The 72,089-nt window shown below is 39.8% G+C and overlaps 1 protein-coding gene across 1 annotated transcript; it reads left to right on the top strand.

Moving 5' to 3' along the window:
- Positions 1-11,893: 11,893 nt before the first annotated feature.
- Positions 11,894-69,699, top strand: cdh10a (cadherin 10, type 2a (T2-cadherin)). The gene is made up of 12 exons (XM_047349080.1): positions 11,894-12,130; positions 23,238-23,580; positions 45,021-45,315; positions 50,285-50,404; positions 51,320-51,487; positions 51,581-51,762; positions 53,184-53,437; positions 57,839-57,975; positions 58,060-58,181; positions 59,768-59,876; positions 61,535-61,786; positions 68,681-69,699. Exons 2-12 carry the CDS (start codon positions 23,371-23,373, stop codon positions 69,169-69,171), a joined length of 2,340 nt encoding a protein of 779 aa, XP_047205036.1. The 5' UTR covers positions 11,894-12,130; positions 23,238-23,370; the 3' UTR covers positions 69,172-69,699.
- The last annotated feature ends 2,390 nt before the right edge of the window (positions 69,700-72,089 follow it).

Genomic DNA, 72,089 nt, shown 5'->3' with positions numbered 1-72,089 from the left:
ACTTAAAGAGAGTCGCCTCTTGTAGCCATTGACCAGTGTCTGACATCAGTCTGGGGAACGTTTGCCCCACTCCTCACTTTGAAGTTTCTTGTATGTACAGATGGATCAAGTCACCTCATATCTCAATGCGATCAAAGTCCTTATTCCCTAATTTTACAACATGCACTTGGTATATGAGTTAGGTTAATTTTAATGACTCGACACGAGCCACAAGGAAGTTGTTTTAACAAGTTTGGCTTGAGGCAACCTATAAAAACCTCTTTTTACCACCAACGAAAACCAAAAATAATGTGACTCAAATAATTGACTGTCCACAATTTATCTAGAATTTCATATGCTTTCTTCAATTAGTAGCGCTTTTGCAGGGGTCAGTAACAGCATGAAATAAATCAACACATAATGATTGAATAATAGAAATGAATCAATCAACTTAACCTATCATTCCTTAATGCTGAAACTGGTGAGCTTGAAGAGGAGGCTTTGACGACGGAGGCTCATCCATGCACCCGATGGAGATTAATTCTTCGGGAAGCAATGAGTGGATTTCTTGGGCGGTATGCAACTTAAATCTTCAGTTTTTTTCCTCTAAGCAGACAGGCACTGATGCTCCAGGTTTTGATGGTCTGTCACTGAAGTCTTAGGTCAAGTATAGTCAGAAACACTGATGTTATACGTCTCTTTATTCATGGACTTCCAGAGGCTGAAGAGTTGAAGAGCATGGGTGTTGAGGACAGCACAGGGGATTGTGGGATGTCATCTACCGAATCTGGACTCGATTTTTGCACGAGTCCAGAAAAGGGCCGGACACATTGCTACAGACCACACCCACCCGGTGAAATGCACTGTTTGTCCCACTTCCGTCAGGGAAACAATTTAGTAACATCACATCAAAAACAAATAGACTCAGAAACAGTTTATTTCCCAAAGCAGTGAAGGTAATTGTCCCCCTGCAGGAGGACACTAAACATCCCTGCTGACAATCAAACAAACCACCAGCCCATCTCAGACTGTTTCAGCACAAGCTGCACTTTATGTAAATACTAAATACTATATGCCACATTACATGCACATATGTTCTCTTTTTCTTGAAGTATTTTTAAATTGTGTACATGTTTATAACCTACATGTGTATCTTTTGAGCCGGGTCTCAGCTAAATTTTATTATGGTGACATAATGACAATAAAGAATCTTGAATCCTGAATTGGTTCAGGACTTCCGGAAGCCTGAAACTCGGAGCAGTCAGTTGTTCACCGACCACGTACTCAGTTAGTTCCAGCATTTCCTCCACTTACAATTTAAAACCATTACCTCAACTTCATCCTGTTTTGTTCACATATCACAAGTGATTATCAGTACTTTTCTCACACATATAGTTGATTAACAAAATCTAGTAGCACTTATCATTACAAGAAAAACAAACCTTATTGCATTTCTATTCATCAATCATAAATGTAAAAATCACAATTCCATCTACAATCACTGATATATGGTTAACATGATTTTCAAAGAAATCATCCTTCATTCTCTTTTTTATGACATCTTATTCATGTAGTATGATCACTATTCATTTGATAATTTAAAAATTAATTTAACATTTCTTCATATGTAATTTTTAAGTCTCAATCATAGTGATACACTTCTGCAAAAGAAAAGAGAATAGATAGCATGACTCTGAATGGGCCTCCCAGACTTTACAGCTTCAGCTTCAGAATGGGAACATTTAGTGATTTATATTTCATTGATTTAATTGTGAGGGTTTAATTAATTTCTGCATGGATACATGGAAGCATCTCACTTCATTTTGACAAGATGTTGCAGATCAAGATCTGCTTCAGCTTAAATGTTTTTACAGCTGGTTTCACATTTCCCCAGGAACCCTCTGAAACACAGTAGAATTCATGGGGGCTTCTATGATTGGGCCCTGGCCAGGTCCTGCTACAGCAAATCGTCCCTAGACCATGACACTTCCCCCTCCTTGCTTCACAGTTTGTATGAGGTTCATTAAGCCAAATGTCATCTGCTCTGATGTCCAAATAATTTGGTTGTAGACTAATCTGTCCAAAGACCACTATTCCAGAGATCTTGGTCTTTGTCAGCATTGCCTCTGGTTGTATTCAGTTTGGCTTTCATGTTTTTCTTAGAGTAAAAATGATCTCCTTGCTTACTTCACTTCACATGAAGGTTAAACTTTAATCTCTTTCTTATTGTACACACATGCATTTTCACAAACAGCCTGCTGTAGGTCCTTTGATGACATTTTAAGATTTTTGGGTACCTCTTTTAAGGTCTTTCAGTCTGCTTTCAGGGTAAACTTGCTTGGACAACCAGATACAGGCATTTTGGCTGTTTTAAATGTCCTCTACTTATAGATATTTTTTTGTGCAGTGAATTGCTGAATATTCTGAGACCTCTTTGAATCCCTTACAAGATCCATGAGCTGCTACAACCTTCTTTCTGGGGGCCTCAGATAGCTCTTTGGATCTCACCAGGGTTTCACTCTCCATTTAACAGTCAAGGGTACCAAACTTAATATCTAGGGTTTAAACAGGGCACACCTCCTTCAAAATATTGACAAGTGATGTTCTAGTCATGTACATGTCATGAGAAGAAATGTGGGGACGCCCTGATTTATTCCTTACCAGAAACAGTTATTTTTTTTCAGTTCAGTTTATTTCAATTCAGTTTATTTATATAGCACCAATTCACAACACATGTCGTCTCAAGGCACTTCACAAAAATCAGGTACACAGATTGTCTTTTCACAGATAATTGAACATGTCTTATCTTCAGTTTTCATTCTTTATTGTATCACCTAAATTTCTAAGTATTTTTAATATTGGTAATAAATATCCACATGTTCAAAATACAAAAATGAGGCAGTCTTTTGAACAGCTCTTGAGCAGTAAACCCCATATCAAATCAGGACCAGATCAAGGAAGCTCAGGTCCACTGATCGCTAATAATAGCCACTCAAACAGTGGAAGTGTCGTTAAAGTAGGAAATCAAGAGCTATTGTAGACTGTCACCCTGTGTTAGTTGGTCTCAGTATGGCTTTTAGCTGCAGACAGACTGTGGAATGAATGTAAATGAAAGCAGATCAGATTCTATCCTCTAGTTCGGCCAGTGTACTTCATATAATCAAGGAAGAACTTGCACCATTTGCTTGATCTCTTGTATCTTTCTGCAAACAATTCCTTATAAACCCGGTTTACAATTCCATATTCAATTATACCACTATGAACTGGTCAACTATCATGAATTTCAAGCCTTTTCTGTAAAATTCTCCTTAGAGTTTTCTATAGAGCACTTACACTAAAATCTATTTATTTGCAATTAAAAGCAATAGTTATGACATTTATGGTAAACCAAACACCACAAAATTCACCTGTAAGTATTATTGTTAATTTGCTACCTATCTCAGTATAAAATAATTTTGTGTCAATACGAGACCCCTGCAGTATTTAAACCAGAGAGAACAGCTGAGAATTTGCAAATTTCGCATGAGGTCAACTGAGTTAAGTGCCTCGTTCTCAGCAATAAAACATATTTTCTGTTGTAATTTTAATTCAAGAAAATAAGGATTTCTATGGACTCAGTAATATCATATAACACAATAGAATTTAGATTGGCTTATCAGTATTAATACATGGATACCGTCCAACTTGTACTTTTCTTACTTATCATTACTTTGTATGAAAAAACCCTTATTTTCATAAATTTGAGGGACAATTAAGACCATCAAGAATGGATACCCATTTGGAGCCTAATCCTGCTCCAAATATCCATTTATATTTAATGTTTATTTTGGTGGTGTCATCTAGACATTCAAATTTAAGAGACATAATAAGACAACATCACAAGCACAAGTCTTTCCCGGTAGACTGTAGGACCGTAAACGAAGGTAGAGTTTGAGACAGGCTTTGGACTATCAAACTATAGATACTATCCAACCTTACCCCCAAATATTCAAAGGAATATTTTTAATTTCATGAAATTTTTTGGTGATCTTTCATTTAGCTATGAAGATATATTGTAAATAAGAAATAACAATAATATTTTTGCCCTAAATTCCATTTCATCATAAGACATTTTCAGGCACTTGGTAATTACGTAAATCACAGTATCTGAGGAAGGCTTAATAGTTAACAAAAAACAGATATCATACAATCTTACTCCAGGTGTCCACATTTGAGCAAGAAAATACATTAGAAGCCTCTAAAATCTTCCAAATTGCATCAAGCCATGTTTCTACACTGGTGTATAGTATTGTAAAATGTAAATAAGGCTCAAAGTATAATAAAAAATGGAAACTGCCTGACCTTACTGTAAAAATCCACAAAATTACTTTTTATTTGATGTTTTTGAATGATGTTATTGTGGGGTGAATTATAGACAGTAATAATACATCTGAAGCTTTATTGAGCAGTCAGTAATACCGTATAGCACAGGCATAACAGTATCAGTAAATGCACACTGCCCGCCTTGCTCCAGATATCCACAGGCCTTTATTGATCCATTTGTTGAAATATTTGTTGGTGTTCCGTCATTTAGGTATGAAAATAAGAATCGTATGTAGGGGTGAGCGCTATGATACTAAAATGCACACAGTAACTGCATTTCATCATTTTTTTCAATTTATTGATACTTCTTGATTCTCTCAGGGAAGAAATAGTGGAGAAAATAGTAAAAGTAACAAAAGTAACATACACAACCTGGAGCTGGAGCGCCAATCCACCCTCAGTCCGAGACTGTGCAATAAGAATGCAGAATAACAATGTGCAATAATCGTAGTCTCTACTTAAACCTTGCTTACACTTTCACTTACTGCATTTGATATGTTATGTGTGATATCATCAGTGATGTGTCAACCTGAGTTGTTGCCATAACTATAGTCACATGCCATCACATTTTCCTTGTAGCAATACACTGTAAAATAAATGTTGTATGTCCTTAATCCTCACAAAACTGTCAGTTTTTGGGGCTTTCAGATACAATTAATTGGAATTTTATAAAGAATTCTTATCACTGTAAGATATTTTTTACGAAAACAATAAACGACACAATAAATTCACATCCTTAATCACATATATGGTAAAATCTTGAGAAGGTTTAACAGTGACAACCCAACATACAGGATTTAGTATTTTATATTTGTTTTTTTCTTGGAAAAGGGGGATTAGAAATGCTTTAAATTCACAAAGTTACATGCAGTAATAAGCAGTGATGGTACACGAAATATGTTTATGTTTTTTCTCACCTATTAAATAAAGTTAACATATTAGCTCAGACATCTTTTTAGCTGATAAACTAATAAAACACGATGTAATGTGAGACATAACAGAATGCCACACTGCAATGTGTTAAAAAGCTACAGATTTATTAAACCTTTTATACACTTGAATCTGTAACAATATCTGGTGGAAAAAATATAACTAATAAACTTTAGTTAAGACCAGTCGTCAGATAAGTTTAGTTATCTTAATATTTTGAGTTTATGTTATAACAACAAGGTTAGGATTATAGATGACCAGGGATTACCGCGAGTTAATATGACTGATCTGTAAAACATCTCACAATTAAGGAACCTACATTGTGACCCTACTATACTTTACTATGTACATAAAAATAATTTTTACTCATTCTAGGAGAGTGAGGTTGATAAAAAAAATCTCCAGAATGCTTTAAGCTTGACCATCCTGAGGGATCTAAGTTCTTCTACAACATTTACAGAGACCCCAGACCTTAATTAGCTTCTTCTGAACAACCCAAGAAGCAAATTAAGTATTCAGACCCTAATTACCTTCTTGAATCCATCGTTTGCTCATTTGTTCAGAACACAAAGCCTGAACTGACTGAAATTGGACATCTGTTAGAGAATTCCTTCTTGTTTCTTTTCATAAGGAATTACTGGGTTGCTAAAATGTCAGATAGGCAAGTACATTATATGTCCTGGACCGATTTAAGGGAAGCACACTTTTATTTAGTTTATCTGTGCAACAAGCATATGTTTACAGTCACCATAGAAGAAAATATATTCCTATCAAAATCTACGATTTAAGGGATTTTATATGTACCTGTGTTTATGAGGTGGACAGTTTTGGACACACTTTCACATAGATTCATCATGAGCAAAATGTATGAGTAATTCTAAACATTTAATTATTAATTTCAAACATTTTTTATCAAAGCTGAAAAAATCAACAGTGGTGATTTTTAAAAACAAAACTGGATGCACGAGTTAGAAAGTGAGCTCATCCATACACTCTTGACTAATAGTTGTGAAATGTCCCTGTAAGAGGTACATCTTGACCACTCACCTTTTGGTTGAATATTTCACCATTCTTCTTGAAATAATTGGTGGTGTTCATTTAAATAGGCTGGTTTACTACCATGGATCTGGCTTTTAAGTACAGTGCACAAATGTTCAGGAGCCAGCCATCCTGCTAAATGTTATCCTGCTGGGATTCTTTGGAATTGTGTCAAGATTCCAACTTTCTAAACCAAACTGTCAACCCCAGATATAGGGAAACTGGTAAGGATGTTAATGAACAAACATAGAACCACCAAGGTACCTGGCATTAAATGGAAACTGCCACCAACAGTCATCCTAGTGTTACATGACCATGGGTTAAGAAAGTGCTAAGCAAAAAAGAAGTCTAATTTTCATAATATAGATGTTCAAACTTGACTGAAATTTGCAGCTTACAAACTGGACAACACAAACGGCTTGAGAAGAAAAGTTTTTTTGAGCATATAAGACGAAGATGAAGCATGGTGGTGGCAACATAATGCTGTGAAGCTGTTCTAATGCCTGTGGAACACTAAGGTGTCATAATTAAAAAGGAGGACCTCCTTCAACTTCACCTTCAATCAACACCTAGAATCGTGAACTCAATGGTTGTTCCAATCAGACCATCAACCCAGTCAAAAAGAGATGGGGATGCTGCTAGACATTTACAGTGCTAATACATAAAAATATTTCAGACATATTCAAACCAACCTAGCCCTATTTAAAAAATATAATAGACCCCACGTTTAAATCATAAAGAAGGTCTGAATGACCACAGTTTTTAGCTTAATTTTAGGCTTTGGGACTGCAGTGGATAAGAGTAAGAATTATTATCTGCAAATAGAGAAATCGTGGAACGTGGTGAACCTTCCCAGTATTGGTCCACCTGCCAAATGACCCCAAGAGTGCAATGAAGACTCATTCAGGAGGTCAAAAAACACACCAAAAACAACATCTAAAACACTACTCAGTTGTCTCAGTTATGGTCAGAGTTCATGATTCAAAAATAAGTAAAGCGGCAGGGTAAAACTGGCCTCCTTGGAAGAGTTTCAAGGCCAAAACATTCTGTTGACTGACGAGAATAATGCACGTTTTTAAAAGCTGTGCAGCTTTGTTGCATATGACATTAAACCAACAGCATGTTGGGTGCTTGCCGCTGGCCGGGGATCTCTTGCTGGGTGAGTTTGTTCCATCTTGGTGTGGGGTCGGGGCTTCTGTTGTGGGCGCGGTGCTTCGTGGTGTCTGCCCTGTTGCACCTGTGGGTGGGGGCTGGGGTAGCGTGGCGAGCGGCCCTTGCCTTGTCGTTGCGGCGCGCTGTGTGGTGGTGGGCGGGATGCGGCAAGGGAGCTTGGAGCAGGGCTGTGTGTGGAGCTTGCACTGTGTGGGTGTGGCTCCGTCGGCTTTTCGGGGATGGAGCTCACCTGTGGGGGTGTGCCCCTGCGGGGGGGATTCATGGTATTTGGGTTCGGGAGCACATGTTCAAAATCTATGTCCTGGTTGGTGATGGCCCTGTGGGGAAAGCAGAGATGGTTTTCCTGGGGTTGCTGTGCTCTGGGGGGCCTTTGGATGTCTGTGGCTCGGATCTCCTCCGTATCTGTCCCAGGTCCAGGGGGGCAGGTCTGTGGCTCCTCACACTCACACTCGCTATTGCATATTTTTATGGCGAAACCTTGTATACACAAGCGTGCTCACATTCAGACCCACAGGTGTTTAGATTCAGGTGTTAACAGATACGCAAATGTTCTATATTGAGCCGCATTTACCACTAAATACATCTTGCATCCATAAGTACCTTGCATTTCTAGTAAAGAAGCTGTTAATATGAATGTTTCTGTAGAAGCAATCAATGTGTTATCTTGTATTCTCTTCATCCTTCTTTCTCTCCTCCATTCTTTTCTCCTTCTCTCCTTTTTTCCTTTTTGCCCCACCTCTCTTTTTCGTGCTTCTTATTTTTTTCCTTTTCGTTTCTGTCTCCGTGTCCGTAACACTTGAAATAATCCCAAAGCAATTTCTAATAAAGTTTCTTTTAGAAATATCAACCAGAGCTTTAAAGCGTTAGCTGTATTGCTCCACTTGTGAAAGTAAATCTGTTGGGCTTTTTCATTAATTCTGAGCAATACTCTGCCGGACAGGGCAGAGGTAAAAAAAAAAAAAAAAAAAAAACTAACAGCATTTTAGAAAAACAACACCGGATCTACAGCCAAACATGGTGGTGGTAGTTTGATGGTCTGGGGCTGCTTTGCATCTTTAGAACTTGAATGACCTGCTGTAATTCACAAGTGTCAAACTCCAGTCCTGGATGACCGGCATCCTGCAACCTTTAGATGTGTCTCTCTGTCAACATACCAGGAATTAAATAATAAGATCATTATCAGAACTTGAGTGTATGAGGAGGTCCTTTGAATCAGGTGTGTTGTACTTGCAGTTTGACACCCCTGCCATAATTGACGAAACTATGAAATCTGCTCTCTAGCAGAAGATCCTGAAGGAGAATGTCCGACCATCAGTTTGTGACCATTGGTTGCGTTTTGAAGCAAGACAATTATCCAAAATACAGCAGCGAAACAACCTCACAATTCCTAGTGAACAATTCTGCAAAGAGTCGACAGTGATTTTAAAAACCCATTGCCAGTTATCACAAATGCTTGATGGAAGTTGGGTGGCACAACCAATTATTAGATTTAGGTGGCAATGACATTTTTGCACTGGGACAGGTAGCTTTCTTCTCCTAATAGAAATAATTTTAATTTAAAAAATGCATTTTGTATTTCCTTGTTTTTGTGTGATATTAAAATCTGTTTGACAAAGCATAAACAGAACAAACAGAAATGTCTATATACAAACAAACAATATCTATTAGAGAAAAGATATCCTAATCTTTACAAAAAAAAAAGCATGCTGAGCATGTTAAGCTTTACCGTTAGACATAGGAAAACATTTTAAAAGATGAAAGCCAGAAAAGGGAAGTGTACAGAAGCTTGGAGAACCCGCCAAATGTGATCCAACCACTGCAAGACAATGAGCTATATCAACAACCTGCTAGCAGTTGGAGTCCTGATGCTAGTAAAAAGAGCAATGACTAAGCATCCACACTGAACTGCAGCTTTGGGAAGGGCATTGTAGAACTGATCAGGGGCACAGCTCGGACCATAGAGGTGAATGCGAGTGGAATGCTCTTGTGACGCTGATAGAAGCTGACACCCAGAATTAGGAGAGGATCGAGAGACACCTCTTACTTAAGGAAGCTGTTTCTCCAGGCTGGAAAACTTTGATTTAATGTAATGGAGTCCTCATCTAGAGAATAAGAGGAAAAATTGCATTGTGAATTATTGGCTCGGGATGGGGTTGTAAAATTAAGATGAGAAGATATTGCTTGTTTGTGTGTTTTCTAAAGATGTGGAGTCAGAAAATGTTCCTGTATTTCCTCAAGCAACTTGGAACAATGCTCGCTCTTATTCTCTGATGTTTGCAGAGTTGTTTGGACCGCGTAACAACAGCGTAATTAACATCCCAGGGGTGTAAATAGCAACTAAATTATTACTAATTCTATGCAGAGAGGTACGAAATTGCTTCCTTTTTTCAGAGGCTTGTTAGCAAGAAAACTGCACACACAGACTCACACATTCATCCAGTAAACACTGCACAGGGGCAACAAATGCACACACGCACACACCTACTTCTTAATCTCCCAGCACCATGAACCCAAGGAGGGGCTGAGCTATGAAGTGCGAGGAGGACTTGGCTTGGCATCAGAGGAAGGCTACCTCGCCACTCGTTTGGATGTTAATTAGTTTGGCCTGTTTGCATTTTTATTTATCTGGTGCAGTGCGTTAGGGCTGATAATCTATGCACAGTGATATCAGCAGAATAATATCTGAGCTCAGATTGGAGCTGGCCGGTGAAGCTGCTTCTTTTCTTACATTATTCATCAAGCGCAAGTGGCGACTGGTGTTTAAAAGTCACTTCATCTAGGTATTTATCAGGTCCGGTATGTTTTGGGAAATATAGATATGTCTAAAGGTCTCCAGCGCCTTAAAAAGAATACATCCTCCTTGAATTTTTGCATATTTTCTCATGTTTAATCACAAATTTCAATGTTTTTAATTGGATTTTATGTGAGGGACCAACATAACGTTGTGCATAATTGTGAAGTGGAAGAAAATTGGTTTAATTTTTACAAGTAAAAACTGGATAAGTGTGGTGTTGTTTTGTATTCAGCGACCTTTAACTCTGATACACCTACATAAAGCCCACTTGCGTTCAGAAGTAAGTAATCTTGCTCATTCGTCGATCAAAAATATCTTCAGATTAGTTAGAATGGATGGAAGGTGTCTGTCAACAGCAATTTACAAGCCTTTCTAAAGATCCTTTATTAGAATTAGGCCAAAACTTTGACTGGACCATTCTAACACATAAATATACTTTAAGCATCGCAGCTCTGGCTGTATGTTTAGAGTTGTTGCTCTGCTGGAAGTTAAACCTCTGGCCCGGTCTCAAGTCTTTGGTAGCTTCCATGCTGAAGATAAGCATCCCCTTGACATGATTCTGCCACCACCATGCTGTGTACCATAGGTACAGTATGTTCAGGGTGATGTGTTAGTTTTCTGCAAAATGTAGTGTTCAGACTGCTCTGGTCAGGTGAAACAAAAAAATTATTGAAACTACAAAATGGCACAACGTGAAAAAGTAATCTTACAAATAAACCTAACAGTACACTTAATTTATATAGCACTTTTCATAGATAAGAACATCTCAAAGTGCTTTGGAATAACATATAAAGAACATAAAACAGAAGTGTACCTAAAATGACATATAAAGGAGAGGCTTCAACTGCTTTTTAAGACTATCAACCTTGGTCTACTCTTGCTTGCTGAAATGTTTTAATTCTTTTAATAAATGAAGGCACATGAAAACTTACTTTTATTTTTACTAAGGTTATATTTGTAAAGGGGCTAACACTCTTGGATAGCCCTCTACATTTTTAAAGATCCAACTCTCCCAATCTTTATCAAATCCATCACGCATCAGTCCCTCTGTTCCTTTCAGCTGAATTGAAACATTATATCGCTCTCAATAGCCCGTACTGTATGGAGACGGATTGATATGCACCCAGCATGTAATGAGGAGAGATGACAGAGTGCCTGGACTCTGTGTGTGTGCACCTGCCACACGCTGGTGGCCAAGTCCAGGAGACGAAGATGATGAAGATGAAACTGAATGGGTCAAAATGAAGCCCATCTCCCCCTCCTCTGATTTACAAGTTATGGCCTCTTTCTCCTTCATTCCTCCGTCATTGAAGGAAGATTAGACGGAGCCGATTGCTTCAGACATCAAGCAGCCGAGTCCATCGTTGCTTCTCTATTCCATAGTCAACCGATGCTCGCTTGGATCACTCCACCCCCTCTCCCCCATCTTCTTCTTTTCATCCCCCTTTATCTGTAACTTCTGAATGGCAGCCAATCAGGGGGAAGAGTCGCCTCAGCCTCGGTGACATCCACCGGCAGGATTGATGCACTGCTGGAGGAAGAAAGAGAAGAGGAGGGGACTGTGAGACGGGAGGAGTGAGAGGAGATGATAGAAAGAAAAAAAAGTGTGGAAGGAGAGAGGAGGAGGAGTAAGTGAGCGAGGGGTGGGAGCAGAGAAGCGAGCAGGAGATCCTCTCTCTCCTCCACACACAGAGTCCCATACACACTCGCACCAGCTGTGCTGTTGTCAGTCCTGGAATGTAAGCACTGCCGTGAGGAGTCAGATTCTCCAACTGCTAAGCCCCGAGAAGGAGTACAAACATAGCAGTGCTCACTCAGATACACAGATGGATGCTAAGCAGAGCCAAACCAAAGGTAAGGGGTTTATTTTTTTTTTTTCCTTACTGTGATCTATGTTCTATATTTGATCTGCATCTGGACTCTCGGGTGATAATCTGTTCCTTGCACTGTGACACAGCCAGACTAAATGCATCACTGAGCTCTGGAAAGAACTTCAACCCAAAATCACAAGACTAGATTAGAAAATTAGACAGGCAAACTCCTTATAAATCTATCTTTTGACAAATTAAATTGAATTCTCATTAACAAAATTTTTTGAAGCTATTCATTCTGATTAATCTGATTCCCATGACACCTGTCACTCATTCTAAGGTCTTCCAATGTCAACTTCGTTCTTCATTCTTTGCATCCAGCAAACCTCTGCAGGCTGAGTGTCGGTGCACGTACAGCAGGTGTGTGCACCTGTTAGAAGGCAGGCATGTGTGACTTTTTGAGTATGTAGGAACATTTTAAAGAGTCTCCAAGAAGCGATCTGAAGGGAGAGAGTCGCACTTGCGATGTGATTTGATGGAGAGGCGCTGTAGCGTTGATATCTCTAAAAAATAGCTCAAGGTGTTTATCGTGGAGAGGGAAGGGACATGTGCTCCAAAGCACAAACTTAATCCAACCCTGACCGGCTTGATTTTTTTCCACCCTACTCCTCTCATTTCTTACTCTGTAAAGGCACTAAAGTGATATACGGGTGCTCTTTTTTTGCAGACGCACACTAAGGATTGTCCATGTAACGCTATAATAGCTTAGTGCAAATTAGCCACTAATGTGCTCCTTAAATTATTCTCAAACGGAGGGTGACCTTTCAGCATTAAAATTAAAAAGGGTAGAAATCTGCTCTCCAACGCAGGCAGCATCCACGCTGCACCATTTGAAGCATTAGACATGAATACTTGTTCCTTTTTTATAAAATAAAATGTTGAATAAACTCAAATGTTTTACTTCACCTAAAAACATTCAAGAAAATAATGTCTCCTTCTTCTAAATAATACACAGGTCGGATTTCGTGACATAAACTGTCAGCAGACTCTTTTCAAGAACCACCCAGTCCAGTCTCGGCACTCGAGCCACCCCAGCCTCTTTCCAGCGAGGAAGTGTGCACTGTATCACAAAATTGCTTTGAGGATTTCAAAACATGAGTAAAGCTCGCCGAGGTCTGCCAAAGATTGCAGACTGGGCCCGGGCGTTTTGGGAAGGGCTAGGGCTCCACCAAGTGGAGGTTGGGGCATCTGCAGGACCCCCCCACCCCCCATCCCCCCCCCCCCCCCACCCCTGTGTCCGTGCAGGTCTGCCAAACAGCAGCAAGCAATCATAGCAGCCACTAAACCTGCCAGTCTGATTGCAATAGTATGGAGATCAAACCTTGCATAGGTTTCTTTGTTTATGTCATTGCATGAATTATATTACAAATGATGGTCCTGGGCAACCTAACTGTACACCAGCATTATGACCTTGTCATCTTCTCCCGATCTTTTCTTCTGAAGTGAAACCTTCACTGCTGAATGGTTCAATTGCGCCACATAATTCTCCAGCTAAAATAGCCAGCAGTTTCAAATTGTGCGTGGGAGTTTTGGATTGTTGATGCTTAATTATATGGTCTAACCCTTATATAACGCTGCTTCTGCTAATAAATATATCTATATATGTGTGTATTTATATCCCCATTTTGGGCTTAAACTAGGAAATAATACCAGTAGGCATATGAAATTATATGAAATAGCTGTTTTTGTAAAAGGTTTTTTTAGATTAATCCATTTGGGAAATATTCCCTCCATCATTGCCTCAGGTAAAAAAGCTGTAACTTAAAAAAAGGTTAAATAAAAGAACCTCTTAAGATTAAATGCTAAATTAGAACACTTGAGGAAATATATCTAGTGGAGGAAAAAACTTTCTCCTTGAATCATAGAAAGGAGAGGTTTAAAAATAAATGGAGAAAAACAGCAAACTGCAATAAATATAAAGACACCACAATAACATCCAGTATTTTTAATGTTTGAGCTTGGATGTTAATCTGTGACTGTGTATCTTGTTGCCCCATATTTAATGCATGGGTTAGCTTTGATTAATTAATTTAATGTAATTTATGTTCTTTGTGTTGAATTTTTTGCAGAGAATCAAATGATTGTTTTAAAAAACTGAAAGAAAAATAATTTAACTGTTTAATATCTGATAAAAGAAATAACAGAACAGTTTACTGGAAGCTTTGAAAAAACAACAAAAAACTTGAAGCCACCTGCCTTTCTAAAAATACGGTTGCATAATTGATACATTTAGCATTTGCAGTCAAGTCATTATCATAACCCAAAATGTATTTCTGTGCATTTTGCATTTCCAAAATTATAAATAATGTGTAAAATATATTTAGCAACATAATAACTTGATACAGAAGGTTTTTGAGGAAACTACAAACTTTATTTAAGAGTCGAAGTTATCAAAACTGAAACCAATTTTTGTATGGTTAGAACCAAATTATTTGTACCACTGGCAGATTTTTATTGAATCAGTATGTTTGTTTCTACTGGAAATTATAATAATGTTTCGGAGAGGCCCAGCCTGAGTCTTGACTTCAACATGAGGAGGGAAGAGGCCTTCCAACCTCAGAGACCCTCACTGAAGATAAACTATAGGTAAAAACATGCAAAAAGCTGTTCTGCATGCTATTATGCACGTGGTTTGGTTACTTTAAATCCAATAAAGATGTTTCCATTAAAGGTGAGAAATTATTGTTTTTCACCATGTACACTTCATTTATATTGTTTTATTATCTTTTTATCAGAAACCAACGTCTTGTTGGATAAAAATCATTTAAACTCTGAATCTGCCACGGGTATGAATAAATTTGAGCTTAACTGCATATATTTTACGCTTCTAAAACCTCTAATGCAGGCTTACCTCTAGAGCATACTGTAGCTATAATTTTTGTCCTCCTCGAGTTAGAGAATCCACAAAAGTGCTTAGTTGCAGAGCTCAGTTAGGGTTTTTCTCTGGAAGCTTGCATGTTCATTTTTTAGGGTGCCGTGTGCATGAAAATTCATACAGACCAATGTTGCAAAGGCTGCGCTTTTCTTTTTTTCCTCCCCAGGAAGCAGATCCTGATGAACAGCTCGTCTGTATCTGATCAAAGATGTTCTTATTCAGCAAAACAAGAATGTATAATTTGCAGATTAAAGCAACGGAGCACGGTGAAGTTGTGCCAGCCAGCCAGTCGGAATGCGTAGTTGCCAAGATTAAGAGAAAACACTCACAGACAACCACCCATAAAAGCATATTTAACAATTTGGTCCCTCCACATCTGTGTGTGTTGTAGTGCCAAGCCGTATAAGCTCCCTACAAGTTAATCTAGTCATAAACAATTTCTTTTAATGCTCCCCGCTTTTTTAATGGGCTAAGTAAGTCGAGATAATTCAGCTCGAGCCTATAGGATCTGGCATGGATTCAGTGTGCTCATTCACCCTTTAATGGAGTGTTTGGAAGAATTTCGAAAAAGAAACACTGGCCTAATGCGTAATAGGCGCACCACATCAAAGATTAATATCCAGAATGCTATTAAAATCTCAAGGACGGGCTGGAATGATAATTAGAAAATGCAATCACAAGCATCAGATTGGATTAATTGCAAGGCGGGCGCTTCCCTTGATTTCAGCAACGTCCATGTCACACTAATGTCACATTTCTTACCTACAGAGAAATGTAGCTCCAATCAGCATGATCAACTTCAACTCCTGTAAAAGTGAAACACTTTGGACTCCACTGGGTGTATAATGCGTATTCCTGTGCTGTTTGTTTTGTCCTGAAGAGTAAAGCAGCAAATGACTAAGATAAATTAAATTATTCTGGTTTTAATTAGTGGTATGAAAAAGTTTTTGAGTTACATCGCCAAATGAGTGAAAAATGTATACAAAGCCAAATGGTCAGCCTACAAACACTCATCATTGGCATGAATATTATATTTTAAGGCTTTTAAAGTTGCATTTGAATAGCTCTTTTTTCAAGGTAAAATGATTATACAACAAACAACTTTCATGATTTTTCCAAGCTAAAATTGGTCGCAGAGGTTTTTGCATGTTAATTTTTCTGTTATCCATAGAGGGTCAGAAATAAGTCATACGGGCTCCACTACGTATACAGAGACCCACTAAAACTGGGGTAAATGTCCTTCAGCAAGTTGCAAGGAAAGTATGTTTGGAGGAACACATAGGAAAACTGTACTGTCAGGCAATATTGGTGGGAGTATCATAATGAGGGTCTGTTCTTCTGCCAGTGGTACCGGTAAAGTGCACAAGGTGAGATGTTAGTTCCTTCTAAATTAACTAAGGTAAACACATTTAGATTGCACTGAATGCGACACCAAAAATATTAGATTTTCTTTTTTAAACTGGATCGGATAATGATTTACTCTCTTGGCACCATCTCCAGAGAAACCACAGTACTAATTTTAAAACTCCAAAACAAAAACAGAGGAGCTTCCCCTGAGGGACACCATGAATTATTGTTTTTAATCAACACTAAGAATATGGCTTTGTGTTTCCAGTCATTCAGCACCAGGTGCTTGAGTGCCACCTAGTGGTCAGAAAATGTTATGGTGATGTTTAACGTTTTCTTTCTTTTGTGTTTTTATCGAAGTTGTTTATTCCCTATCGCCTTTGAATTTTGCATGATGTTAAGGTCAAACTAGTTAAAACAAATAATACTTGCAATTTTAAGTTTTGTAGTTTTTTTAAATTTATTTATTTATTTTTTTTCCCAAGAAACGTTAGTCCTGGACTTGGGGAGAGGTTTTGTTTTATATGTGTTTTACATATGGCCTAAAAAAGATTAGTTTAAACTGATAAAAACTGTTAAAAATTTTTTATTTAAATTAATAGGGCATACTCGTACTCGTACTCGTACTCGTCGTCTTCCGCTTATCCGGGACCGGGTCGCGGGGGCAGCAGACTCAGCAGAGACGCCCAGACGTCCCTCTCCCCAGACACCTCCTCCAGCTCCTCCAGGGGGAGCCCAAGGCGTTCCCAGGCCAGCCGAGAGACATAGTCCCTCCAGCATGTCCTGGGCCGTCCCCTGGGCCTCCTCCTGGTGGGACGTGCCTGGAACACCTCCCAAGGAAGGCGTCCAGGAGGCATCCGGTATAGATGCCCGAGCCACCTCAACTGGCTCCTCTCGATGTGGAGGACCAGCGGCTCTACTCCGAGTCCCTCCCGGATGGCCGAGCTCCTCACCCTATCTCTAAGGGAGTGCCCGGCCACCCTACAGAGGAAGCTCATTTCAGCCGCTTGTATCCGGGATCTCGTTCTTTCGGTCATGACCCAAAGTTCATGGCCATAGGTGAGGGTAGGAACGTAGACCGACCGGTAAATTGAGAGCTTTGCTTTTTGGCTCAGCTCTCTCTTCACCACAACGGACCGGCACAGCGCCCCCATTACTGTGGCAGCCGCATCGATCCGTCTGTCGATCTCCCGCTCCATTCTTCCCGCACTCATGAACAAGACCCCGAGATACTTCAACTCCTCCACTTGAGGCAGGAACTCCCCTCCAACCTGAAGAGGACAAGCCACCCTTTTACGGTCGAGAACCATGGCCTCGGACTTGGAGGAGCTGATCCTCATCCCAGCCGCTTCACACTCGGCTGCGAACCGCCCCAGTGCATGCTGTAGGTCTTGGCTAGATGGGGCATGCAGGACCACGTCATCTGCAAAAAGAAGAGACGAAATCCACTGGTCCCCAAACCAGACCCCCTCAGGCCCTTGGCTGCGTCTAGAAATCCTGTCCATAAAAGTTATGAACAGGACCGGTGACAAAGGGCAGCCCTGCCGGAGTCCAACATGCACCGGGAACAGGTCCGACTTAGTGCCGGCAATGCGGACCAAACTCCTGCTCCGCTTGTACAGGGACCGGAAGGCCCCTAATAAAGGGCCCCCGATTCCATACTCCTGGAGCACCCCCCACAGGGCGTCATGAGGGACACAGTCAAATGCTTTCTCCAGGTCCACAAAACACATGTGAACCGGTTGGGCAAACTCCCATGAACCCTTGAGCACCATGTAGAGGGTATACTTTCTTTTTAAAATAGGTAAAAAATAAATATAAATATAATATAATATAAAATAAATACATAAAGAAATAGAATTTACCTAGAGTTCACTGAAAACATACTGTGATCATAAGACACATTTTTATTCACTATTACATCTCTATTTCATACCATGTTGACAAATATTTACTATTAAGGTATTTGTTTTAGGTTTTTTTGTTGTACCAAACCTGTACCATGACACTAAATATGAGGTACATATAGTGTAGTAATTAACATTTACCACTACACCCATGGTTCATTGAATAAAAAAAATAATTTTAACTTTAGGTTGAAATATTTGTGAGGTCAAGTGAACATCTGTTGGGTTTTTTGTATTTTTTCCACGAGCACATAGTACATTCCTGAAACTGAGGTAGGCACCATGTACAGTTACACCCAGTCATTTCTAAAGGTGATTATTGGTGGTTATTGAGAGAATAATTTTCTATTCAAAATACTTGAATAAACAAACCAAAACACGTTTAGCACCTGGCAGTTTTTACTTCAAACCCGTACAGTGACCTAGAACTGAATATACATATCCTGCAATAATTTGTATGTATTATTATACAATCGTTCATTCGTTCTTTTGAAATGCTTTTGATTACAGGGTGAGGTTAGTTTATTTTTCACAATTAGTGTAAAGACAAATTTCTTTTGGAAACTATTTTGTGTTCCCTAATGTGGCAAACACCAGGTATCGTACGATAATTTATATGTACTATTAGTTCATAACACATAATTTTTTTTTTTCTTTTTTGTTGTAAGTAAGTAAACATAAACCTACCAGCCAGTAGCACCAAACCCGTATTAAGTTCAAATGCAAATCAAAAAAACTTAATCCCAAAGAGAAACTAAATGTTGTTGTAGCTCATTATGAAGGTTTCTTCAAAGAGCCGTTGTAGATGCTGATGGCTGTGGGCAGGAAGGATCTCCTGTAGCACTCCGTCTTACAGCAGATCTGAAGAAGCCTCTGACTGTAGACACTGTTGTTGTAGGACAGTCTCATGAAGAGGATGCTCAGGGTTCTCCATAATGTTCTTCATTTTATGAAGAATCCGTCTTTCCACAATGATCTGCAGAGGTTCCAGAGGAGTCCCCAGAACAGAGCCAGCCTTCTTTTTCAACTTGTTGAGCTTTTTTAAGTCCCTGGCTCTGATGCTGCTTCCCCAGCAGATGATGGCAGAAGAGATCACACTTTCCACAACAGACTTATAGAAGATATGCAGCATCTTGCTTCAAACACCAAAGGACCTAAGCTTCCTCAAGAAGTACAGACTGCTCTGTCCCTTCTTGTAGATGGCTTCACAGTTGCATCTCCACTCCAGTCTGTTGTCCAGGTGAACACTGAGGTATTTATACTCCACCACCTCCACCTCTTCTCCCATGATGGAAATAGTTTTTGACTTATTCCTGTTTCTCTTAACATCTACAATCATCTCCTTTGTTTTATTCACGTTCAAGATGAGATGATTGTTTCCACACTATGCCACAAAGCGGTCCACCACCTTCCTGTACTCAGCTTCTTGTCCATCTCTGATCCACCCCACGACTGCAGAATCATCCGAGTATTTCTGCAGATGACAGGAGTCTGTCTTGTACTGGAAGTCTGAGGTGTACAGAGTGAAAAGGAATGGTGAGAGTACAGTCCCCTGTGGTGCTCCTGTGCTGCTGACTACCTGGTTAGACTCACAACCCTTCAGTCTCACAAACTGTGGTCTCTTTGTCAGGTAGTCTTTGATCCAGGAGATTATTGAGGCCTCCACCTGAGTCTTCTGCAGTTTCTGACAAAGCTAATCTGGTTGAATTGTGTTAAATGCAATCGAACATGATCCTCACAGTGCTGCTGGCTTTGTCCAGATGACAGAGGGTTTTTTGAAGCAGGTGTATGATGGGATCTTCAACTCCAAATCCACAGCGATAAGCAAACTGAAAGGGCCACCTTGAGCGGCCGAATGTACTTATGCTAGTAGAGTAACTAATGCCCCTTTTCCACTGGCTCGATTTGGCCCAACTCGACTCCACTCTGCTCGCTTTGTGAGTGTTTCCATTACAGTTTTTTCCGTACCGGTACCTACTTTTTTGGTCTCTTCTGCTGAGCAGGTACGATCGGGACTACATGTGACGTGACCAGACTGCTTTTCACTGATTGGCCATGGGAGGAGAATAAATAAGGTTTTCGTTGAGACAGTGCAGGGAAAAGTTAATAAAACTCAAGAGCAACTACAATAATATTAAGGACCACAGTGGCCGGGGCATCAAACATGTAATTTTACCATTTACGGGTCATAAACCAGGCCTAAAGGCTGACAGAAAAGAAAAAGGACAAATCACCTTTCTTAACTACATGCTGGCAGAGCACTGTATGTAATAACGTCCTAAACCAGCTGATCACACATTGAATCAGCAATTCAGAGGCACAAACATTTTCCCCAAAGCACACAAAACAAAACCACCATAAAACAAGGTGTTTGATTTGAAAATGTATTGACGGTCTTTTAGTGAACCAGCGTCTGCAGGAGGAGGGAGCTGGCAGAGAGCAGCTGCCCCGTAATCAGACTGTCTGCCTGATCAAACGGGAGAAAAGCCCCGGTGAATCCCCGGAGCACGAATATCCAGCCTAAAACTAGCTTCAAGCGGTTTTGCTCTTTAAAGTCCTTGTGCTCGTTATTACCATTGCTGAAACAAATACTTCCTCATAAAGCCCAAAATTGTAACTTCTTCAGGCAAACTTTGGAGCTTCACCATCCAGACATCTGCATCTCTCCTCTCTGCTCCTCCTGCTCCTCCTGCCACACCCCCTCACATCAGAACCCCTGAGCCTTATTTTATAAGTTCTGGCTGGGCTATGGTCCAGATAATTATCCAAGTGGATCATTTTATATATAAAAACAGACATTCTTGCATATACAGTACATTAATACAAACGTTATTAGTATTTAGTTTATTTATGTTTTTGTTTTTTATTTGTTTTTCATCATTTCACTCAGATTACTTTAATGTGACAATGTAACACAGTAACGTTAATAGCAGCACAGCGCTCTACATTCATGGCTGGAGGCGGGACTTCAGTTGCCATAGGTTCAGCTGTTGGGGATCAGTGGAAACACAACAGTTACCGTACCGAGTAGAGTGAAACCGAGTGGTGCAGAGCCGCTAAAACGAGCCAGTGGAAAAGGGGCATAATGTCCTCTTTTATACACTTAGCATGTTTGTTCTTTTGAAATGCATAACACAACAGGGTGAGGTTAGTTTTTCTTGTTCACAATTAGTAGGAGGAAAAACCCCCAAAAACCCTTCTGGAATATACCTTGCATTGTTGTTCTATCGGATAGATGCCGTGACTCTAAACGTATGGTACAATTATTTATTTGTAGTTAGTTCATAATAAACAGGATTTAGTTTCAAGATAAAATATTTGTGGACAAATTTCTCTTCACAAAAATTATATAGCATTTGGCATCAGTTTTTTTTTTTGTTTTGTTGTCGTTGTTGCTGTTGTACCAATACCATGACCAAGGTACGCACTGTACGATGATTTATATGTACCATTACGCATTAGTACACAGTTCTTACAAAATCAATCTAAGTTCCTTCATTTATACGAGTAAGCAAACAAACTCAGATAATGAGTTATAAAAGATAGGAGCCAAAGTATTTTTTTATACAGAGAACTCGTAAAATGTGTGTACTATTTGTGTATTTATTGGTTCATTGTTTCAGTCATTCAATTTAAGATTCTAATTTCTTGTTCAGACCGTATAGTCTGTTCTTATTTAAAAGCTCTGAATAAAAGTAGAGGAACTGACTTGTACGTGTCTTTACTTGAACATTTCCAGAGATACACAGTGAACACTATTCAGGATAATTCTCCAACTTCAGCCCTCACAAATGGCTTTAAAGAGAGGAGAAAGATTCATTAGGATTAACTCCCAAAAGATGGTAAATTATGCATGCACACCCAAATTACCTGTCAGGGGCCATTCCTGCTGGGGATACAGCCTTTCAGTGAGCTCTTGGAAGAAGACTGCCAATAACAGAAAACAGCTTATCTTCAGACAAAAGCTTGGCTCCTAATGTAGATAATTTTGGGAGTTTTTGGAAATTCCCTGGATTTTTTTTTTTTTTTTTAGATCACAACATTTTTGATGTGGGAGCAAAAATCAATGACTTTATCCATCAGGGTAGGAAGCGAAAAAAGACTAGAGCTACAAATTGTGAGGAGTTTTGAAAAAGGGGTAAAGATAAAAATAAAAGGCTTCCCGTGAGCAACACAATCCATTTTCACATGTTAGAGAAGCTGCATGCTGAGACTGTGTGTGAAATAGGACATATAAATAAGCCCTGAGTTTGTGTAAGGAATGAAGGGGTTGTGTCTGGGTTTTTCCCCCCTTGTCATACCCACTAGGCTCTCAGAGATGCCTCTCTAAGGCTATTTAAGCATGCTCAGTGCAGATCTGTGGCCTAATGCATCTAATAATTAGTGAAGCACTGCTTGCTCTCATTATTTGCACGTAATAAATGAAAAATATTGGCCTCCAATGTGCCTACTCTATGTGTGGAAAAATTGCTCTAGTTTTTATGTGAGGTTAGCATCAGTAATAAAAATAAAAATGCAACAAACAGAAGCACCTGGAAAGTACTTTACATGTGCTAAATATATTACCACAGACAAAGAGATGACATTTTTATGTCATGAAAAACATACTCTTACCTAGGCTTGTAAACCATGTTTGAATATGTTTTTCTTTTATTTTAGTTTCACTTTGAGTACATTTGAATTTAGATGAGATCCTAGCATCAGATTAGAAACTTTAAGGCTTAAGACCTCATGCATAAATCATGGGAAAGACGTATTTTTCCCTGGTGTTGTCGTATTTTGCCCGGCTTCTGATTTTATAAAGCACAAACTGATGGTGTGATAGAATAAATTTGCCCCTAGCTTCTGGATACAACGGCATTCTTATGTTGTAATCTGGTTTATTTTTTTCCAGCAAGAGTTACGAGAGAAGCATGAAGTGTCAAAATGTCCATGCTAACTGCAGTTTTCTCTCTTCACAGAAACCTAAAGGACACGAGTAAAAGGGAATACAATGCCTGTTCTGACAAGGCTACCTTCCAGTGTTTACCCTCTCAGAAGCTTATTTCCATAATTCACAAGTCATTCTGGACATTTCCCTGCTGATTGGATACCATGATAGGCAATCAGGCCCTGCTCCTGCTGATGCTCTATTTTCTGTGGCCCAGTACCGCCCTGCCTTTCATGCCTGGGAATATTGGGAATCTGTTTGGGATGCCAGAGAGTGACGGGAAGGTTCTACAGCGGTCCAAACGGGGATGGATGTGGAATCAATTCTTTCTACTCGAGGAGTACACGGGAAATGACCATCAATACGTTGGCAAGGTAAAGTGTCCGAGCGCATTGTCTGCAGACTAATTATAGCTGGTTTAGCTTGTTGGGGTAGTGTTTGATGTAATTGGGTGGAGATGGATGGGCTGCCAGAAGTCTGATTGTTACGGGCAAGGCTAACTGGAGCAATCAGATCCACATGAGTGCATACAAATGGTGTCTCTCCTCTGCCTTCTAGTGTACTCCTAATCCACAGATAAAATGTACAGTTATACCTAAAATCAAACTTCCATTGATTGCTCATTGGGCGGCTGCCAACAAAGGTGAACACTGAAGAACATCATCTGGTATCTACTATCCATTTATCTGAGGATATTAAAGTATCAGTTAGACAAACGTGTGTTAAGAACTAGAATATAGAAGTTAAAATGATACAAAAATTATTCATTTATATAGAAATGGCTGCTTGAGAAGAATTACGGTCATAGTAAGTTATACATTCCCTGGCCAATATCTTAATACTGCTTTAACTTCTCATTCATTCATTGCATTTGTATTCATCCCCCTTTACTGAGATACTCCTCAGTAAAATCCAGTGCAACCAATTCCCATGTGTTATGTGTTAAAGCATTGGTGAACAACATCGCGAAGACCAAAGAATGTAGCAGACAAGTCAGGGAGAAAAATGTGAAGAGGTTTAAAGCATGGTTAGGTTAGCGTCCCAAGCTTGAACATCTCACAGAGATCTGTTCTTACCATCATCTAAACATGGAAATAGAAAGACACAACTTACAGTCTAAGCAAAATAATATTATTTAGAGAAGCAGCAAGGAGACCCATTGCAACTCTGGAGGAGATGCAGAGGCCCACAGCTCAACTGGGAATATTTGTCATCATTATGACATTATGACATTATGACATTGTGAAATCCATTAATCTGGTCCTTATGGAAGAAGTCATTTAGGGAAGATACCAAACATATGGAAGAAGGTACTCATCTCAAATGAAACCAAACTAACTTTTTGGCTTACAAAATGCTATAAACTGTGGCCAGGAAAATAACGTTACTTATTACCCTGAACAAACCATCTGCAACCTGGAAGGGACATGAGACTGGGGAGAAGGTTTACCTATTAGCAGAACTATCTGAAACATACAGCTAGAGATACAGTGGAATGGTTTAGATCAAAGCATTTTCCTGTGTTGGAATAGCCCAGTCAAAGTCTCAACCAACTGCATATTCAACTGCAAATCTGTAACAGAGACATTCTCCATTTAATCTGATTGAGCGTCTGTTATTTTGGAAAAAAGAACATGTAAAAGTGCAGGTGCAACTGCAGTACACTTTTCTTAAAAACTACATAACTATACACTGCTTCTAATTGGTCTATCACATAAAAAACCCTTGAAATACAAGGATGTTTGTGGTTGTACTGTGATGTAAATGTGAAAAAATTCCAGCATGTATATTACAATAGTATTGAAAGATGATTCTCTTGACCAGTCTTCAATATGGGATATTCAAGAGCAGTTGTCAGGTCAGGAATTTATTCCACCAAAAAACAAACTTACCAAAATTTCCTCATATTTAGAGTCATAACAATTAATAAAGTAAAATTAAAACCAGGACTGTGACAAACAAGGCTGGAGAAAGTCACATACTTATGTTGCAACCAAGAACAGTAAAGAAAATGATAAAGGTTTGTTGAGAAAATACACTAAAGGGACACATAATCAGTATCTGTTTAAGACATGAATAGGGATTCATTTTTGAGACCAAATTTAAGAACTACAACTCCTCAGAGAGAGTTTTGGGACAACTCTTCTCATCCCTAGTCCCAGAGATCAGAGTGGTTCCTGTCAGCTCACTGCCACACCATAAAGACAGGCAGGATGGTGGAACGCCACCGTTATCAACTCGGAGAGGGAAACGAGGCGACTGTCAACACCCAATTTTCTCAGAAGAAGGCTTGCTTTCATCAGGTACCTCAGTCTCCGGAGAAAACAAGTGTCTCGTGAAAGGGTTGAGTGGCGGTGGGGAAGGGGGGTGGTGCGGTGTGGCGTGACAACTTCCTCTGCAGAAACTATCATCCTGATGTGGGTGAGGAGAAAGGTGCAGCATATAATAAACAAAAAAGAAAGACAAAATGGAAAGGAAGAAAACATATCAATCAAAAATATATATAAATTCACACTCTGATATGTGATGATGCAGCAAAGCAGCTGCTGTGAAGTATAAAAGAAGCCATCCGATGAATTATCAATGACTTTTCCTTTTTCCTGAACTCTTTGATGCCTCTTGGCACCCAACTTTTGTCACTGTCTCCACACTCTCCTTGTGTCTAAAGTCATTAAACTGTCACCAGAATGGTTAAATAATTTACAGGAGGTGGTGAAGGTTCTCTGCTTCTTGTTTTACAGGCAGAGGCGTGGCGATACGCATCAGTAAATCTAACAGTTGCAATCTTCTGGTGGTGACAGAAAAAAAGACAGGACAACATAAAGGATGCACGAATACAAGAAAAAAACATGACAAGTTTGATAATAGCAAATGTGTCGTACTGTGGATTTAATTATTAGTCTATTCAATCTCTTAAAGCACTATGATTCATCCTGAACATGAGAGTATTCTAATTTTGCCTCCATTTTCTGATTCCTCCCAGTGGCTATCACCTTTCAAGGCAGTCAGATTGTGAGATTCTCAAGATCACAATCACAGAGAATGAATTTTACCACTCTCCAAGCTAAATAGTGCATTTATATTCTTGGCTTTGTTACATGTCATTCAGATTTCTGTAATTGTTTGCATGTAGGTGTTGAACAGTCGTCACTAATACACCAGCATTCTGAACAAAACAAAGCAGATATTGTTCTGGTCCACATCAGAATTCACCTTAACCACCTTATCTGCCTCATCTTTACTGGCTTTTACTTAAATGTTCATGTGAAAAATATTAGTACACCCCATTTAATATTTAAGAATTTCCAAACAAAATCCTGTAATGTATTTACAGAAAAATGTTGATATTTAACTTTGTTTTATTAATTGATAAAATGTATCAACAAAATTTGCATTTTGACTGAGAAAAAAGTTAGTACACCCTACCTCCTAATAGCTTAGCCACTTTGGCTGTAATAACCTCAGTGAGTAGTTCCTTGTTGCCATCTACCAGTTTCTGACAATCTGATGAAAGTTTGCCTCACTCTTCACTTTCAGCTGTGAGATGTTTGGGGGGCTTTGGGGGGTTTCTTAGATGTACCTGTTTCAAGTTACCCCACAGCATGGATTTACTATATGTTCTGGGTCATTGTCATATCTCAGCATCCAGTTCTACTTCAGCTTTAAATATTTTACAGATGCTTTCAAATTTCCTTCAAGAAGCCTCTGATAAATGGTAGAATTCATGGTGGATTCTATGATGGTGAGCTGGTCAAGTCCTGCTGCAGCAAAATATCCCCAAACCATGACACCTCTGCCTCCATGCTACACAGTTGGTAGGTTATTTTCATTTAATGCAGTATTTGCTTTCAGCAACAAATGTAACATATTCAAGTGTCCAAATAACTATATTTCTAATCATCTGTCACATTATTCCAGAAGTCCTGGATTTTGCCCATGTTATTTTCTAACAAGCTTTGTCTGACCTTCAAGGTTTTACTGAGAAAGCTTACACAGAGAGCTTTACGTAGGTGTCCTTCTTATCTGCTCCCCATTAAAGTTAAACTTGTGCAGTCTGTCTCTAATTACACATACATGCACTTTCATATAATCACAACTTCATGCTTTTAAATATGCTGACTTTAGCGGCTGTGAGGCAATTTCATTTTTATTCTAAACATTCTAACGAGAGCAAATGTTTTCTCCTATGAAGGTTAAACTTTTGCAGTCTCTCTCTTAATGGAGAGGCATGCACTTTCATATCAACAGCAGCAAGAGCCTCCTGTAGATGTTGTGAACATGCTTGGATGGCCAGATCTGAAAATGTTGGCTGTCGTTCTGAATGTTCTCCATGTGGAGTTTTGCAAACAGTAAAATTACTGATATCAATTTCTTCTAAGGCCTCTTTATATCCCTCACCAGACTCATGAGCTGTTACAGCCTTCTTTCTGAAGGCACCAGACAGCTCTTCGGATTTCACTATGGTGTTCGCTCTCACTTCAACAGTCAGCAGTACCAGACTAAATGTCTAAGGTTTAAACAGGGCAAACCTGCCTCAAAATGCTGAGTAATCCTGTTTCTATCATGAGCACCTAATTTGATATGCTTGTGTGTTATTTTAATCATTTTAAATGAAAAATGTGGGGTTGTCCAAATTTATTCTTCTTCAGAAATTGCATCTTTGTTACGTTTTACGGGAGGTTGTAAATTGTCTTTTGTGCAACCTAGGTTCAAGACGTACTTTGGTCCCAAAAAGGAAGATTCGTGACTTGACTCAGACTCAAGGTTTGGGATGGAAACTTTATCTCAAATAACTGTCTGTGAAAGTAAGCCGGCTAAGGTAGATACATTGAGTAAATGATTGTTGTTTTCCCCTGAGGGACCATAGGATATACAAATGACTGGTTGTCATGGTAACATTACACACTGTATGTATGAGTCACTATCCGGTGTGAATCCTACATTAGAATGTTAATTTCTAGTAGAAACATGACTTATACTTGAGGCAAAAGACTTAAGGCTTGACCTTACCCTCAAAAACGTGAAACTTGAATTGAACTTAACGCAAAAGACTGGAGACTTTAGACTAGACTTGGGGCCAAAGACTTGAGACTTGACCTAAACTAGCCTCACAAAGGCTAAAACTTTAGCCACAGACTTTAGACTTGATGAAGGTCTTCAGACTTGACCTAGACTTGTCCCTCAAAGACCTGAGACTTGGGGTGAAAGACTTGAAACTGAACTTGGGAAGAGAGACTTGAAACTTGATATGGACTTTGGAGGACTTAAGACTCAAGACTTGAACTTGACTTGAAAAATTTGGGAGTTTAATTGAACACTGGGCCAACGACTTGGGTCTTAACTTGGACTAGATACTCAAATACTTGAGACTTGACTTGCAAGACTTGACTTGGGGCTGCAGACTTAAGACTTGGCTTGGACTTGGGGCCAAAAACATATTTGACTTGGAGTTGGGGTGAAATACATGAGAGTTTACTTGAAATTGGGGAGAAAGACTTGAGACCTGACCTGAACAAGCCCTTAGATTCGATGTTGAGCAAAACACGGAAGACTTGTTTTAGACTTGAGGCCCAAATCTTGACTTAGCCCCTCAAAGACTTGAGATTTGACTCTTAATAATTAACCAGTAAACCTCTTTGGTCCTGGGATTGCTTATCTGAATGATTAAATAAAAAATAAGTGCATTTGAAAAAACTAGTAAAGACATTGGCTAGGGGTTTGATTCTTTTCAGTGTTATTTTAAGTCTTTTTCTTTAAGTCTCTCCTTGGCCCATAATTGTCCATGACATAATTGAGGATTCAACCCCGAGTCCCCAGCCTCTGCTTCCACCAGGGAATGCGTGATGGCTGGATTTAGGAGATCCTTGAAATACTCCTTCCACCGCCCAATAATGTCCCCAGTTGAGGTCAGCAGCCTCCCACCCCCACTGTAAACAGTGTTGGCGAAGCACTGCTTCCCCCTCCTGAGGCGGCGGACGGTTTGCCAGAATTGCTTTGAGGCCAACCGTTAGTCCTTCTCCATGGCCTCACCGAACTCCTCCCAGGCCCGAGTTTTTGCCTCTGCCACCACCCGGGCCATGGCATGCTTGGCCTCACGGTACCCATCAGCCGCCTCAGGAGTCCCATAAGCCAACCACAGCCAATAGGACTCCTTCTTCAGCTTGACAGCGTCCCTTACTGCCGGTGTCCACCACTGGGTTTGGGGATTGCCGCGGCGACAGGTACCGTAGACCTTACGGCCGCAGCTACGGGCAGTAGGATCGACAATAGATGCGGAGAACATGGTCCACTTGGACTCTATGTCTCCAACATCCCCAAAGCTCTCCCAGAAGTGGGTGTTGAATGCACCCTTGGCCAAGGGCTCTGCCAGACGTTCCCAGCAGACCGTCATGATGCTAGGATAACAAAGTCGATCATTGACCTCCTGCCTAGGGTGTCCTGGTGCCAAGCGCACTGATGGACACACTTATGTTTGAACATGGTGTTCATTATGGACAATCCGTGACTAGCACAGAAGTCCAGTAACAAAACACCACTCGGATTCAGATTGGGGAGGCCATTCCTCCCGATCACACCTCTCCAGGTGTCACTGTCATTTCCCACATGGGCTTTGAAGTCCCCCAGCAGCATAATGGAGTCCCCGGGAGGGGCACTATCCAGCACCCCTGACAGGGACACCAAGAAGGCCGGGTACTCCATACTACCGCTTGGCCTGTAGGCCGAAACGACCGTCAGAGACCTGTCCCCAACCCGAAGGTGCAGGGATGCGACCCTCTCATCCACCGGGGTAAACCCCAACACGAGATGGCTGAGCTGGGGGGCAACAAGCAAACCCACCCCAGCACGCCGCCTCTCCCCGTGGGCCACTCCAGAGTAGAAGAGAGTCCAGCCCCTCTCGAGGAGATGGGTTCCAGAGCCCACGCTGTGCGTGGAGGCGAGCACGACTATTTCTAGTCGATATCTCTCAACCTCCCGCACAAGCTCAGGCTCCTTCCCCCCCAGCGAGGTGACATTCCAGATCACTAGAGCCAGCCTAAGCGTCCGGGGATCAGGCCACTGAGGTCTCCACCTTTGTCCGCCGCCCAATCCTCTTTGCACCGGTCCCTCACGGTACCCCTGCAGGTGGTGGGCCCAGTGAGGTATGGCCTTGCATCTCTCGTTTGGGCTTGGCCCCGCCGGGTCCCGCGAGGAGCAACCCAGCCACCAAGCGCTCTCCAATGAGTCCCAAACCCAGGCCTGGCTCCAGGGTGGGACCCCGGGTCCGCCGTACCAGGCAACAACACGTGTCTCGATTTAATAATCGTCATGTTAACATTGACATAAATTATATTATACACACGTTGTGTAATTATATAATTATAAAGTAGACTGGAAAAAAGCAAGCAAGAAAGAAAGAATGGGAAAAAACAGTTATAAATGTGCAAAATGAACTCATGTTTTGTATGTACAATGCCATCAAAGCCTTGATGGTCTTCCATATAAAGATCACTTAATAGCCTTTTGCAGTGCACTGTGGGAAACCTTGTTTATTTCATATTCAATCAAACCTCTCCAATCAGCTATTGCACGCTCGCTAACTGTCACTTGAGGTTGATTTCTTGATTATGGCAGTGAAACTAGATGTAAAGAACTGTCAGTCTTTTATAGCCCTCTGCTCAGCTCAAAGAAAAAGCAGTGCACTGCTGCTCTACAATAATACTTATCGCAGCTTTCAAAAGACACACTGTTTTCAGGCTTTGCGTGCCGAATGCTGCTGACAGATACCAGAAAATGACATAGACAAACAATTACTCATCCTGTTTGTAGGATTTTCAACCTTTTACCCTCTGCTTTGTTGCAGCTGTTGATGTGATTAAAAGAAGCACAGCGTATCTTTGGGTCCACTCATATCCTATGCAATCAAGTGCAAAGAAAGAGAGTGTAAAACCACCCAAAAAAAAAATCAAATTTTAACATACTTTCAGAAGGCCATTAGTGAGTGTGAGCAGTGTGCTGTGTGCAGCTGCGGTGGCCTACTTCTTAAACAAGGCTGTGAAGTGTGAACACTTGCAATGCTGAGCAATACAGCCGCAAACTTTGGATTCAGGAGCACTGGAGTGGTGTGTTTGAAGTGAGCTAAATCCTATTAAATTCTTGGTACACTGCATTGTGCTGCGCCTTGTAAACAAAGTGTGCTGGCCTAAATTAAAATATTCAAGGTAGCTTGTTTTGTTGTGCTAATATTTGGACAATAAGCATCCAGGGGAATTCGGGAAGGCCTCCTTTGATAGATTTTTGCGCAAGTAATGGAAAATCGTAAAGCGCATTAAGAGATACCATGAGCTGCAACTTTAACCTGCAGATGTGACATTATAGCACAGTAAAGAATCACAGCCCAGGTCTTAAAAGGCGCATGGAGAGAGAGGAGAAAGAGTAATTATTCTGCATCCATTCTATGCTCTATTTTGCTATCTCCTCTTTGCAGCAGCGAGCAATGCTTAGCAGAGACCTGACAAGAATTGCCAATGATTTTTGTTGCTTTACTCACAATTCCTCAGTGTTTGTGCAAAGCGATTTAACTCATCAAGGCTCTCCTCTGTGCTTCTGTTGTAAGGCCTTGAAAAGGCTGTGTTTGTGCAGCGGGGCCTTGGAAGACGAGCTGCTAAGTCTCTGCAAATATAGTGTGGATGTGCTAACATTTGATTTGTAGTGCAGAAACACTTTGTGCCACACTTATTTAAAAATACCAAGACATTTTTTCAAGCTGTGCAAATTGATATAGATTTAAGTCATGAATATAGATTTTAACACACATGTACATGTAAAAAAGCCTTACAGTGTGGCTTATAGCCTTTAAAGCAAAAGGTTTGGAGTTGTGGTATTGTTGGATAAATCTGTGTTCCTGGCACACTATTTCACACAATCACTGTTTGCACAAATGTTCCTTATTTACTGGAGCTCTTAGTAAGAGATCTAGCAAACCAGGACAAAAAACAGGTTATTACATAAATGTTTGGTGTACATGAATCAGGCATAACATTATGACCACGGACAGGTGAATACCACAGAATATCTCTTAACACTAGGACTCCCAGAATTCTAACACTACTAGAACTCCAAAGCCCGTCAATTTGACGGCGATCATTCTGGATGCGAGGGCGGTGATGACGTCATCGCATTACATTCAATTCAATTCAATTTAGTTTTATTTATATAGCGCCAATTCACAACACATGTTGTCTCAAGGCACTTCACAACAGTCAGGTACATACATTCCAATTAATCCTAACCATTGAACAGTGCAGTCAAAGTTAGTTATTTATTCAAATTGGATAAAAAGTTGGATACATGTGGTCAGAATGCTTAAGGTTTGCTTGCACGCTATAAAATGATGGTTTTGACAATAATTAATAATAGTATTTGATCAAAACCTATTATGTTTTATTATTACTTATAAATAGTACTGAAAAATAATGCACAGTAGCAGGTACATTTAAAAAAAAAGTTTTACTAATCTGACCAAAAGCTGGACAGCTCCATGGACAGCCCCCTTTCATTTGGCGGACATAAACTAGCGCTAGAAATGCCTTCAGCTCATCCACATTCATGTCAAAGAAGGAATCATCTCCTAAAACTCAGCGGGCCTCAGCCACGCTGCAGCCCTGAACGTGGATGAGCATTTCGGCATCCACCAAGCAGAGGAACGCGGTCTGGGCATCTTGGATCTGGCGCTCTGTCAACGCGTTCTGTCTCTGATGCCTCCCTCTACTTTCTTCCTCCCCTACCACTGTCCACACAGTGCCATCCTTTCCTATCTCTTCATCCTTCCCAGGTGTGCGCTCGTCTTGCGATGAAAATGCTGTAAAGCGAATAATATATTGTTGTTACCGGGCTACTATATCTATGACCTAACTTATTGTTTATTTCTTTGTCCATTATGAGTACATTGATTTGTAGTTTCTCTCCTGCCAGGGAGCTGGATTGCTGGGTTTATAGCTGGGCACTGGGCACCAGGCTCATCTCCCTGTCTCTGAACCTGCACTGATTGTGGCACTGTTGCTATAGTTTATATATTACTCGTACTCGTCATCTTCCACTTTATCCGTTACCGGGTCACGGGGGCAGCAGACTCAGCAGAGACACCCAGATGTCCCTCTCCCAAGACACCGCCTCCAGCTTCTCCGGGGGGTGCCCAAGGTGTTCACAGGCCAGCCGAGAGACATAGTCCCTCCAGCGTGTCCTGGGCCATCCCCCGGGCCTCCTCCCGGTGGGACGTGCATAGAACATCTCCCGAGGAAGGCGTCCAGGAGGCATCCAGTATAGATGACCGAGCCTCCTCAACTGGCTTCTCTCGATGTGGAGGAGCAGCGGCTCTATTCCGGGCCTCTCCCGGATGGCCGAGCTCCTCACCCTATCTCTAAGGGAGTGCCCGGCCACCCTACGGAGGAAGCTCATTTCAGCCGCTTGTATCCGGGATCTCGTTCTTTCGGTCATGACCTAAAGTTCATGGCCATAGGTGAAGGTAGGAATGCAGACCGACCGGTAAATCGAGAGCTACACTTTTCGGCTCAGCTCTCTCTTCAACACAATGGACAGGCACAGTGCCCTCAATACTGCGGCAGCTGCACCGATACGTCTGTTGATCTCCGGCTCCATTCTTCCCTCACTCGTGATGATCACTCAAATGATCTTAGAGGCTATGTTGTCTGGGGCTTAAATGTCCCTGGTAGGGTCTCCCATGGCAAACAGGCTCTAGGTGACGGGTCAGACAAAGAGCGGTTAAAGACACCTTCATGAGGACTACTAAATCGAGGCACGTGATGTCGCCCGGTACGGCGGAGCCGGGGTCCCACCCTGGAGACACGCCTGGGGTTGGGACTCGTGGGAGACCGCCTGGTGGCGGGCCAAGCCCGAACGAGCGACGCAAGGCCATCCCCCAGTGGGCCCATCACCTGCACGGGGAACCGTGAGGGACCGGTGCAAAGAGGATAGGGTGGCGGACGAAGGTGGAGGCCTCGGCGGCCCGATCCCCGGATACTTAGGCTGGCTTAGTTTATATATTATTAGTTTACTAATCTGTAAACTATAGCCTAAAACGATGACATCGTTACATAGGCTAGTCTTTTACTGCCTTGAAATAATGCGCCACAACCCCCTGCTAACGGGACGACTCGTGTTTTTTTTAGTCGGGGAAGGCTCTTTGACTCGCTGTCACTGGAACTGAATACTGACCAAGAGCCGTCAGAATCCCTCTCGACCCCAGAATCATGATCATCTAATTTTTGAAGCATTTCCAATGCCTCTTGAGCAGAAAATATCCTTCCAGAAGCCATTTGTAGGATGCCAACAATCTCCTTCGCAGACTGCGTTCTAGAGTGGCAGTTCCTAGGCAACGGTAACGCGTATACTCAGTCATGGGAAAAAAAAATCAATGTAATTAATAGGGCCATCAAAATAGCGGCTGTGGTAGTTAGAGGTAGAAATACTTAGATCTTTTATTTACTTTTTTTTTTTTTTTTTTTTAAAGAGACATAGGAATACAAAAGACAGGTTTAGAAAAAGTCAGAATGGCAGGAAGATAACAGCTTTAATAAACCAGAGTTATGGCATGTCAAACTTTCAAAACCCTGGGAGTTCTAGTGGTAATCATGGCACTTGTTAGTAGGTGGGAAGAGTTAGGCAGCAAGTGAAGGCTGGCAGGGTTCCTACTCAGCCTAGACAAACTCAATTTGAATGGTAGTTTTTCAGGTCTTGATAAGTATGGAAAAATATTTGTTTCTACCAGAGGCTTCTAAAAGCAATATGCATCCATCCTTGTGTCCATCAGTGTGTCCATCGATCCAGCTTCCTGTCTTTCTGTCATTGTTTTAGGAATTCTTTTGACCCACATGCAAAACTCATTCAGGTGACCAGACAAGTTTCAAAAGTTTATTTAAACACACAAGGAGAGTTCTACTGGAACGAGGGTTGGGAGGTTCTTCGGGTTCACTGAAGAAAGAGGCAAGAGTTAGTTCAGATCTGGGGTGGAAGTACATCCATATAGCTCCAGACGTTTTGCTTAGTTGATCACTTGAGCAGAGAAATTCAGGAGGGTCGTACCACTGAGCTTGGGAGTCAGGCAATCCAAATAGCTTGTCCAATGTTTGGTCCAGAGTTCTCACACAGGCAGGTGTTAGGAAGGTTAGGAAACGTGCCACAGTCAGAGATGAATAATCCAAATTCACAAACAGCAGTAGAAGGTGTAGAATGTCCAAGTCCAGCTCCATAGGTAACAGCCCACACCTCACAGGTTTCTAACAAGAAGCAGGGAAAGATAAACAGGATTAGCAAAAGCCAAAAATAGACTGGCAAAGTTTCTCTGGCTTGGTGTTTACCACTAGGGCAACAACACTCAGGCGCTGAAGGACTGGTGGCAGGCTCCTCCCAGGTAAGGCCAATCAGCCGAAGATCAGCAACACCTGTAGATGGTTAAAAGAAGCTCCAGGAGGACCTCTGGTGGACAAGCACAGGAACGAACACTCCCAATTCCCAACACTTTCCATCCATCATTGATCTGTCTGTCTGTCCAACTGTCTATCCATCCATCATTGATCTGTCTGTCTGTCCGTCCTTCCTCCATCCGTTCATCTATCCATCCTTCTTTCTGTCTTTCCATCCATCATTGATCTGTCCATCTGTCTGTTCATGCATCCATCCATCTTTCTGTCGTTTCATCCATCATTGATCCATCGGTCCGTCCACTTTCCCGTCGTCCTATCCATCTTTCTTTCACTATACAATTACTGTAAAAATGCCAGTTACCACTTTACAGTGACTCCTTGTATCTGATTTTTTTTAAAGTGCAAAAATGGGTCAAAACATGAGAAATTTGAGTCTGGAGAAATGTGGCATTTTCATATGAAATGTGTAGGACCTCTAGACTGGCCTATGTGGTCAATATGGGGCTGCAGAATAGTATAAAACCACCAACACTTTGAATGTGAGAATCAGAACCGTACCACTGACCACTGGAAAAAGGTGGCCTGGTCTGTGTGTGGCAGTTACCCAGGAAGCACATGGCACCAGGATGAACTATGGAAAAAAGGTAGGCCGATTGAGGCGGTTTGATGCTTTGGGTGATATTCTGCTGGGAAATTTTGGTCCTACCATAGATGAGGACGTTACTATGACATGTACCACTTACAGAGGACCATGGAAACCTTTTAATAGAAGCGGTATTCCCTGGATTTTTTAAGTGAAGTGATTTAACACATGCAATGTCAGAATCAAAATCAGCTTTATTGCCAAGTTCGTACATACAAACAAGGAATTTGACTCCGGTACACTTTGCTCTCTGGTTTTTGTTTTTTGCATTAAATAATATACATATTCAGGGGTTGGACAATGAAACTGAAACACCTGTCATTTTAGTGTGGGAGGTTTCATGGCTAAATTGGACCAGCCTGGTAGCCAGTCTTCATTGATTGCACATTGCAACAGGAAGAGCAGAGTGTGAAGGTTCAATTAGCAGGGTAAGAGCACAGTTTTGCTCAAAATATTGAAATGCACACAACATTATGGGTGAAATACCAGAGTTCAAAAGAGGACAAATTGTTGGTGCACATCTTGCTGGCGCATCTGTGACCAAGACAGCAAGTCTTTGTGATGTATCAAGAGCCACGGTATCCAGGGTAATGTCAGCATACCACCAAGAAGGACGAACCACATCCAACTGGATTAACTGTGGATGCAAGAGGAAGCTGTCTGAAAGGGATGTTCGGGTGCTAACCCGGATTGTATCCAAAAAACATAAAACCATGGCTGCCCAAATCACGGCAGAATTAAATGTGCACCTCAACTCTCCTGTTTCCACCAGAACTGTACAATATACATGGCCGGGCTGCTATAACCAAACCTTTGGTCACTCATGCCAATGCCAAATGTCAGTTTCAATGATGCAAGGAGCGCAAATCTTGGGCTGTGGACAATGTGAAACATGTATTGTTCTCTGATGAGTCCACTTTTACTGTTTTCCCCACATCCGGGAGAGTTACGGTGTGGGGAAGCCCCAAAGAAGCATACCACAAAGACTGTTCCATGCCCAGAGTGAAGCATGGGTGTGGATCAGTGATGGTTTGGACCATGTGCATCCAATGGTTCAAACATTGTATCCTGATGGCGGTGCCGTGTATCAGGATGACAATGCACCAATACACACAGCAAGACTGGTGAAAGATTGGTTTGATGAACATGAAAGTGAAGTTGAACATCTCCCATGGTCTGCACAGTCACCAGATCTAAATATTATTGAGCCACTTTGGGGTGTTTTGGAGGAGCGAGTCAGGAAACGTTTTCCTCCACCAGTATCACGTAGTGACCTGACCACTATCCTGCAAGAAGAATGGCTTAAAATCCGTCTGACTACTGTGCAGGACTTGTATATGGCATTCCCAAGACGAATTGACGCTGTATTGGCCGCAAAAGGAGGCCCTACACTATACTAATAAATTATTGTGGTCTACAACCAGGTGTTTCAGTTTCATTGTCCAACCCCTGTATACAATATACAAATATACACATATATAAATAAAAAGGTGCATTTGCAACATCTGTATGCTGTTGTTTGGTACTCTATTAAATGTTCAACAGAGAAACAGCCTGGGGGAAGAAACTGTCTCTGTTGCGGCTGGTTTTAGTAAACAATGTGACAGTTGTAGTCCATGTTCTCGATCCCACTCACTAAACGTGGAACAGAAGCATGGTTAATTTGGCCTAGATGTTATTTACATATAAAGGTTTTGTGTTCAGCCATAACAACACAGCTAATTTGTAAATATATATTTAGACAAATACTACAAGTTCTTATAAGTACCACAAAAGGCATCCCAATTACCACACGTGTTACTTTCACCTCAGTTCGAGGATGATAGATACATCCAGTAATTGGGGCATGTGGTATGATTTTGCAGAAATCCATCACAACTAAGGCAAACACAGCACCTTGCAAAACTGCTGATGCACCTTAAATTATTTTAAAATTTGTACCCTTGGAACTTAAATTGGATAAATGGTTAATTTGGATTGTATGTGCAGAGTTCGGTTATAAAACAATATCCCAAAGTTTAAACATTTCACAGAGCTCAGTTGATTACGTAATCTGAAAATAGAAATCATATGGCACAGCCACAAAGGGAGAATTAACCAGAGAAGATGCCAAAAGTTTTGTGGAATCTCTGCGGTGCTGCAGAGATCCACAGTTCAGGTGGGAGAATCTGTTAACATGAAAACAGTAGTGCAGTCCAGAAATTGGACCTTTATGTAAGAGTGCCTAGAAGAAAGCATTGTTGAAAAAACCTCTGAAGATGTTCATTTTAAAAAGTTAGTCAAAAACCATGTAGGGGCACACGGCAAACACTTGAAAGAAAGCACTCTGGTCAGAAGAAACCAAACCTGAAGTTTTTGGACTACAGGGCAAACACTGTGTGGTGGAAAGCTAGCCTTTCATATCAACCTGAATCTACCGTCCCCATGATGAAACAAGATGTTGGCTTTTCTACAGCAGGAACAAAGAAGCTGATCGGAGTTGATGGAAAGGTGGATGGAAGTAAAAACAGGATAATACCGGACAAAAACCTGCTTAGAAGCTTCAAAAGTTTGAGAGCAGGAAGACAACTCTAAACATAGAGCCTTGTATCATCTACCTTCCACTTAATCGGGCACCACAAAAATGTCAAAGAGTTCAGTGGGGTGTGAATAATTTTACAAACACTATTTAAAAATACGAGTTTCTGCAAACACTGAAGGATTTTTTTTATGGAAGCATCTTCCCTCCACAGGTGAAGTACAGTCTTCTTTGATGGCTGCTTGTTTGTTGTTGCTTCTCATATTCATTTTTATTTTTACAGGATTAGCAACACAGACAAGGAAATATGGTAATGATCGCATAAAAAAACCAGTGCAAAATATAATCAAAAGCTTTAGGAGGGGAAAAAAGCAACTCCTGTGGTCTGAAATTCTTCTGGCCTAATTAAGAAGAAGTCTGAAGAGTCCCAGTTCTGAATAACATTGATGAAATATGTTCCTCTCATATTGCTGAAGAGATCAAAATCCTCCTACACTCCAAATATCCTAAATAAACATTCGGTTTTGAAGTAGATGATTAAGAATTACAGTTGAATTTCAAATTTTTAAGAAGGGAAAAGGCTCTTCTGTTTGTTTATCTTTACTTATAAAGGATGTGGTCGGCATTACCAAAAACTGCATAAGGTTCCATTTTTAGTCCTGCCTAATTTGCAATTCTTGTCCCCCTGTTTGCATCCAAACTGCCATTTTATCTAGAATGTGAAGCGTGTTTTGGGGCAAAAGATCCATACAAATATTCTCCTACCTGCCTAAATTATGCCATAAGTTATTGTCAATAGCAGCAGGAGATTTTACATCCATAACCCCTTCTTTTAAATCCTTGGTTTACTAACCTGAAGCTCAGAAGGGAATGCAAATTCACAACAATGAAATAGTAAATATTCAAGCAGACTCATATTCCTCTTTAATAGACTTTGGATAATACGGTTTATTGGCATGAATATTTCTTCAAATACATTAGCAAATATCATGTACACTTCTCATTTGAACTTGATGGTGTCTTTTTTTTTAAAGTTGTCCCCATTCTTTAATGCCTCCCTGAGAACAGCGGTCGTTCTGGCATTGCACTTTCTAAATTCCATCCAAAAGTTGTGCTGTTGGCATCTCTCATTCCTAACGCAGGGGGAAAAAAATAATTACTTCCCCGCGCAGCATGCAGGCATTAATATTAATAAGCTGCCGAGGTACACTCTGCGTCCCTAACTCCTTGTCATTTAAAATGTGAGTCCATGAGATAGTGCTCTAAATATATCTGCTGACAGATCCAGTGCAGTAATGAGCTTGAATCAAATGTCTGTCACAATATGTCGCCGTTACTCCTCGGTGACACCATCAGGCTCTTCAGGTTGATGGATGGGTCAGAGGTGACTAATTTTAAAAATTGTTGCTGTGGGTCAGATTTTCGTCATTTTTTAAAGGCCCAATCTGGGAGAGAAATCAGAGCCTAATTTGACCTTGAGTAATGGCCGATGTCGCCCTTGACACAGCAAGAGACAGAGATAGTCCTTGGTGGGTTTACATCATTATTTCATAGTTCACAAGGGGTTTATTTGGAGCTTGTATGCACTACTGTGAAATACTGGAAGAATATTTTAAATAATTTTAAAGGATGTTAAACATTGGAATTAGAGATTCTGACAGTATGATATCTGAGAGTATCAGAACAAATACAACAGGTTTAGTAAGTAAAGTAAAAAACTTTATTGGCCCCTTATTAGATATAAAAAACAACAACATTGCTTCAGAAAAGCACAGTGCATAAAAAACAAGAAAAATGTATAAAAAGCAGGTTTAAAAAGACATTTTTACCTGTCTTTATATAGATCAAAGACTCCACCAATCTCAAGTCCAACAGACCTTAAAAGATAGAATCCTATTTCCATAAAGAATTATTTATTTTAAATGCTGATAAATGGTTTGCATACAGCAGGATTACAATGCCCTTTAACAACTAGGGAAAGTCCTGCTGATAATGTCATAGCTTTGTAGACTTTTAATAGATTAATTCACAGAATTTGAGTTAAAGAAAGGCATACCTATGTGTGAATTTTAAGGCAGCTACTTAAGAACACTGCCTAAGTAGCTACCTTAACCAGTGGCTCTCATGTGTCAAAAGGAATCAATCATTGCAGAGCAGCAGTACACCGCTTTTTCTTTGAGCCGATCAAAAGGAATCAGTCAATATATCAGGAAGAGAACTGTGGACCTCCACCATTCTTGGATACAAGTACTGAGTCCAACTGCTTAAGTATAAATACCATGGAAAGATAACATTCAGAAATAAGATGAGGTTTGTGTCCCAGAAATGAACAAGGCCAGAACATACAGGTCCTTCTCAAAATATTAGCATATTGTGATAAAGTTAATTACTTTCCATAATGTCATGATGAAAATTTAACATTCATATATTTTAGATTCATTGCACACTAACTGAAATATTTCAGGTCTTTTATTGTCTTAATACGGATGATTGTGGCATACAGCTCATGAAAACCCAAAATTCCTATCTCACAAAATTAGCATATTTCATCCGACCAATAAAAGAAAAGTGTTTTTAATACAAAAAACGTCAACCTTCAAATAATCATGTACAGTTATGCACTCAATACTTGGTCGGGAATCCTTTGGCAGAAATGACTGCTTCAATGCGGCGTGGCATGGAGGCAATCAGCCTGTGGCACTGCTGAGGTCTTATGGAGGCCCAGGATGCTTCGATAGCGGCCTTTAGCTCATCCAGAGTGTTGGGTCTTGAGTCTCTCAACGTTCTCTTCACAATATCCCACAGATTCTCTGTGGGGTTCAGGTCAGGAGAGTTGGCAGGCCAATTGAGCACAGTGATACCATGGTCAGTAAACCATTTACCAGTGGTTTCGGCACTGTGAGCAGGTGCCAGGTCGTGCTGAAAAATGAAATCTTCATCTCCATAAAGCTTTTCAGCAGATGGAAGCATGAAGTGCTCCAAAATCTCCTGATAGCTAGCTGCATTGACCCTGCCCTTGATAAAACACAGTGGACCAACACCAGAAGCTGACACGGCACCCCGGACCATCACTGACTGTGGGTACTTGACACTGGACTTCTGGCATTTTGGCATTTCCTTCTCCCCAGTCTTCCTCCAGACTCTGGCACCTTGATTTCTGAATGACATGCAGAATTTGCTTTCATCCGAAAAAAGTACTTTGGACCACTGAGCAACAGTCCAGTGCTGCTTCTCTGTAGCCCAGGTCTGGGGAATGCGGCACCTGTAGCCCATTTCCTGCACACACCTGTGCACGGTGGCTCTGGATGTTTCTACTCCACACTCAGTCCACTGCATCCGCAGGTCCCCCAAGGTCTGGAATCGGCCCTTCTCCACAATCTTCCTCAGGGTCCGGTCACCTCTTCTCGTTGTGCAGCATTTTCTGCCACACTTTTTCCTTCCCACAGACTTCCCACTGAGGTGCCTTGATACAGCACTCTGGGAACAGCCTATTCATACAGACATTTATTTCTGTGTCTTACCCTCTTGCTTGAGGGTGTCAATAGTGGCCTTCTAGACAGCAGTCAGGTCGGCAGTCTTACCCATGATTGGGGTTTTGAGTGATGAACCAGGCTGGGAGTTTTAAAGGCCCCAGGAATCATTTGCAGGTGTTTAGAGTTAACCCGTTGATTCAGATGATTAGGTTCATAGCTCGTTTAGAGACCCTTTTAATGATATGCTAATTTTGTGAGATAGGAATTTTGGGTTTTCATGAGCTGTATGCCAAAATCATCCGTATTAAGACAATGAAAGACCTGAAATATTTCAGTTAGTGTGCAATTAATCTAAAATATATGAATGTTAAATTTTCATCATGACATTATGGAAAATAATGAACTTTATCACAATATGCTAATATTTTGAGAAGGACCAGTAATCTAAAGATGTTAATTTTTGGTGAAATTGTGTGCAGTCTGACTAACTGAAAAGTAAAGTGTTTGGTTTTGAGGACATTTGGAGGAAAAAAGTTGAAGCCTGCACGCCAGAGAACGTCATCTCAACTGTAAAATCCGGGCGGCAACATCATCACGTTGTGTGGGTGTTTTGCTGTAGGGGACTGGTGCTCTTCACAAAACAGATCAAGACGATAAACAACATTATGTGGAAATATTGAAGAAACATCTCAGGATATCAGCTTGATGTTGGTTTGTCTCAATATGAATTGTCATCGCAATTTTCAACAACTATAATCACAATTATTGTTCGTTCGCAATAATGTGCAACTTCATCTAATAAATATTGCGTTCAAGATTAAAGTTGGTTGTAGTTAAGACACAAGAAGACTGGTTTATTGTTTTTTTTACCATATTTAGAAATTGCCAGAAGAGCTACTGTAAATACAGCAAAGTTATAGAACATCAGCTAAATATTATTATAGTTTTAAAATAAATGTACTTAATATGCAGAAAATGTTGTTAAGCTCTTTTACTCTTTTATTTATTTAACTGAAAATAGTGGTAACCCTTATAGCTTGTTGCCAACATTTGTTTTATACAAGGCCTGTGGTATATCTTTTTGCCGTTCTGCTCTGTATGTGATATCTTCTGAAAAGTTAATGTTAGCTATTTAGTTGGCTGGATTATCTGACCCAGTAGAACAAATATTGTTTGTTTGGATAACAGGAAAACGTGGCAACTGTTGTAGCTTGTTGCCAATGTTAGTTTCAAACAAGGCCTGTGGTCTATAATTTCTGCTGTTTTGCTTTTGCTTTTAAAATAAAGCCTGAAAAAGTTAATGTTAGCTAGCTAGTTAGCCAAGTTATCCGTACCAGAAGAATGCCTGAACAATTGCTTTCTCTTTTTTTAATTGGAAAGCATGCCGACCCTTGTAGCTTGTTGCCAACAATGGATTTAAACTAGTCATGTGGTATACCTTTTTGCTGTTCTGCTCTTTGTGGGGAATCGACAGAAAATTTGAAGTTAGCTTGTTAGTTAACTGGTTATCGGTCCCAGTAGAATGCCTGCAGCAGGCTGTGAAGCTTGTTGCCAACATTTGTCTCCAAACAGAATTACCTTAAAACAAAGTGATGGTGTTGCTTCTCTGTATTTAAGGCCATGACTGTATTTTTGGAGGTAATGAAAACATTTCTAATCAGCTGACTTCATGAAGCATTAAATGGGTGAAATGTTTCAGGAAATCCCTTCAACTAACGTACTGATTGATGTGGGGAAGGGGATCGCTATATAAGACCAAAACATTTTCTGTATTGTCATTGGTATCTCAAAGAAAAAACAAATGAACAATTTTACTGGTTTTGAAATGAACTCTCTTGTTTTTTAAACAATAATTCAAAAATAAATATTAGTTGAAGCTCAAGTATTTGTGGAGACTGTTGATAAAGCTGAAACCGGACACTAGCTCATCAGCCTTCCTAAGGGGTGTTTAAAAGTTTGGAAAATTTGAATGGAATTAGGTTTTATAATTTCTTAACTTATGTAATAGGTACTTAAGTGTGGAAAATGTACAGACCCTATTCCTTATTCCATCGTGTTAACCATAATTTGTGTTTCTAAAAATAAGGGCTTTTTTACAGTCATTTGTTTATATGATGTGACTTATATTTGATTTGCCATATTATGACTTTAGTTTTGTGAAACGTATTGGTGAATTTGGTTTTTAAGGTCCTCACAGAACCCATAAATAAATGAAAGAAATTAAAGAAATAAAATATCAAATTAACTGACCTTCTCAGACCCTCTCATATCAGGGTTTTAGATAATAAAAAACAAAACAAAAAACTTTTGGTTAATTTTTACAAGTCAAACAAAAGCAGCATCAAGAACTGTGTTTTAAATAGTATGTCTTTAATTTAAGATAATCTGGTCAAGACTTGACAAATTTATGTTTAAAAGTGTATATTTATTTCAAGAGCAGATGTAAGTTGGTCCAGATGCCAAATTGCAGTGAAATTGCCTTTTACCACAATGTCAAACTGGATTTCACTTTCAGTACCGATTCAAAATTTGTGGAAAGTACAGAAAATACATCCCCATTAGGCAAGTACTTTGTACTTGTTTTGAAAATATGTATGAGCTGTGTCTAAAAAAGAGTGGGAAAGTTGACAATTGTAAATTAAAACTAGCATTCGGGCCACAAAATTTAAATTATAGATCCAGTAATACATTGCTAAAGTCACCATTGGTCTGATGGAAAACATGTTCTTGATTATTAACCAACTTACCTTCTAATTTCCAGCTGCATTCAAATGCGGACAAAGGTGATGGCACCGTGAAGTACGTCCTAACCGGAGATGGGGCTGGCACCCTGTTTCTGATTGATGAAAAGTCCGGAGATATCCACGCCACTAAAAGGCTGGACCGGGAAGAGAAAGCCATGTACACGCTGCACGCCAAGGTCTTGGACAGAAACACCAATGCAGAACTCGAACCTGACACTGAGTTTAACATAAAAATCCACGACATCAATGACAACGCGCCAAGATTTGAAAAGGAGGTGTTCTACGCCAGCGTTCCTGAAATGTCTGAAGTTGGTGAGTTTTTGGTATGGTTTTCAATAAATGTGCTTGTTAGTTAATTTTTTACAAGAGCCACCAGGCACAAAAATGTACCAAAACAATGCAGCCCCTCAGAGAATGAAAATCGAAGAGCTTGCCATGGGTCTTCTTGCACGAGCCTTGTGTTTTGACAGCTGATTGACAAGCACAATTGTTAGAGATGCACCAATAACAGTGTTCTGGCCAATTTCCGAAAGCCTTTCTGATTTCTTGTTGTGAGAACTATATTCACAGCATATTCAAAATATTCTTTCTAGCCTTCCTGCTGTAATTAGTTGTGGATATTTACAAACACTGCATGAAAATGTAGGTGAAAATGTGTAAGGAGTTTACCTTACAAACCTGACCCAGTTACACCAGTTCTCAAAGGCAGAAATTCCAGCAAACTACTGTGAGAAGTTTGTGGAAAGATAGCCAAAACATTTGACCCAAGTCACAAACTTCAGAGGAAAGTAATGAAATATACCCAAACATGTCCCTCTGTCTCAATTTCCTGGCATTTAGCAAAAATAAATAATTTTGGAAATCCTGTAATTGTTAACACAGTTAGCATTAGTAATTGCAGATTGTTGTGTGTAGAGAAAATCTACCCTTACAAACTCTCAGATTTTCAAAAGGTTGCCAACATTTCCTAATCCAGCATAATCCATAACAGAAAAAACAGACCAACTCTGATGCTATACAATCCGCCTTCCTGTTATCTACTATCTACTGAAGAGATATCTCTCTCTTTCATTAGCAGCCTGAATGAGCAGAAGGCACGTTTCAGTAGGAAATGCTGTCATTTTAAATTGTTCCTTCCATCTCTGTGCTTCTCCTCACTTGGATTTAAACAACCCAACTGTAGTAAAATTAGCTAACTTAGTCTTTTCACTTTAGTAACAACTTCCACACTAAGAAATGTTTTCACTCTCTTAGAAAAAATGTAAACAATATGAGTCTTTCATTTACACATGACTTGTTCATGTTCTTCTGGAATATTGCTGTCCAGTTTTTTACGTTGCCACTACCACAAAGGTTTTTATTGACCAATAAGGCAAAAAAAAAAAAAAAGCCTTACTGAGTCTATTCTGCTAAATAGCCCCTGCAGCAAGTTAAATGTGATTTTAATTTCAACTTTCTGTGAACACAACAGACAAGAAATGTTGCATCTATTTGGGCAGAGCTTATAACAAAACGTATATGGATCCGATTAAGCAATTTCATTTACATTTACTCCAATTTTAAATGTGTTGTTTGGTTACACATAAAACAACAAGCCAAGTTTTTAGATTTATGTGATTAACTTGTCCATAATCCATTGAAAGTTCTTGATCTATAAAATCAAAATTTGTCAGCGGTGAGGCAGATTTCACAATTTTTACATAAACAACTTTTTTTCAATTTTTAAACAGCACAAAAACCTTTAAATAACTGCAGTTTCATAAATTTTTTTGATTAACTTATTCCATTGACTGCGTTTGTAGGTAAATTAAACCCAAAACTCAGTCAGATAATTGTTTTATTATTGAGATATTAAGATAATTATTTTCTACATCTTGGCGGGCCCGCTAGGCCACCGCCCTTATTGTCGGCGGTCTATAAAACTAGGTAAAAACTCCACCATTTCTTTTTTTTTTAAATATATTGCAAGAGGAGCCTCTAATCTTCACAAAACAATTCCCCAAATGAGTTTTGCACAAATATCTTTAAGTTTAACAGCAACTAAAACACAGGCAATGACATTTTAAGGTCCCTCAGACATTGCTGACTGTAAACAAAACGGTACACAAAGCACCTTTCTTTTTGCGGCACTCCCACATGTCTCATATCATAACAAACTAGAGATACTCACCTCTCTAACAAGGTATTACTTGTCTTGCTAGCACCTTCTCAGGTGATGTGATTTGCTTGCTCATTACAGTCTGCTGGTTGCTGTCCACCAGCTGCTAGCTTGCGCGCTATTCCATTAGCTTCCAGTCATGTTTGCAACTGTACATTTTGATGACACACAGGGTAAATGTCATAACCAAAGGCTATGTCATATGCAGAAGGACTCTTATAGCACTTTTATTTAACCAGATTCCCTTTTATTTCATATTTATGAGATGAAAAACACATTTGGGAAAGTTTTGGCACCCTTTGCCTTAACTGCCATTTCCGCCTGGCACATTGCCCTCTAAAACGTTTGTGGAACATATATGCTTCAACCTGTTCAGTTCCAATTTGCTGCAGTAATATTGAAGACGTGGATGAATGCAACCTAAAAAAAATCCTTTATGTCTTACCTTTACACAGGTACCAAAAGTTTGCATGTAGGCCTGTGGAGCTATACTTGATTTATTTAAGGTATGTAATTTCAGGCGGAATTTGCTCCAAAACCCCTTAGGGCTTAACAGGTTAAACACCTTCATTTTGTATTACTGCTGTGCTACACTGCAGTGTTTTCTTTAATTGTAGACTGTACTGGGCTGTCTGTGGGACAGACAGCAGGGGGCGCTGCAGCAAGCATGCTCATTCATTTGATTAACCAAATATATGTGCATGGATAGTTATACAGTTTTACAAGCCATGCAGGTTAGATTATGAGTTATACTTGAAAACTAGTCACAGACAACATGGCAAGCTAACTAATGCTAGGTAGCTAATTCACTACAATCCATTAATAACTGAATGTTATTGATATGATTGGACGGCTTGTTTTTACAGTGTTTTTTTTTTGTTTTGTCTTAAATTGCACCGGATGAGGAAAGTTTGTTGCTATATTTGTGATGGACTTCCGTTTTAATATACGCTGGGTTTCCCATAAGTTGCATGTTAGTTTTCAGTATAATCACCTTTTATTGTGCTGCTGGTACCACTATCTTAACAAACTCTTATGACAACTCTTGTCATAAATAAAATTATAAATAACAATGCAGACACTTAGAAAAGCATGCAATTTTAAAATAAAATTGTTTAGTCTTTCATATTGTATTTAAGAAGTGCTAAGAAGTGTCATTATGTGTCTATATTAATATTAATATTACATCAAAGCAGCCTGAAAGTAAGTCAGTCTTTTTGCCATATGATGAACTTCATGCAGTCAGAGCATGAATTTCTGTGAGGTTCTGGAGGTTTCTTGTACCAGAAAGTTTGCCTTAGATCCTCTGGGCTCTGTAGATTTGGAGGATGGTTTTGCCTTGCTTCCTGCTGATGCCATTAGATTGCATCAGATTTGGATTTATTGAGGTTGAGGGCTTGGATGAACACCTCACTTCTCTTTTTCAGTGTTCTTTGATCCCTGCCTACATCATTTTGATGATGCTCCCTGCTTTTCTGATGAACTGTTTTGGCTGGAGGGCAAATTCCAGGCGCATGCAGCCTACAAGTCTCATGTTGCTCATTTACAGCTCAGTGGTCATAATGTTATGGCTGATCAGTATATATTTAATAGAATATGGTGAGACACTTTTAGATGCAGAAAAGACAAGCTGTTGTGATAATATGCTGCTTGCATTCAGCAGCTTTTCAGGAGTTTTCTGACTGTTTGGTTGGTTGGTCAGCCTCATTGGGCATTCATGATAAGTAATGCCATTTGCCATTTTTAATAGGCAGCAGAAATATTGAAAGTTTAGATTGTCACAGTCTTTCCAATTAAGTGTTTGCTTCAATGCACTCCATTCAAATTCACATAATGGGAATAAATCGGTTGGCATGAATATAAACAAAGCTTATGAAAATAATGCATGCAAGCTGAAATCAATCCTCAATTACACAACCACAAATTAATACACAGGAGCAATCAAGGGTAAATCAAAAAACCAATTGCCTTTATGACAAATAACAATACTCAATTTGGAATTCATAAATGGGGGTCCTCAGATTTCCCAGCTGCATGGGCTGCGAGGAAAGGTGTGTCAGGGTCACCGCTACTCATGTGTGGACTAATAAGCTGCCTCACATGTTGAAACTGAACATGTTACTTTATCAAGGCAGCCAGCCATGAAAAATCAGCAACCCCACCTCTTCCCCCCTTTACGCTATCGGTGGAGGAACTAAGTGAGACAGATGTTCAGGGGATCATTAGTATGCACAGAGACAGTCAGACCCAAACAGGACATGGCAGAGGTCTCCTGAATGCCAAGGACAGTATCTGCAGTGTGGGTCACTGAAACGCTCAACTGGATAAAACAGGGTTTATTACAAAAAGGATTTTAATTTTTGAATGTCTAAAAGGAGCTGAGGCTTGTTCTAAGCATCAGTGATTATTTTTTTTGTTCTTGTTTTTGCATGAGATTCTGATGGTATGAGGTGTGATAACCTTGAGCAAAAATACAAAAGTGTCACATTATTAGGGTATTAAAACAAAAAATTATAAACAAAAATTTAAAAATTAATCATTTTTTTTGCTGTAAAGGTTGAAATTATGAAGCATTAATTGTACAAATGCTTGAGATATTGTTGATAATATTTGTTTTAATCTACATAATAGATACCTGTAAATCAGGCAGGGAATACAGATGCAAACTGTTCTCGTTAAAGTTACATCTAATCAGATTATTTGTAAATATTTATCTTCAAATTTTGTCTTTTTTCATTAAAAACTAAAAACTAATTGGTTTAGACAGATGGCTGGTTGTTTCAGTGTTACCACAGCTCAAGGAAACAAGTTTTAATCAAAGCAAAAACTTTCACCGAGGTGCCAGATTAAACCAAACTCCAGTCCTTTTTTTAGGCCATGTAGTCACTGAAGATTAGTCACTGGCTATTGGCTGAAACATGAGTAACGTCAGGGCACGGCTGGTATTAAAAGCTGTCTGTTGGAGAAATTGCATGGCTGAAGAGCGCTCTGAGGCCTGCAGCCAGCCCATGCAAATTGAAAGCAAACAAAAAATATGTTGGCTCTATCTCTTGATCGCAGCTTGGCTGCAGCATCGCAAGCAGTTAAAGTCAACTTTGTGTGTATTTTCTTTGCTTTTCACAGGTACATCCGTCGTCACAGTAACCGCCACTGATGCCGATGATCAAACGTATGGAAACAGTGCCAAGCTGGTGTATAGCATCCTGCAGGGACAGCCATATTTCTCTGTGGATTCGGAAAACGGTAAGACAAGATCTCTTTGACAGGCTTTCTAATGTCATGAAAAAACACCAAGGAATGTAATTTTATCGGATTCTCATAATATTATCGTATAACAACAACAGAGAAAAACACATCGATGAGATCAGAAAGTTTTTTGGGGGGTTTATTTAGTTTGCAGTCTTCTTATATTAAAACCACTAATTAATTCATTTTAAAAATAGGCCTACTTTGCTGTTTTATTTAAGTAGTGAGAGGACAGATAAACAAAATAACCTTTCACCTTTAAAGCTATCTTCAAGTCTTGAGTTCAGTACAACTTTATAACCTGAATCAAGACACCTTGAATAAAAAGCCTTTTTTAAATGTATTCCATTACTTAATTAATTAAAACTCTGTGTTTGACTTCATGCTCATGAAAAATAGACAACAGCATTAAGTTAAAGCACACCCATACGCTAAATTAAAGGTTTACACGAGACAAACTCTTCATTATACAAAATTAAAAATGGATCAAACTGTGTGCTCATTAGGATGACCATTGCAATGAGGGTAGGTATTATGTTACTCAAATTAAAATTATATATTAATAACATAACATGACAGTAATGACCATGATAAGTGTAAATATGAATGTTAACTTCTAACAGAACCTATACATTAACATAATCCAGCATTTACTGCATTTACATATATGTCTGCAGCATATAATGTTTAGGTTCTCATGGACATCACTTAAAACGTGGTATTAAAAATTACCAAAACAAGAACCTAACCCAATCAACAATTTGATTTCCTTTTAAAACACAATTGTTCAAATTATTTAGGAAGGTTTTGAACAGTTTTGAACATTTGATCTTGATGTCATCTAATCGTTAGCAGAGCATGAAATAAATATGACAAAATATCTATATTTTTTACTTTCTTTCTTTTTTGTAGGAACTATTAAGACAGCGTTACCTGGCATGGACAGAGAAGTCAAGGAACACTACCAGGTTGTGATTCAGGCCAAAGACATGGCTGGACAGATGGGTGGGCTTTCAGGGACCACGACGGTCAGCATCACCCTCTCCGATGTGAACGACAGTCCGCCACGCTTTGCTAACCGTAAGAAGCCAATCTCCTAATACATCTCCACTGATTCAGCAGAGATTTAAACCCCAAGGAACATACATGTTGGCTTGTCTCCATTCAATTTAGATTCCTTCCGTGTGACGACTGTGGAGTCTACAGAGATAGGTGGCGCCATCGGACGCATTAAAGCTGACGATCCCGATGTGGGCCATAATGCTGAGATGGAATACAGCATCGTTGGTGGCCATGACACTTTCAACATCATCACTGACCAGGCTACGCAGGAAGGAGTCATCATAATTAAAAAGGTGTTGGCTTCGTTCTGTAGAGTTCTACGTTGCCTTGGAAAAGTACATTTTGTCATGTTACAACTACTGCATGTAATGTATTTTGCTGGGGTTTTAATTTACACAAAGTAGCACATTACTATGAAATGGAAGAAAATGATACATGGTTTTCATATTTCTTCACAAACATAAATCATCTATTTTCAGTGTCCTTGAGTTTGATATCCACAGCATAAAATGCAACTCCTCCTAATTTAATCTCATTATAAATGTGGTGGTTCTGTGAAGGCCTCAAAGGTTTGTATGAGAACAATGAAGAAGAAGCATCCTGAAAACCAAGGAACACAGCAGACACAAAGAAAGTTGTCCAGTAGGATTAGGTTATAAGACAAGACTAATGCTGCAGACCTTCCTGAAGACACTACCCCCATAGTTTAACATTATGATTATCATGCTGTGGGGATACTTTTCTTCATCAGAGACAGGGTCAGCGTCAATGGAGAGGTGGATAGGGCTAAATACAGGACAGTCCTGGAAGGAAAAATATTCGAGGCTGTAGAAGACTTGGGTCTGGGCTGTAGCTATATTGGGATGGTTTAGACAAAAGCCTATTCGTGTGGTAGAATGGCGTAATCAAAGTTCAGATTCTTTAAGAATCTGTAACATCAAAATAGAGATTCCCAATCATTCTAAACTTGAGCTATTTTGCCAAGGATGGGGAAAATTTTTAGTTTCTATATGGTTAAAGCTGATGGAGATCCAAAAATTCCTTGTAATTCCTAATTATGTACTACTTTGTGCTGGTTTACTTCATAAAATCCCAAAGAAACACATTTAAATTGGTAGTTCTAACATGATACCACAAGAAAAAGGATGGCACAGGAAGACACAGAGGATCTGATTTTCTGTCTACTTTATGATCTTTCAAAGTTTTACTAAACCATTTAAAGGTTCTTAGTTTGTTTTCAAATAGCATGGGGTTTAAATTAAGTCTAAACTTATTGCATGTTTCCATTTCAATCAAATCTTAGCCATCTTTTGAGCCTGTCTGGATGTACAAAACCTCTCACTTCCAACAATACCAAAGAACATTTACCTCCAGCATGATTTATTAGGAAGAATAAAACTGCCCCTGAAAACATTTATTCATGTAAGAAAAGATATGACAGGATTTATTTTTTAGGCGTAGTATAAAATCAGATATCACAAGCCTATAAAATGAATAATATAAAGCAGTCTTTTGCAAGGAACTCTCTTTAGTTTTCCCCTAAGATCTTCCAGGATTCCTGACTTGGATTTGTTACTCTGAATTTAGAGAGGGAGTAAGATAAAGGCAGACAAATGAAATGCAATGGATTGCGTATCAAAATCCCAGAGGCAGGCTTTCTCTTTTAAATGGAAAAGTCTACAGCTTTCTTTCTCTGGTGCTCTTTCATCTCCAGGCTCTGGATTATGAAAGTAAGAGGGACTACGATTTCAGAGTGGAGGTAAAAAACACCTACTTAGACGCCAGGTTCATCCATGGCGTGCAGTTCAAAGACTACGCCACGGTCAAGGTGACGGTGGAGGACGTGGACGAGCCGCCCGTCTTCGCCCGCAACCCTTACATCATCGAAGTGCACGAGGACACAGCCGCCGGTAGCTTCGTCGGCGTCGTGCTGGCCAGGGACCCCGACGCCGACAATAAGCCAGTAAAGTACGTTTCTCAGAACATGGATCCTATGCAGGCTGGAAATTATTTTTTAGGGTTTTACAGGTCTGAACTGATATTGACAAAGGAAATAAGAGTATGGAATATTAGTTTTACTTCCTGACTTTATTCCCAGTCGAAATGTTGTGACGTTTCTTCAGCCCTTCCCTTTTCCCTTGTATATTTTTTCTGTTTTCCCTCCCATAAATTCTTCCTTCTTTTCCTCCCTTTTTCCTTCTGTCCTTCCTCCCTTGAACTTTCTTTCTTGGGTCTTTCTTTCCTTGGGTCCTACATTGTGTACTTGTGTCCTTCTGTCCTGTCCTCCTTGCTTCCTACCTCCCTCGCTTTGTTGTGCCTATTCATGCTTTCATTATTCCTGCTTTCTACCTCCCCTCCATTCTTGTGTCCTTCTTTCTGTACTCTTTTCTTGTGTCACACACCTTGCTTTCTTGTGTTCTGTCTGCCTTCCATTTTGGGTCCTACCTTCCGCCTTTGCTACACTATTCTTTCCTCCCTTGTGTCCTTCCTTTATTGATGGACACAAGTGAATTACAGTTTTTCCTTCTGTTTGTTACTTGTTGTCTTTATTCTGTCCTTCTTATTTTGTTTTGTCCTTTGTTGTGTCCTACAATGTGTCTCACACAGCCTCCTTTCTTGTGTTTACCTACCTTCTTTTTATGTAACCTCTCCTCCTCCTTTTCTCCCTCCCTCCTTCCAGCATTCTTACCTTCCTCCCTTTTATGTGTCCTTCCATCTTTCCTTCAATCTTTCCTTCCTTGCTTGCTTCCTTTCTTCCGTTCCTTCCTTCTTCACCTTCCTTCTGTCCTTCATCCCTTTCTTCTTTGTGTTCCCCTTTCTACTAGTCTAGTGTTTTTTTGTTGCAGATACCATATTTAAAGCCTGCCTGCTGTAATATCTGTTATGAATACATTGTGAACTTTAGTGTTTCATATTGTGTTTCAGATGAGGAGCTTTAAGGTCTGCAGTTTTTACATAAAAATGTATAAGAACCCTAATAGAGACAAAGACAACATTTTTAAGTTTTAATAGAAAAGATGAACAAACAGCATCATAAAAACCAAGAAAGACACCAGGTCAGTGCTAAAGTTGTGGAGAAGTTTAAAGCAGGTTTAAATTATTTCATGCCCCACGGTGACACAAGATCGTGGCAGCAACATGCTGTGGGGAGGCTTGATTAGAAGATGGAAAGAGTTCAACAGAGGGCATTCATGAGAGAAAACCTGTAAGAGGCTAAAAAAGACTAGAAACTTGGGTGGAGATTCATCTTCCAGCGGAACAACGACCCTGAACATACAGCCAGAGGTACAATTGAAGATGTAGATTAAAATGAAAGCATAACCTTCTATATTTTTCCTTCCACCTAATAGTTATCCACTACTTTGTGTTGGTCTATAACAAAATGCATTGATGCTTGCAGTTCCAATGTGATAAGGGGTGTGAATACTTTACACTATAGTATAGTACAGCATAGTTACTGTAACTGTGCACAAAACAAAATCAGCATCATTCTATAAATTTAAGGCTAAATCAATGGATGGCTAAGCAAACATTTCCTCAACAACCATATGAGCTTTATGCTTTATTCTCCTAATTTGATCTCTTTGAAACTCATTTTCCCTGCTTCAATTATACCAGCAGAAAAATCAATACAGAATAAAGAATAATACACTGGATTTACAGTCTTCCTGCCAGTTTTATGCAGTGAAGATGAAAATGTGCCCACCAGGTTTATCTAATCCATCAACCCACCCACATGTCAGTGCTCAGACAGGGGAAGGAAGGAGTGTTATTCATGGGGTCCCTACTGGTAATTTCCCAGCAGAAAATGGCGGCCTACCTGAAAAGTGAATACAGACGCTGTTTATTTCCCAGAATCATGTAAGCCCCCTCCGCACGCCGAGCAATGTCAAACATTCCTAAATTACCGTATCGATTAGTGTGGCTCATAGCCGCCGTTCGGTGCACATATGGCAGCCGCCAGTCCCCCGTCGCAGGAGAAATACCACAGCGCACGGCGCACCGTGTTGCATATTCAAATCATAAGTTGAACATAAGAGGTGACTGTGACAAATGAGCCGATTCCAGGAAAAAAAGAGGCGTCATCTTTTGACAACAAAGAATCAATTTTCTTTGGGGAGCTGCTTCTTTCTTTCCTGACTTCTGAAAACAAATCTATGTAAATTAAACAAACAAAAACCTAACTTAGAGCCAAAAGCCATCAATTTTAATTACAACTCAGCAATGTCCAGGCATATATTTAGGTCTGAATCTGTAAGTCTTCTTATCAATGAAAGTGAAGTTGGGACACTACCATTCTGAAGTATTCAGACTGCTTGACCTCCTACACACTTTGTCAGATTTTACAACCACAAATTTCAATGTATTTTATCAGGATTTTATGTTATAAACCAACACAAAGTAATGGATAATTTTGAAGTTGCAGGAAATTATCAAATATTTTACAAATGAAAAACCTGAAAAGTGCGACATGCGGTCATCTTCAGCCCCATTTTCTCTAAAACATCTAAAACCAGTTGTTTGCACTCCAGATAATATTACTTTATGGTGTACAAGAAAAACTGACACAGCTCACTCTAAACCTAACAATCAAGATTTGTGGTGAATTTTTTACATCACTCTGGAGTAAATTTATCTCGCTCTTCATTGCAGAATTGATCTATTTCAGTGGCATCGGTGTGTTTTCAAATACGAATGGCCTGTCCAGACTTTCAAAGCCACTACAAAACCTTTATGTATTTATTGTATTTACTTTAGTCATTCAGAGGTGTACATGCTGGTGCGGTTTGGATCCTTGACCTAGTGCTTAACCCAAGTGCGCCTGAGTTTTTAAGGTGATGTTCTGTGAAGTTGTCGGTAATGGTTCCCTTACCTTCAGTAGAAAGCTATTATATCCCCAATTCCCTGTCTGAAAAGCCAGTACAGCAACTGAGGGTTGGAAAGCTAAAAAGATAATCAGATTTTATTCTGGGTTGTTTTGTGACGTCCTGGAGGAGTCGTTGATCCGCTCTTGTTTTGTTTTTGGTAGGCCGTCCAGCCCTGGAAAGACTCATCCCTGTTCTATGTTTAATTTAATTTAATGGAGTACCAAAGCCTTAGAAATGGCTTAATAACCCTTTCCTGACCTATAAATGTCAATGGCTTTGTTTCTCATCTTTTCTTTAATATGTTTAGACTGGGACATGATGTGTTGCTTTTTGAGAACTTATACCCTACTTCATACTGGCTGTCAGGTCCTATTGAAATGAACCGATTCCATGATGTGTTGCTTTGGTAATTATTCAAATAGCTTTTCTTCTCTACTCTTTTTATTGATGTTCTCCGGGTTTTGACAGACTTGGGTTAAACAGCATTCTTCTATTGTGCACTGTTGTCATGGAAAAATCTCTGAAATTACAAACATTCACATCCTTGATGGATTTGAAAAATATCATAAAGGTTCCAGTTAGGTGGAATATCACTGTTTTTGTTAAGAGTTCACTCAGTTTTAATTTTATTTTTAGTGTTTTATTCCATTTTATTGTGTGATTGTATTGTTTATTACTATATACCCGTTTACATTGTTGGTTGTTTTTATGGTTGTGACCTTGCCCAGGTATCCTTTGTAAAAGAGATTTCACTTTAATGGGACTTCCTGGTAAAATAAAAGGTAAATAAATAAATAACCCACAACATTTGACTGGGACCAAAAAGACAACCCTCACATATGGCCATGAGCTGTGGGTAATCACTGAAAGACTGGCATTGCCAGTACAAACAGCTAAAATGAGCTCCCTCTGCTGGGTGGCTGGAAATCACCCTTATGGATTAGCAAGTGCATGGAGTAGAGTCACCGCTCCTCTTCATCAAAAATGACACAGTTTGGGCATCTCCTAAGGTAGGTTCCCAGGCAGGTGTTTTAGCCAAGTCCCATTGGAGAAGATCTTGAGCCAATGAGTTCTGGTTGAGCTGCCTGACTGGTTTCTTTGAGCTCTCAAAATGTTGTTAATTTCAATTTACATAATTGATGATTGATATTTGCTAATCTCTTTAATTAAAAGAGAAAAACATTTTTAAATCCCCGTTAGAGTTGGTATAGTCTGGATGAAAGGTTCCATCACCAATCTTAACCTGTCATCGGTTTCTCTGCAAAGACACAGAAACCTTGGAAATCCTGACCCCTGACCCCGACATTTTATGTATCTACAATGCATAATGGCTACAAAATATGTGGGTCTTTATGATTTGACTTCATTCAGGGCCTTATCCAAATCGCTGTCTGTCATTTCTGTCAAGGAACCCTTGACTTAGATTAGAAGACAGTACCACTAACCATGCTTGCTTATTTAAATCTACCAGAGCTAGTGATGTTTTGTGTCCCTCTTGCAGATACTCCATTGACCGACACACGGATCTTGAACGTCTGTTTAATGTCGATTCTGTGAACGGTACCATCACAACTCTGAAATCACTCGACAGAGAAATGTCCAAATGGCACAACATCTCTGTGGTGGCCACTGAAATAAGTAACTTTCTCTCTCAGTAGCTTTAACTGTTCTCCTTAGTGCTGAAATGTGTGACAACATTGAAATCTAATTTTCTTGTTTCAGATAACCCTCGCCAGACGACTCGAGTACCTGTGTTCATCAAGGTTTTGGACGTCAACGACAACGCTCCAGAGTTCGCCATGTCCTACGACACATTTGTCTGTGAAAACGTCAAAGCAGGACAGGTGCATAAAATCTGTTGAAATATGAGCTCAGTTAGCTAAGCATTGTGGATTTAGAAGGTTTTGTCAACACACAGCTTGACACTGTTATTACGTAAAGGAAACTATATTTCAATAACAATACTATTGATAATACGTCAAATTTCTGTTAAGTTCTGGGATTTTGCACTTCAAAACTAGACTTGGAGAGTTTTTTATAAGCTACCATGTCACCCTACATGAATAAAAATGCACATATGTGACCTTTAGCAGGTTCTGCTACCCAAAGTTTGAGAATATTTTGCAGTAGAACATGCAGGTATGTATTTAACTTATAAATTCTTGTCTGTGTTTCTGTTTGCCTGTCTGATGAAAAAGAGTGGCACTAAATCAATACAGCAGCCACTGACTCAGCAAGTTTTTTGTTCTTACTTTACTCAGCAGGTTTAAGCCATCGTGACTAATCCTTCCTCTGTAAGAACCACGTAAAGCTTCAGCACTTGCCTCATTTCTGATCAGAAAATATTGAATTGAGATCTAAATAATAATAATAATAATAACAGGAAACCAAAAACAGGAAAAGGTTTTGCTTTTGAAAATAAAGCATTGGGGGCATCTTTAAAGTAAGATGCACGCTCCTTCTTAACTAAATAAACTAAAAAAAAAGCAACGTTGAAATTTCCGGGGGGATTTTCTAGGCAGCAGCTGAATTGACACCCTTTATAATTTCCTTTCAGATTTTTTTCTTGGTTGAAAGTTTTCATTTGTCTTTTGGGGTATCAGAGTAAAGGGGGTAGTTTTCCACCACACATGGCATCTTTTCTATAGTCCCATCTGGACTGCGACCAACTTGCATTAAGGGTTTCAGTATAAAAGGATCTGAATATAAATGTGCATCATACTTTTTTACTAGGTGTGCAATGACTGCAGATCACTGATCTTTAAAAAGCCTGACCTGCTGATTCCGATTTTGGCCGATACCAATTGTTTTTATAATTACACTGTCAGGCGTTATAAAGTCACAATGCACCTTGAAAGTTCAAATTTTATTTTATTAAAAACATTGAACAATACCCGTGAAACAATACAAGCTTGTTTTGCTTTAACCGCGCATGAGACAGTGCTCTCATTCAGAGCATTGCAGTTCCTTTAGTCTTTCATTTTTCATATTTTAAAAAGAAACAAAACATTGCACAATAGGTTAGACAAGCAGATAAGATTGATTTCACACATAAGTATCGGCCGATCACCGATCTCCCAAAATTAAGGAAATTGGGTCCGATGGATTGACCGTCCTATCAAACCCCTACTTTTTACACTTCTATTTAAAAATATGAAAATATTCTTAAACAAAATTTTCCTTTCATTCCACAGATATGGGCTACTTTGTGTTGGTCTTTTACACAAAATCTGTATTAAATACATTGACGTTTGTGTATGAAAACCTTTGCAGGACACTAAGATGTTCTCTGTACTATAAGATTCATGCACAAATGTTCTGTTTGCAGAACATCTATGTTCCACATCACATGACCAATAAATCCCTGCATTAAGAAGAATGGATTGTTTTCTCAAGCCTCATATTCATTGTTTGTTGTATCCCTTTGCAGCTAATTCAGACAATAAGTGCTGTTGACACAGATGAACCGCTTGTCGGGCACAAGTTCGTCTTCAGTATAAGTGGCACTAATCCAAACTTTACCATCGTTGACAAGGAAGGTAAGATTAAGCTCAGTTCTCAATACACTTTCAGTGTTACTCCTATCAGACACAGTGGCACACCGAACATAGAAACTCTTACTCTGTCGATCTTCCTGCAACTTGAACCGCTCTTTGTTTTGCGGGGAATAATTATATAACTGCTATGATGTTCAGACAAAAAAAAAGAAACAAAAAAACAATACTGTGGATTTTCTCTGATGCAAACAGGGTCTAAATTTTACAAGCAGGCTCAAATATATACATAGGTCAAAGATAAATCTTAGTTTTAAAGGTTTGAGATTGCTTTTGAAATTGTTAAGACCGTTAGCTTCTTATCTTAGATCATGACTGACCGCAGCTGGTATTTTCTTAATTTAAGCATAAAAAAGATTGGTAGCTGAATGAACTCTGAAGATCTAAGACGATGAGAATTGAATACTCAGTTGTACATAACTGTAGTCACCACCTTGCCACTGCCTAGAGTAAAGAGGAAATAAAATTGCTTAGAACGCCCAGAAGCAACCCAGGAACCAGCGAGGGTAAGTTGGTCAAAATGTCAAGAAGTACGTTTGAAGGAGTCAAGGTGAGGCTTGCTGCTTTTAAAGTAATCAAATATTTCTAACCTGGAAAAGAGCTCTTCAAATAAATCATTAAAAGTATAACATTTTAATATGATATTCCCACCTACAGAGTGTGCACAATTACTGGGCAAGTTGTGTTTTTGAGGATTATTTGAATTATTAAACAGTCCCAGAGCTCTCAGTCAATCCAAAATGTTAATTAACCTCAGACCTGAATATTTAAGAAGGTAAAAGAGAGGCTTTGGCTTTCTTAGAATATCTATGTGTGCACAATTAATGGGTTACTGTTGGTGTGCAGAATTATTCTGCTTTATTTTTATCTTCAATGTGAGAACAATAAACAACAATAAACAACCTACTCAAAATGTACAAAGAAACATTTCTGACATTTCCTAAAAATAAAACAATTGGTGACAAATACAGCTACACTTCTTAATAATGGGCTCCTTCTTTTCAATACATCTGTCAGCTTCCTGATCTTTCGACTGTCCACTTATTGTGCAGCAGCAACAGCAGCACAGCCTCCTAGCATCTGTTGAGACGGGGACCGACATCTTGGCAACTTCAAGACTGCTGCATTCCTCTGAAAAACGACCTAGAATTTTAGACTTTTTGGTCCGTTTTGCCTGTGGAATGGAAGCTGCCCAAAAAAGACCCAGGCCTTGATGTTGATCTCCCTACGCTCCCCCCATACACAAATACACTTCACCTGACATTTCCTAAATCCAGTAAGCATTCCGGTGGAATGTGGATTACAATAATGAGATGAGCAAAATTTTTCTTTTCTTTTTTTTGTTTTCTCATTTTACCAAAACCTTTATGCTAGAAAAGTCCATGAATAAAAGGTTAATCTAGAGATCAGCCCTAATTTGGTTTAAGAAAATATCACATTTTGATCAACTTGTGAATACTCAGTAGACTTAGCTTTTAACTCAACCACTCTTCAGACATTTTAGGAGTTTGAAATGATCCTGCTGAAATGTTACCACTTGTGTGTCTGCTTGTGACTGGAGGAAATACAAGTATTGCCATCAGTTTGGTTGAACTGAACCATCTTGGCCCTGTCAAGCTTCGCCCGCCTCTGTCTTTCTGCAGATAACACTGCCAATATCCTGACGAGAAGAGGGGGTTTCAGCCGGCGTGAGATGAGCATGTACTTCCTCCCCGTTGTGATCTCCGACAACGACTACCCCATCCAGAGCAGCACCAGCACGCTGATCATCCGCGTGTGCGCCTGCGACAGCCGAGGTAACATGCAGTCCTGTAACCCGGAGGTCCTGCCCTTCTCAGATGGCCTCACCACCGGAGCTCTTGTGGCCATACTGCTCTGTGTGATTATCCTGCTCAGTAAGTGCCCTCCCATACGAGTATGTGTATGTCACTGTGGATAATTGGAGCCTGTTGTTATTCCTTTGCCATTTGTTTCTTTGTTCAGGAACTAAAGATGGTAGCTACTTTGCCTCTGTCTGACTCTATCAGTCATTAATTTTGGCAGTTTTATTGTTTCCTCAGAAAGTGGAGACATTTAGAAGGCTACAGTATCCCCCTTCATTTGTAGCACAGAAACAAAGAGCTACACTGGGTAACTGAGACAATATTTAAGCCTCTCCTACAACCAGCTGTGGTTGGGAGGTATAGGGTTCCTATTCTGGAAAAATCTGGAAAATTACAGAATGTGATTCAGGTGTTTTCCAGGACTGTAAAGGTATGGATATTTGCACAGTATTTACAGGCTTTATCCCCAGAACCACTGATTAATGTATACATCCTTCTGTCCATCAATTCATCAATTCAACCATTCATCTATCCATCCAAAATTCATTTTAAAACTCTTTCGGGGCTTCTGAAACTGCATTTATGTTTTGATCGAGTGTCGAAAAAAAAAAAAAAAACACTTTATACTTTCCTAAAAGGATATACCTAAAAGGCAACATTGTTTAGAAAAAAGGACAGTCTGAATCACTAACAAATTTGTTATAGTTACAGTAATTGATTGTTGCATCGATATATATACATACATACATATACTGTATATATAGTCATATTCAATAAATTAGAATATTATTTAAAAGTTCATTTATTTGAACTTTTAAATAATATTCTAATTCTAATTAACTAAGTTCATGAACAGTTTTTTTAATACCTGCTCAAAGGTTAGTATTTCCAAGACATATTTTTTATATGAAAATTACCCTCATGGGAACACATATTCTAGTTTATTGACTATGACTATACTTATGGTTTTTCCATATCCAATTAAGGGTATAAATGTCAACCAACAAGGTGGGAAAACAAAAAGAAAGTCAAATAAAAGCTCACTAAAATCATTGAAACGGTACTGAAAAGATGCTGCTCTATTTGTGAGCCAACAGCCTAGCATCTCAATGTATTAAAGCAATGAGTAACTCACAGCACATTAGCACCTTAATAGAAAGAGATGTCACCCTTAAACTTCACTATCTCAGAGTGCTGATAATGAGAGACTCAAGAGTGCATTACATGTAATGGCTATTTAGTAAGTCAATAATAAAGACAGCTCAGCAGAGAACAAAGTGAATGAAGGAGAATAGTCTTTATTTTTATGCAAGAACTATTATTGAGGGCATGTTCTTTTTATTTGTTGGAAACAAACTGTATATTCAGAGGCTGCTTGAGGTTTTTACATGGAAAATGTTCAACAGATGTTATAGTCTGACGCTACAGTGTGACACTGCGATATGTTGTTAAAGGGAGAGGTTACGCTTTACCTTTACAGTCTATCGTTCAGTGTGCCGTTACAGTGCTCTCTTACAGCATGATTTTACAGTGTCCTGCTACACTGTGTTGTTACAGGGTGTTGTTAGGGTGTGATGCCACAGTGTGACATTACAATGTGGTGTTAGGATGAAACCTTACAGTGTGACACTAAAATGTGATGCTATATCGTGGCGCTGCCCTGTGAAATTACAGTAGAATTACAATATTTAATTGCAAAGCATCTTAGGGCATTACAAAGTTATGTGGTGGTAAGGCAAGACTCAAGTTACAAGGTGGCGTTACAGTGTGACATACTGTGGCGTCAGAGTGGAACATTGCAATGTGTCATATCATTGGGATGTTACAAAATTGTGTTGTTGTAATGAAAGACTGAACCTATGTAACATTACTGTGGGATATCACAGTTGAGCTTTACATTGAAGTTACAGTGTGGCATTAGGATGTTGCAGTTTGCCATTACAACAGCAATGTTTTTGTAGCTCAACACTGAAGTTACAGTGAGGCACTAGAGTGTGACCTTTAACTGTGGACTTAAAATGTGTCGTCACAATGCACCGTTTCAATGTGACGCAACATGTTGACCCTACAGTGTGAGGTTACAGTCAGGAGTCCTTACCCTCATATGGTTCATGCTCACCCACCCAGGCTAAAACAGTTTTTTATGCATCTGGACTGCATTTGATTGCCAAAATCCACAATACCGATGAAACACACCTGTAACACCACACTGTAACTTCAGTCTTGCATTACCACCACATAACTTTGTAACGTGCCACTGTTAAGGTGGATTGCAATGATATATTGTAATCCTACTGTAATGTCACAGTGCAGTGCCACGCTGTAGCATTGCATTGTAGTGTCACACTGTAAGGTTACATTTTCACGCCACACTGAATGTCACACTGTGGCATCACACTCTAACAGCACCCTGTCACAGCATACTGTTAAAGAGCATTGTAACAGCACACTGAAAGGTAAGAATTTCTATTGGTCCACTTTAATTCTGTTTGTGAAAATACAAGAAAGAAGAAATGTTGATGCTTCGTTGGTTTAGGACTAACAATTAAACATGTTACGCCTCTTTTCTCATAACATCCTTTTGACTGTGAGAAATGCTGATATTTATGTTAAAACAGTAATTAAAGACAGAGTAAATCTTGCTCTGGCAATAAGAACGACAGCTCTGTCATTACGTTTAAAGATTATAGCTGGGATCTCAAAACAACGTGACTGAAGATGAGATGCCAGCGTGAGATTCTTACCCTCCGATTCCACAGTCAGCCTCCAGTCTTTTCAAACTGCTGCAGACTGCTGCAGTGTATCACAGCCGGTCTCATATAATAGTTTAGGAATGACATGTCGTCAGGATATGTTGCAGGTCATTATAACCAATTTTTATGTTGTACACATAAGAAATAATACCCTGGAGAACTAAGAAACAGTTTCTTACTCTGCATCCTTTTGTTGAGGCTTCCACGTTTCACGTTACGTAAAGTGACAACAGGGCACCTAGTCCTGTGCTTTTACATTAATCCAGCCTTTTGGCGAGTCATTGTAACTGTGTAAAATTACATGTAAAATGCATGAAAAATGGGCATGAAAATGGCGAGCTATTTATATGCGTTGCCGTGAGACCATTTCATTCAAAGGCAGCTGTCCTGTGTTTCACTTTAAATTCATGCCTATCTTATTTTTCCACATAGGCTGCACATCGCAGATGAGCAAGGTAGGAAGGCAGAGATGAAAAGGGCTTAGAAAATCCAATCAAATTGCTAAGGAAAACAGGAGTTCAAACTGCAGATTTTACATTCATACCCACGCCAACGTGCAAATTATACAAACGCAATCAGGAGGGACAACTTTTTCTCCTGGCTGTAGGAAAAAGGGCATGTACTCCAGTAAACCAATGTACTTTAATCCCAAAATTGTGCAGTGCCCTGTAAAGGTAGAGCCTTTGAACTTCTTCGCATTCTAGCGCTTTATAACCACAAACTTTGATATATTTTATTGAGATGTTATGTTAAAATGCGACAGAAAATTGCACAAACCAGAATGACATATTGAGCTACAAAATCTTTACAAATACTGTCTGAAAAGTGCTGCATGCAACTTGCTTATACAGCTCTCTCTGGTTTGCATTTGTACCACATTTTGCCAGTAAGTAGTTACATGTTCATGTGAAAATGCATCTTGGTGTTCTGATCAAGGACAAATCAAAAAGCAATACATTTTACCTGGAACTGATTTGTAGCTTGGCTGGAATTTTATTTGTGTTTTCATAAGTGCCTAAATAAATATTGTCGATGTTAAGTTCTCCACATTATTTATTTTATTTATTATAACTTTATTTATCCAGGAAAGACCAACTGAGATTTAAAATTAACGGTGTCAAAAACAGTCCTCAAATTCCTCACATGCTGCAAAAAGCTGTGCAAAGCTTATAAAAGTAATAAAGATAACTTTAGAAAAAGATCCTTTTAAATTAGCTTGTATGTGTGGGTGTTTTCACTACTGTTTATAATAAACCCTGACCCTTGCCATGTGTTAAACTGACCCTCTTTTCATTCTGCCATAGTGGGTTCTTCTTTAGACTGACCAGACTAATGACACAAGCCGTTCAGAAAAGACCAGCTTTTCTTCCATCTGCCTGGATTTTAAATTCCAAATACATAAATCTGTATCTGGTAGGCAGATTTCAACAAGCATCTCAAGTGTACTGAAGGTTGAATTTGTATGCCTCTTGTGTTGAACAAAATATCATGACATCTGCTCATTATCTGACGGTTTTTGCCTTTGAAACCCCCCTGACAGACTGTCTTATTCACCTTCATTTGACTCTGATATGCAGGATGCTGGAGTTGCATTTACAGTATCTGTTGTCTAAAATCATGCACTGGTCACAAATGTCCTAATGTCTAAAACAGCCTCAGCCAACTCTCTGCAACCCATGCTGAAAGCACTGCAATTAACGCGTAGGTGGGAGGTAAGTAGAGGTCTATGGTGCCCACTGTGAGGACAAAAAAGGTAGAGAAAGCAGAAGTAGAGGAGCAGGACTTATCAGCTATATAAGAGAATTACACAATAAATTTCATTTACATACATAGTAGTCATACACTTTAAACATATTCATGTTTTATTTTACCTTTTCACCACAATTTTATTTGAAACTTATGTGACAAAGTTTGACAGTATTCTTTATTTTAACAAGTCCATCATCCCAAAGCTAAAAAGTCTGACATCTGTTTGTTTATTTTACTGCCCCTGAGTCATTGATCTGCATTTCCAATTTTAACATCAAATGAAGCTGTAAGTATTTCTGGGGTATATGTGTATCTCAAGCTCAGTCAGATTAGACGGAGAGCATCTGTCAACATCAGTCTTTAAGTCTTGCCTCTTGATTCTTAATGGATTTAAATCTGGACATCTTTTGCCTTTCTTTCACCAAAGTATTTTCTTTCCACTTTTCAAAAAGCGCCAAATTTACTGACCACTTCCTAATGAGGTGAATTTTAAAGGTTTTTATTTTGGGCTATGAGCATAAAGGGGGGTGAATATAAATGCACTCCACGCCATAGGTTAGTGCATTGTATTATAACTGATTGTATAACTGATGTATTATAACTGACTCGAAGTGTCAGTCATTGTGTTGTAAACGACAAGTGAAATGGAATCTACTGTATATATACAGGGGTTGGACAATGAAACTGAAACACCTGTCATTTTAGTGTGGAAGGTTTCATGGCTAAATTGGACCAGCCTGGTAGCCAGTCTTCATTGATTGCACATTGCACCAGTAAGAGCAGAGTGTGAAGGTTCAATTAGCAGGGTAAGAGCACAGTTTTGCTCAAAATATTGAAATGGTCACAACATTATGGGTGACATACCAAAAAAAAAGGACATATTGTTGGTGCACGTCTTGCTGGCGCATCTGTGACCAAGACAGCAAGTCTTTATGATGTATCAAGAGCCACGGTATCCAGGGTAATGTCAGCATACCACCAAGAAGGACGAACCACATCCAACAGGATTAACTGTGGACGCAAGAGGAAGCTGTCTGAAAGAGATGTTCGGGTGCTAACCCAGATTGTATCCAAAAAACATTAAATCACGGCTGCCCAAATCACAGCAGAATTAAATGTGCACCTCAACTCTCCTGTTTCCACCAGAACTGTCCGTCGGGAGTTCCACAGGGTCAATATACACGGCCTGGCTGCTATAGCCAAACCTTTGGTCATTCATGCCAATGCCAAACGTCGGTTTCAATGGTGCAAGGAGCTCAAATCGTGGGCTGTGGACAATGTGAAACATGTATTGTTCTCTGATAAGTCCACCTTTACTGTTTTCCCCACATCCGGGAGAGTTACGGTGTGGAGAAGCCCCAAAGAAGCGTACCACCCAGACTGTTGCATGCCCAGAGTGAAGCATGGGGGTGGATCAGTGATGGTTTGGGCTGCCATATCATGGCATTCCCTTGGCCCAATACTTGTGCTAGATGGGTGCGTCACTGCCAAGGACTACCGAACCATTCTTGAGGACCATGTGCATCCAATGGTTCAAACATTGTATCCTGAAGGCGGTGCCGTGTATCAGGATGACATTGCAACAATACACACAGCAAGACTGGTGAAAGATTGGTTTGATGAACATGAAAGTGAAGTTGAACATCTCCCATGGCCTGCACAGTCACCAGATCTAAATATTATTGAGCCACTTTGGGGTGTTTTGGAGGAGCGAGTCAGGAAACGTTTTCCTCCACCAGTATCACGTAGTGACCTGGCCACTATCCTGCAAGAAGAATGGCTTAAAATCCCTCTGACCACTGTGCAGGACTTGTATATGTCATTCCCAAGACGAATTGACGCTGTATTGGCCGCAAAAGGAGGCCCTATACTACTACTAATAAATTATTGTGGTCTAAAAGCAGGTGTTTCAGTTTCATTGTCCAACCCCCGAATGTGTAATCTGTGTACATGATTAGATTGTATTAGACTGCTTTCTTTATATATTTCTGGATTCAAATTGTATCTGTATGTCTTGCAAAATGCCTTAAGATGCTATTTGCTGTGAATTTGCCCTTTATAAATAAGCTGAATTGGACTAAATTTGTAAAAAGAAATTATTAAAAATTTTAAAAAGTTTAAAGGGATACTTTTGCAAGGCATTGTATAGTCCAACTCCAAGAACCTCCCTGACAGTCTTTTACCCTTGAGATGAAATATGTAGATGTCCGCTGAAGAGCATAAAATAGGATGCTCGAACCACAGTGCATTTTATAAAGTGAATGTGCCATTCAGGAGAAAAAGGGGAAGAAAAAGCTTTTTCACTGAATCTTTAATAATAGGAGGTGAACGCCCGAGGCAGAGTTAAGGATTTGTCACTGGTAGCGAATGTGTCTCCCTTCTGCTTTTTGCTCCCTAATGCATGACACATGTTCAGAGGCACGCATCTTATGCTCTGCTTTCCCTCTCTGCTGTTTTTGTGCAGTGATCGTGGTGCTGTTCGCTGCCCTGAGGAGACAGAGGAAGAAGGAGCCTCTGATCATCTCCAAAGAGGATGTCAGAGACAACGTTGTCAGCTACAACGACGAGGGCGGAGGAGAGGAGGACACTCAGGCCTTTGATATCGGCACGCTGCGCAACCCTGAGGTGATGGATGCTAACAAGCTTCGCAGGGACATCATACCCGAAATGCTGTTTCCCTTTCGGAGGACATCACCGATAAAGGATAACACGGATGTGAGAGACTTCATAAATGGGAGGCTGCAGGAAAACGACTCGGACCCCACTGCTCCCCCCTATGACTCCCTGGCAACATACGCTTACGAGGGCACCGGTTCGCTGGCAGAATCCCTGAGCTCACTGGAGTCTGCTGCTACTGAGGGAGACCAGGATTATGACTACCTCAGCAACTGGGGACCACAGTTTAAAAAGCTGGCAGAGATGTACATAGGGAGGAGCCCTGACAGAGAGACCTAAACAAAGCCAACTGTCTCTATAATCCAAACTCATTTTTAATGTCTTTTCAGCTAACTAGCCAGACACTTATTTGTCTAGTTAGTTAACTAGCCTGTCTTAATATCTATCGAGCTATCTGTTCGTCTAGTTTGCTAGCTAGCTTGATAGTCAACTGGTTGTCAATTTGATCCACCTGCAAATGTGCGTGAAAATGCACAAACTCCTGTGCACTAAGACGATGATATCTTAAATCCGAATGAGGAAGCTGAAATGGAAACTGGAAAGCCGTGTTCGAAATGTTCACTCAGTATAACATGTTTAATATGCACAGGACTAAATAGTGAAAGCCAGGTGTTTTTGAGCACCACTTGAGTGCCACGAAACCTAATAATTATGTATTCCCTCTTACTCAACAGTCAGATACACTGGAATACACCCTTAAATCTAAGGTGATGGATGGCTCGATTCTTTCAGTTTTGGCTAAAAACAGGAGTTATCATCTCTCCTTATAACATAAACAATAAATTGTATGGCACTGATTTAATTTTACACATTACACTTATTTGTTGTACTGTATCCACTTACATAAGCACAGTCTGCAGCTGTATGACAACAAAATTTATAAACAACATTTTCTAAAAGCTTGCCAGCAAATGTTTCGAAATTTTCAAGTTAGGCAGAGGAGAAGACGAGACATTTGAGACATTAGGGGAAAATACACAGCTCAAAAAAATAAAGGGAACATTCAAATAACACATCCTAGATCTGAATGAATGAAATATTCTCATTGAATACTTTGTTCTGTACAAAGTTGAATGTGCTGACAACAAAATGGCACAAACATCACCAATGGAAATCAAATTTATTAACCAATGGAGGCCTGGATTTGGAGTCACGCACAAAATTGAAGTGGAAAAACAAACTACAGGCCGATCCAACTTTGATGTAATGTCCGTAAAACAAGTCAAAATAAGGCTCAGTATTGTGTGTGACCTCCACGTGCCTGTATGACCTCCCTACAACGCCTGGGCATCCTCCTGATGAGACGATGGATGGTCTCCTGAGGGTTCTCCTCCCAGACCTGGACTAAAGCATCCGCCAACTCCTGGACAGTCTGTGGTGCAACGTGACGTTGGTGGATGGAGTGAGACATGATGTCCCAGATGTGCTCAATCGGATTCAGGTCTGGGGGGCCAGTCCATAGCTTCAATGTCTTCATCTTGCGGGAACTGCCGTGCGGCCCTCCAAAGAAATGCCACCCCACACCGTTACTGACCCACTGCCAAACCGGTCATGCTGAAGGATGTTGCAGGCAGCAGATCGCTATGGCCTTCTCCACGTCTCCTGGGGTACTCGCCTGTCTCCTGGTAGCCCCTCCAGGCTCTGGACACTACACTGGCAGACACAGCAAACCTTCTTGCCACAGCTCGCATTGATGTGCCATCCTGGATGAGCTGCACTACTTGAGCCACTTTTGTGGGTTGTAGAGTCCGTCTCATGCTACCACGAGTGTGAAAGCACCACCAACATTCAAAAGTTACCAACACATCAGCCAGAAAGCATAGGTACTGAGAGGTGGTCTGTGGTCCCCACCTGCAGGACCACTCCTTTATTGAGTGTGTCTTGCTAATCGCCAAAGATTTCCCCCTGTTGTCTATTCCATTTGTACAACAGCTGTGAAATTGATTGTCAATCAGTGTTGCTTCCTAAGTGGACAGTTTGATTTCACAGAAGTTCGATTTACTTGGAGTTATATTGTGTTGTTTAAGTGTCCCCTTTATTTTTTTAAGCAGTGTATTATCCTTTGGGATTATCAACAACTCGGGGAAATGTAATAAGTTGTCAATGCTCAAATTTTCATACTAGCATTAGCAGTCTATTCCATCCTAATGTTAGTAGTAATGTGCTCATATTAACATACTAAAGCTTCTAACTCAAGCTTTAGTATAATATGCTTGCTGTCACACAAGCACAAACTGCAACTGTAACTACAACACAACCTTTAATAGACAAGATTTAAGAATAATGCCCATTAAAAGCTATGAAATATACCATCTCATGGTTTAAGTGTTTTAGCTTTGTGTGCAAATATTTCTAAAGTGAGCAATCACTGAAATGTGCATCCGTTGTTCAAATTGCCGTGTAACGATTGGTCTGCTAACATAATTCTTTGGCTAACATTGGTGACATTAGGATGCTATGGTTGAAGTTAGAATGCTATCGCTACTGATGACATTAAAAATTGAAATTATGCTAACATTTGCAAGTTATGGCCAATGCTGTTATTAATATACCCACATTATACAAACGCTGCCAATGTTAGCATGAGCAAAACATTTTCTTTTATGCTATGCTTGATCCACTCACACAGACTTAAAGAGTAACTAAACCCCAAATCAACATTTATTTGATAAATTTGACCCTAAGGGTTTTATCCCTATGTTACTGTGATATTTTTTACATTTTCATGTAAACCTGTTTAATTCTGCAATATTTGTCCTAAAACCGTCTTAGTGCTGCCCTCTTTGGTTTGAATGGTGGCTACTGCAGTTTAATTTTCCTATTGGTTTAAACTGTACAGCTTGGTACATGTCTATGTCACAGCCCCCCCTTCGAGTATAAAAACCATCTCACTCAAATCCACACCCCCATAATGAGTCTGGAGTTGGAATTGTGAGCATTGATCATAGTGTTATATGCTTTATACCTCCGATCATATGCTTTACTGGAGATAATATAAATCTACATGTAAATGTAAACTTTCTGAAAGTTTGTTACTGCTTTGAACGTTAGCCCTTGTTAGAAATGATGCTGCTAACATCACTTTACTATTCAGAAACTAGACCCGTTCTAACCTCCAATGCCTCGGCAGCACTGAGTCAGCGTCTTGAGCCAGTGGCTCGAACTGATGAGGCTCGAACTGATGAGGCTCAGGCCTG

The sequence above is a fragment of the Girardinichthys multiradiatus genome, chromosome 21 (genome assembly GCF_021462225.1).
Source record: "Girardinichthys multiradiatus isolate DD_20200921_A chromosome 21, DD_fGirMul_XY1, whole genome shotgun sequence".
NCBI classification, from domain to species: Eukaryota; Metazoa; Chordata; class Actinopteri; order Cyprinodontiformes; family Goodeidae; genus Girardinichthys; species Girardinichthys multiradiatus.
The sequence above is the reverse complement of the archived record's forward strand: the minus strand, read 5'-3'. Positions and strand labels throughout refer to the sequence as shown.

Excerpts from the sequence above, each read along its gene's own strand:
- cdh10a (XM_047349080.1), top strand. The coding sequence starts at position 23,371 with ATGATAGGCAATCAGGCCCTGCTCCTGCTGATGCTCTATTTTCTGTGG. Across the intron at positions 23,581-45,020 it reads ACCATCAATACGTTGGCAAG|CTGCATTCAAATGCGGACAA; the intron begins GTAAAGTGTCCG and ends TCTAATTTCCAG. Across the intron at positions 57,976-58,059 it reads TGTGGTGGCCACTGAAATAA|ATAACCCTCGCCAGACGACT; the intron begins GTAACTTTCTCT and ends TTCTTGTTTCAG.